This window comes from Rhinolophus sinicus, chromosome 14 (assembly GCF_057876585.1).
Source record: "Rhinolophus sinicus isolate RSI-liver-muscle chromosome 14, RSI-T2T, whole genome shotgun sequence".
Lineage (NCBI taxonomy): Eukaryota > Metazoa > Chordata > Mammalia > Chiroptera > Rhinolophidae > Rhinolophus > Rhinolophus sinicus.
Genome location: NC_142514.1, coordinates 138175906 through 138247994, shown reverse-complemented (window position 1 = coordinate 138247994; position 72089 = coordinate 138175906). Strand labels below are relative to the sequence as shown.

Below are 72089 nucleotides of genomic sequence, written 5' to 3'. Positions count from 1 at the left end.
GCTGTTCCTGTGGCCTGAGCGACTCAGGGAACGGCTCTCAACCCAGCCACATCCGACCAAGAAGGTGCTGCAAGGCTGCTCACCTGTGCACGGGGTTTGCTGAAGCACTGGCCTTGTCCCCAACCCAGGCAGACCCCCTGCGTTTCTCAGACAGGTACAATAGGGAGGGAGCCAGAGAGGCCGCCCTCTGCATCCCTTCCATAGGGGGCCATGTTTAAAGGTGCAGGCTTTAGAGTCAGCCCGGGTTTCATCCTGTTTCTGTCATTAGCCCTGTGACCTTAAGCAAGGCACTTCGACCAGCCAGCTCCCAATGTTCTCATCTCTACAGTGAGAATAATAATAGCAGCTATGTCTACCTCATGTGGTTTTGGTGAGGATCAAACAAGATAAAGGTGCCCAACAGGCGCTATGATTTTTATCCATGCTTTGTCCTCCAGGCAAGATGGCACTGACCACTGAGCCAATGGATGGGCACATCCTGTCACCACCAAAGCCACTTCTCTCTGGGGCTTACCCCAATCCAGCTGACAGCCTTCTTGTTCCAGGATTGCCAAGGATCTTCCAACAGAAACCTCAGCTCCAGTGTCCTCCACCCACACCCAGCACAGCAAGCCCCCTCAAACTGTCTAACCTGATTTTCTTTTTTTACCCCCTTCTTCCGCCTCCCCCCACCCCCTGCATCCTCTATCCCCCCAAGGCTGAGGCAGTTGGTTGGGTCACCAGCGGTGGGTCGGTGGCTCACAGCAGCTCACAGCAGGTCACAGCAGGTCACAGCAGCTCCTGCCAAACTCTAGCTGGTCACAGCAGCCCAGCTCCAGGGAGAGCTGTTGTTCACAATCTTAGCTGTAGAGGGCGCAGCTCACTGGTCCATGTGGGAATCGAACCGGCGACCTCAGCATTAGGAGCGCGGCACTCCAACCACCTGAGCCACCGGGCCGGGCAGCCGGGCCCTAACCTGATTTTCAAGACACCCCTCAACCTGGCCCATGTAGACCTTTCATTCCCCTAGCCCTGAAGGTCCCAATGTGCTGCACTCACTCAGGCAATGCTGCCACTACTACTGCTATTAATCACGATAACTAGCATTTATGGAGCGCTCACTCCCCATATATTACATGTGACATACCACTGAGTTACATACACCAACTCAGTTAATCCTCACAACCACCTTATGTAGTAGGTCCCCAAATTATCCCATGTAGATGAGGATACTGAGGCATGGATAGAAGTGCCTCAAAGGTCACACACCTAAGAGGAAGCAGAACTGGGTTCCCAGCTTATGACATCTGGCTCCAGAGCCACAGGTGACCATTCTTAGCACATGCTATATGTTCGTTTGTAAGAAATGAATGGGGACTGGAGGGCACAGGGAACATGGGGACAAGAGGGGTGTCCTCTGGCCTGGGCTCTCTGGAGCTGCCCCAGTCACCTTGCGATGTTTTTCTCATCACAAAGGCATCGAGGTGGGGGAGGGGGGATCCCAGAATGTGCTCTCTGGACGACCCACCTGACCAGAGCCTCCGAGGGGATTGTGGACATGCAGCGTCCTTGGCACTGTTCCTCATCTCCTGAATCAGAATCTCTGGGAGTTGAGTTTGAAGGCTGAGAAGAAGTACTCAACTAGAAAGTTCTTCCCAGACACGGAATCTATGCAAATCCTGAATCAAGGACCCCTGGGCAAGTCACTGTGTTTCTCTGAACCTCCATTTTCTCATCTGTAATTTGGGAATGATAAAACTGATCACCACAAATGGCTGTGAGATTCAGTGAAACAACGTATGTGTAGAACTGGCCTGTGGAATAGGCTGGATTCTGTGGTGTACAAGTGAAAACATTTTATTTTTTCACCACTGTCTCTCAAACCTGCCCTGTTGACTCTCCCTTTCCAGCTCTGAAAGGGACCTAGGGGGGACCTTAGCCTTCCTGCTCTATATTAGGTAGTAAAACAATCACATTTTCCATGCTGATGGCTGCACCCAGTCTGACCTTAGTAGCTCACTCTCACGCCCAATTCAACGTTCCTCCACCCCCAGCTCAGGCCCCGTTCCAGATTTAGTCGCTGGGAGGGGGAAAGGGGTTAGTGGGTTTCCTCTACTGTGTCGCCCTCACCTTCAGAATCAGGTCTGGAATGGACAGAGAGCAGGAGAGTAGACACAAAATGAGGACAGTAGAGCTTATCTGGGGCTGTCAGAATCTGGCACGGGGACCTCTCAACCATGGCATTGTCCAAAACTCTGCTTCCTTTCTTTGGGTACACTGTGGATTTTTCAGTGAGCGCCCCCGTCCTCCCCCCCATTACTTTCTAAGAAACCGTTTGTTGACATGGGTGATGCCGCCTCTTCCAGCTGATGTCGCCCACTCTCCCTCAACCCCAGGCAGATACTTTTCTGTTGGGGTCACCTGACCTTGGCAGGCAGCAGACCCCTCAGACTGGTCCTTACTAAATGATTTGAGCTCCACTCTATTCCAGAGTGTCCGTTTTGGCCAACAGGAAGCTTACTTCTTTGCCTGCCAAACTTTGGCAAGATAGGGTTGATTCTGCATCCTCTTTCTTCTCCCTCCAGCCTCAAGGTTTCAGACAGTGTTTCAGGGGAGAGTCAGACACACACCCCAACTCCAGGACTTGCCCTGAGTAGGGGACAGTTCTTGCACCCGAAGTCTGTCCTTCTGGTTCCTGCCTCATCTCCTATTTGGTCTGGAGGTGAGTGCCAGTCACAGAACTGGTTTGGGGTCCTCCCTTTTTCCTGTCCTGCACAGATGCCTTCAAATGTGGGGTGCTGGGCATCTGTGATATGCAATTTGGGGCCTAAGCACCTAACTCAAAGAATAGTTAGACTCAGAGTCCATAAAGAATTCCAGATCGTTCTCTTCCCAAAACAAGGGAAGCTGGGGATTCAAGGGAGGAAACTGAAGAGCAGAGAGCAGGGCTACACCAAGAATTAGCAGAGCGGAGCCTCCGCAGACTCCCGGAGATGCACGTAAAACCAGGGATTGGGAGGGATTCGTTTTTAATTAAAAAGCAATCGAGGCCCAGATATAAAGTATCATGACACTAATGGTCCAGGAAATCTGGAACCTTAAATCACAGCAATTTCTCCCCTGAGGGCAGGCCTGGGACCCCAGGATTAGATGGAGGGGGGAGTGCTTGGCGGGTGCCAAAGCAGGAAATGCAGAAGGTAAGCACAGATTCCTCCCTGCTAAAGCATTCAGATAAACAGCGGGTGAGAGCTCAGAGGCCACTAAATCCAGTTTGGTATCTTCATTTCTCAGATGGGGAAACTAAGGCCCCAAGAGGGATAGGTTCTGCGCAGGGTCACACAGAGAACAGGGGCAAGCCTAGAACTGGAACCTGAGCTGGAGACGCTCTCCCTAAGGTAGCCTTGTAATCACACCCAGCATGGATGCCTTCCCACAACCCCTGTCAGGATCCTCCAATGTGGTTTGAGGTCTGGGACTCTGCCAGGGTTGCTGAACCCAGAGATTTTTTGAGATTCTGCAAGGCTCTTGGTTGGTGGCGGTAGATAGGGTTAACCTGGAGACCTTGCAAATAGGGTAGGCAAGTTGGCCCCCAGGATCAGGGGCCACTCACACTTACGTCATCCACTATGGTCCTCACCATGTGCCTGCATGGCCTTCCATCAGGAACTTACTAGGTAACTGTAGGAAACCTTGCCAGCCTCTCTACTCCAGCCTTGATTTCACCATCTATATGATGAGAAGGCTGAACAGGACGTCTGTAGAGGCCCCTCAGTGCTGACAACCTGTGATTCTATGAGTCTATTAGCCTATTGTTCCATCCCCCACAGAGGGGTATTGTGAAGACAGAAAGCATCCAGAAGGGTGGGGTGATGATGAATGGGGAGACAGGGAGTCCCCAAGGAAAAACTGCAACACAGCCCCCAGCTACAAAGATCTCTCTGTATCCCCTAATTCTCCTGATTTCCCTTCTCAGGGTTGACCTGAGCCAAAAGTCAGGCACTTCTTTCATTCATACCATAAGGATTTATCACTTCCCTGGAGTACTCTGTACTACAAATCTTGAAATGTCTGAGAGCATCTAGCCAAAGAGAGTAACTATCCTTGCTGCAGCTGAGTGGAAAGCAGGTTGCCAAACAACCATTAACCTCTTTGGTCACATCAATAGAGATACTGTACCTAAATCCAGGGAGGTGATTTTCTCAACCTACTTCATACTGACTAGATTCCTATAGAGTGGTGACCAATGTGGGAGTAAAACTTTATGACTAGACAAGTAACAACGGAGGTGAGAATTCTGGAACCCAGCACATGTGGAGAATGTTGAGGTTTCTGGGCCAGGTCAGCCTGGAGAAGAACAAACTCAGGGATATGGATGCTAGTTCCAAACCTCTACAAGGATATCTTGGGACAGATGGCCGTATGTGTTGGTGGAATTATAAACCTGAAAGCTAGAAGACCTCAGAGATTTCTGGTTCAAGCTCTCCTCCCATAGCTTCCCTGACTGATAAAGCATAGTCCAGCTTGCATAGCTCCTATGACAGGGAGCTTACTCCTCATCTGGCAGCTGCTTCCAATTGGAACATTTTGTCTAATAGAAAGTTCCGCTTATTTGTGGTATACCCACTGGCTACATCTGTCCTGATCTCTGCCAGACACTGGGCTGGGTGCTTTACCTACCTTCTTTCATTTAATTCCTACAACCCACAAAGGTAAAAATTATATCCCATTTTCTACAAACTCTGAGGCTAGACAAGTCAAACGGCTTCCTCAAAATCCCACAACCAGTAAAAGCAGAGCTCAGCTAGATCTTGTATCTCTCTGGTTCCAAAGCTGCTTACACCACAAGACATTCACCCCTTTCCTGCTTCAGCTGCACACAACTTTGTGTCCTTCTGCAAACCTATGATGCTCTTTCATAAGTCACTGACTTCTCTCAGTGTTCCTTCTGCCAACAATACCCTCCCTCCAGGTCCATTTGAAAACTTCTGTTCTCATTCCTGTTTTACACACACACACACACACACACACACACACACACACACCCCACACCACACCACACTACACTATCTGATAAGTCTTCTGACAAATGGTAGGTACTCCATGTTTGTCTAATCAATACATGAATGCATTAGTAATTCCGGTCCTCAACCCACTTCTCACCCACTGTGGGAAGTCTTCCCTGCCTTGGGGTGAGTGAGCTGGTGAGGCACCACTCCGCTCCCTGCCTCCCACCCTCCCCATCACCACACACACACCTATAGGCCCCTGGCATCTCTCTTGACCCTGGCATTGTCACAGACAAGGGGCTGAGAAAGCGGAACACCGTGGAACATTAGACACCCAATGAAACTTAAAGATGACATTATCTAACCCCTTACTGTTACAGAAGAGGAAACTGAGGTCCAAAGAAGGCAGGCTTGGGAGGATGGGATTCCAGGCTGTAAGCCCCAATCCCATTAGATGTCTTGACCAAAGAAAGATGAAGAGGAGGCAGAGGGCCTGAGCTGGCCCAGGCTCCTGCTTCAAGTCAGCCATTCCTGCAGCTCAGCTAGCAAGGCCTGCCTCTGGGGCCCTGGAGAGGTGAGCTGAGGGTCAGGGGGAGTTACTCAGGATCCCGTCACCCCACCCCCCATGGTGGCCTTTCATTTTCTGGCCAAGGGTCTGTTCCTCCCCGAGGCTGGAGGAAAGGCCCTGGTGGGTGCTGAGTGTGAGGCAGAGGTTCAAAGACTGCCTGCAGCAGAGGCCAGCCCTCAGCTTCCGCAATAAATTTACAACCCCCAAAAGGCCCTGCCTCCTCAGGGACGGGTTGGGTGGAGATGGCAGTTTTTCCAAGGTTGGCCCCACTGCCCTACCCAGTCAGCGACTTGTTGGAAAGACTGAGAAAGACAAAGTGGTTCTTCCATGCTGGGGGAAGAGATGGAAGTGGCCTGGGGGCAGCAGGGCCTGCCCATAGGGACCCCACATGGAGGCATCTCAGGACAGGCTTATCTCCAGCACCCCCATCTGACCAAGCCATTTCCTGCTTTGCACAAACTCCCATATTGGTGAAGTTCAAGCTCCTTGATCTGGATTCAAAAAACAGTGGGTTGGTGCAGGGAGAAGGGAGGTTGACTCCTTACCCCCAGAACCCCTGGGGGACTCTCGGGCTCAGAGCCATGCAGGCCTGGCAGATGCTCCCGATCCTGCAGATGGCAGCCGGGACCCAAAGTGGAGTGTCCCTGGCAGAAACAGAGCACACTGAGTACCCGACAAAAATCTGTGGAATCAGCACTGCCTACCCAGGAGACGCCCAAAAGAGAGGCCCTGCTCCTGGGAAATCCCTCCTGCAGTCTGCAGGCTGGCACTCCGCTCAGAGGGCCCAGCTCTGTCACCTCCCAGCTTCAGGGCCTCAGCACTAACCTCGGCTTGGCGCGGCAAGATTTACAGCAGAAACTGCTGGAATCCTGAGCACCAGATGCAGGACACCAAGTCCCACTTTTTGCAGAATGGGACACTGAAGCGGAGGGAAAGGAAGTCACTCGTCTTGGGTCACCGGCCAAGCCATCAGAAAGGAGGCACCAGGCTCTTCATCCAGTGCAGCCCGTGCAGCTGAGTCATTACCCCAGAACTGGGCTAGAGACCACGACAGAGTCACAGTGTTAGCGCTGCAGGTGACACTCAAGATTAGCTAACCTCCCCTGATGCCACCTCTGTGCCAGGCCCTGTCCTGGCCCTGGGGCCACTGGGCTGATCAGATCGGCCCGTGCCCTCCAAAAGGCTATTTCCTGGCAAGACAGACCCTGAGATAGGGTTAAGTGTGGGGATAGGGAAATGCCAGGTGCTCTCTAGGGAAAATGAGGGGAAGGCACATCCTGGGCAGGGGAACAGAAAGGGCAAAAGCCCAGGAAGGGGGTGTTCGGGGGTGGGGGGAGCAAAGCATGCCATCCAGGGAACTGCAGATGGATTCAGCACATCTGGAATGTAGGGTAGGAGTCAGGCTGGAAGGAAGAGGGCCAGGAGATGAGGCAGGATAGGCAGGCAGGGGCTGGGTCGTGAGGGCCTTCTGAGCCTGTGAAGGAGGTGGGTTTCCTGCTAAGCCCAGAAGGGTTCAAGTACATCCTTCACATAGCCAGTTGCTGGCAGAGCCCAGCCTATAGCTCAGGTGCCCAGCTTCCTCTCACACCCACCCAGAGAGACACATGTCCCCCAGACCTGGACACAGGCTGAGGACCTCCCCAAATGACCTCTTCAAGGTCCTTCCCTAGGACCTTGGGAATCTGCCCTTAGCCAGACCTGCCAAGCCTCACTTTCTCAAACCAGGAATTAGCTGCCTGAAGTCTTTGTTTAATTCGCGTTATTTTCTCTCACCAGCACATCAGACTGAAACCTAAATAAAACAACAATCCTGGCCTCTCCCTCCGCGGCTCCCATCACGGAAGGAGCAGCCCCCACACCCTCTCCCAACTGCCACCCAGAACTCCCGGTGTGGGGTGGGTCTGGGGGCCAAGGTGCAGAGGGTCAGGCCGGCCCCGCCACCAAGGGAGGGGCCCGCAGCACAGAGGCTACATAAATTAATTTAATTGGGCCCTATTATCACTTTGCTCCAAGCCTGCAAGTCTAATCTAGCGTTGAAGTAATTCATTGGGTGTGAATGTCCTGGAGCCAAGACTTCCCTCTGCTCTCGGAACAAAACTCTCCATGCTTGGCCTGGGCCCTGGGCCACTGTAGCCTGGCTCAGCAGAGGGGCTGTGTGCGGAGCAGGGCGGGCAGGGGAGACCTTAAAATAGCTCTTTGCCTTGGCTGCTTCCCCTGACTTTCCCAGAATGAGGCTCTCGTCCACACCCCCAATACACACACACTTAGCCACACAGTAACACATTGGGATGACACTCGGACCCCCACAGACCCAAAAGATGGCTGAAGAATCCCAGGAGACCTGGTGAACCCCAAATTACTCTGAGATGTTGGACAAGTCTTTTACACCTTTCTGTGCCTCAATTTCATTCCTGCAGAGTTTCCTGGCTTCTCACTTTAATAGCTGTGTGACCTTAGGCAAGTTATTAAAACCCTCTGAGTTCACTTTCCTCATCTGTGAAACAGAGAATCCAATAATGATTATCTCACAGTGTTATTGGGAGGATTAAATAAGTTAACATATGTAAAACGATTAGACCTATGCCTGGCATACTGTGAGCACGCCATAAATGTTCGCTCATTATTATTGGGAGACTCAGATGGGATCGGGCAGGGAGCCCTTGGTGCAACTGTAATTGCTGAAGCCAAGGTACACATTGTAGTTATAATTTCAGAAAAGTACGAGGGAGCTGGGTGGTATGGTTCCCACGAAAGCTTTGTCCCAGGACCAGGGCACCTGAGAGCTGAGAGAATGCAAGTTGCCCAGCATGGTGTTGTTATGATTAGATTTACATACTTTATGGTGCAATTATTCATACCCTGATGCCAAGCTCATTGAGTAATCAGGCACCATGAACAGAACCCGCTGGGTTGAGCCCCAATCGGAAGGGGAGACATGGCTTTGGGGGCCCTTGGGGGCCGTGCTCTGAGGGCAGACGCAGCACAGTCATGCATGAATGCCAAGTGCGCACACCGAGCACACACAGCGGGCCCAGGCACTGCCGAGGAACCTGTCAGGAAGAGGCAAGGGGCGCAGGTCCTAAGGCGGTAGGGAGGCTGATGATTTACTGGCCTGCCTGCCCCTTCCCTTACCCACACTGAAACACCAGCCAACCTTTGCAGGGCCCCTCCTGTGTGCCAGGCCCTGGGCCTGTGCTAACCTCTGAGCCACATGGCATCCTGAAAGGCAGTTTATGGATTAACACCACTCCTAGTACTAATACCCATTTAACGGATGGGGAAAGTGAGGGCTGCCAGGCCCAACCAAAATCTCTCTGCAACAAGCATGAAAGCCAAACCAAAGGCTCCTACCCACTGATATTTGCTCCCTACCCCAGGGATTGTAAGAGATGGGTGTTATCTGTGGGGGCAGGAGCTAGGAAAACTCCAGAGAAACCTGGGGTGGGAGTCCCTTCAACTCTCTGGTGCTCAATCTCCCCACCAGAGCACTGGGAGTGATAATCTTTCCCTCACTCGGCCTCTGTGTGGATTACCTGAGACCACCGGTTTATAAGCCCCCACAAAGGGCTGGGCACATACTAGGTACATGCAGGATAAAACAGCATCTGAGCTCAGCTCCCAAGCCACCGAGTGGCTCCTGACCAGTCCCAACCTCTGGTAAAGAGAGGCTTCTTGATAATAAGCCCTTGACCTTGGCCTCTATATCCAGCCCTACAAGGACACTCTCCACATGGGGCAGGTGGCAGGAAATCAGGCCCCAACCTTGTTACCCAAGGTGGAGTTTACCCTGCTCTGTAGTCAGTGGCCACACAGTGGCTGCGGGGCCAGTGGGTCTACTCTCCCTTGTTCTCTTTCCTCAATACCAGGGCACAGAAGAAGCTGGGATGCAAGGGTCACACAAGATCCACTTTGGGCTCTGTAGCTGAGGCAGCTTTAACCTGCCCACCTCTGACATACCTCCAAGTGTGGATTCGAGATGCCCTGGCCGGGCCTGGACTGGGGTGGGGAGGGGACGCTTCTCCACCCCTCCGAGGGCTGCCAGGGCTCTGGAAAAGGGGCTGTGGCTCAAGGGCCGGGCACATACTAGTTCGCACTCCTACCCTCCATTTTGAATTCTCTTCCTGTCTAGGTTTTTACTGTTCACCCTTTATTAGTGGGATACCACTGTGCGAGTCACTGGAGCTCACGAAGCCTCAGTTCCTTCATCTTTAAAATGGGCTAATATATTGCAGCTTCTCCCAAAGTTGTGAGAAATCCCTGCAGGGTACATAGCGCACACAAGTGAAGCACTTGATAAATCTTTCCAGATGGCTGGGGAGTTGGGTGCTTTGTTTTGTTTTGTTGCTTAGCCTATCTAACCCAGGATCCTGGGAATGACAGGGCCCAGCTCTGGCTCACCTGTCTTTCCCCTAAAACATATTACTTACATCACCTGCTGGCTCTCAGCCAGAACCTCGGCTGTGCTTCTAAAGGGGATGGGGGCCAGAGATGCCACCGAGGGGTGAGTAAGGATAGTTCTGAGGCTGTGAAACACCAGTAGGAAGCCCAAGAGTCCCCTCCCTCTGTGTCCCCAAATGCAGCTCCTGCAATGTCCCTCCAAGCACCAGGTGAGGCCACCTGGCAGAGGGACCAACTCCTCAGACTCGCCAGTGCTCAGAGCCTCCATGTTCCTCAAGGGTGAAGCAGGTACCAAGGGCAGACAAAGTTTGAAAGTGGAAAGACAAGCTGAAGCCAAGAAGCCACACAATCACAGGCAGATCTCAACATCTGTAAGCCTCAGTTTCCCCGCATGTCATGTGTGGGTGACGACATGTACCTCACATTTGCTGTGCTGGGCTGGCCAGGTCCCTCTGCAGGAATGAAGTGCTGGGACTGCTGCAGGAAGACAGCCCTTGCTGTCAGCCTGTTGGGGGTCTAGCTCCGCTGAAGGAAACTGCCTCATCCAACATCACAGCCCCTTCCAGGGACAGCCTTCATCCAGGACTGAGAACTAGTGGGGAGGCAAGGCCAGCCACTCACCCCCGATGGCAACAATTCTGGAGCTCATCCCAGTTCCAGAGCTCCCCACGGGCTCAGCTGAGGCTTGCATGAGACTATCACAGCCGCCTTGTCCCTCCGCCTGGTCCCGCTTCCCCCGCCCCTTTTACAGCAGGTGACTCCCAGGGCATTCTGAACACACACGCTGCGTGCGGGTCTCCATGTCAGAGGCCACTTCTCCCGGGAGCCAATGTGACACACGCTACCTGAGAAGTGACAGATGCTTGTCCCAATTTGTAGTTATTTATTGGATGTTTCTTTGTTTAATATAAGGCTTCCTCCTTAGACTGCAAGGCCATGAGGGCAAGTCCCATGTTTATTCTTGGTTCTCACTGTATTTCTACACCTGGTATGTAGTCGGTCCTTAATAAGTACGGGCAGAGAGGAAGATGGTAGAAAACGGAGAGGATGGAATGGTCTTGAGGGAGAGAAGGGGGTGGCCAGCGAGTACACAGGGAACCTAACTAGGTATAAGAGGTCAGCGAAGAAGCTCCAGAAAGCTGTTTACACTGAGCGCGGAGGGAGGGAGGACACTGGCCCGCAGTGGACGCCAGGAGGTAGGGGCAGAAAGAAGTATTCTTCCAAGCAAAGACCATGAGGCAAAGACTCTGAGGCAGGAGTCTGAGAAGCTAAAAGGAGGCTGGGTGTAAAGGGGAGCAGGGCATAGACTGAGGCCAGAAAGGTAGGCATGACCAGACCCTGACCCACAGAATACATCTTTAGTCTATGGGCAACAGAGAGCCTGGAAGAGTTGAAAGCAGAAGGAGCCATGGCCAGGTCTGCTTCGGAAAGACGCCTGCTGCCCTGTGGAGGAGGGTGAGAGGGACCAGTTGGGTACAGTCGCGCTCCAGGTAAACGTGAGTGATGGGCGTTCGATGAGTGTAGTGATGATGGAGACAGAGGAAACGAGGCACAGCAGGAACTTATTTGGAGGGAGAATCCTCAGAGTTTACTGCTTGTGTGTGTGGGTGTCAGAGGTGAGTGAGAGGGAGAGCACAGTCTGGAAAGATGCTGAAATTTGAGGGGTCATTTACTGACCTGGGGAAAATTCGCAGACAAAAAAGTTGGGGGTAGGGGCTAGTGCTCAAGTGTTCCAGTTTGAAGAGCCTGCGAAATACCCAAGTGGAGAAGTTCACGCATCTGTAATATAAGAATATAAGAATCTAGACCTGGGAAGACATGTCTAGGCCAGGGACACAGATGTGGGGGCAGCTTAGAGAACCCCAAGGGGGATCTTGTCTGCAATCCCAGCATAGCTTAGGCCTGGGACAGCGACCCTGCTGGGTAAACATTTGCTGGATGGATGGATGGATGGATGGATGGATGGATGGATGGATGGATAGATGGATACATGTATCTCCCCCTGGAGAACCTCAGGCCCCTGAAGATGGGGACTGGGCCCTCTCTTGCTGCCCACAGCCCAGCCCAGACCTGCAAAGTGGCTGGTACACAGGATGTTACTATAGCTACCACCCTCGCTGTGAGGCTGATGGAGTGAGAGTGAGGGGAAGGGTGAGAAACGGAATAGCCACGGCCCCTCTTTGTACAGACAGGTTGCTGAGGCCCAGAAATGGGCAGAGCCAGCCTGGCTTCTGGTCTGGCCCTTTTCCCACAGTGCCAGGCAGCCCCTCTCTCTCTCTCCAGGCACCGTTGGGAATACTGGGCAACAGTTATCTTCTTGAAACAGATAAAGACACAAGACCCAGAGGAAATCACCCACTTGCCCAGATTCATACTTTCAGGCAGCACTGGATATTAAAATAAACCAGTTTGGAGTTTAAGACTTGATTTCAGATTCCCAGTGGGGCTACTGGTCACTGAGTGCTCAGGAGCAGTCCAGCCCTTCCCTCTGTGTCCCGCTTTCCTGAGTGACCAAATTAAGAGGGAGAGGCCAGCCTTCTGGAGAGTGGGAAGTCAATGGAGAGTGGCACGGGCTTGCTGACCTGCAGAGCACTGCTGGTGTCTGACCCTGGGGGTGGATCGTGGGACCTTCCCCTATCAAGCCTGGCTGATGTCAGTGGGTCTGCTGGCCAAGCAGTCTTGCTCGGGGCAGAGAGATCAGAGCTGAGATGGAACATCTCTGAGATGACGTGATGTGAAGCTACTGGGACTAAAGCAACTTGAAGGTCCTTCCCCCACCCTCCCTCGGTGGGGCTCAGGGCTAAGCAGACAGGGTGGGGGCGCAGCTTTACGCTGAGCATATCCGGCTGTGTACTCAGCCTCGTCCTAACTCCTTCTCTGAGGGGCAGCGAGAGGCTCCCATTACCCCAGTGGACAGATGGCATATTTGAAACCAGAGTGGAACAGGGCTTTGCCCAGTCACCCAGCCAGCTGGTGGCAGAACTGAGACCCAAGGCTTGCCAAATGGGGGTATTTGCACTGTTTCTTTCATTTATTCACTTGCTCATTCATTCATTCACTCATTCAACCACCTTCCTCCCTGACTGTGTCATGGGAGCTGCAGACTCAAAGCGGAATCGGACAAGCCCTGCTCTCAGGGAACTCCTGGTCTGATGGGGAAACAACCACATAACTAGTCAATGACAACATGGAATTTGTGTGACAACAATTCACAAGGGTTGGGGAGCCCAGAGCCAGGCCCAGTCCAGGCTCACATGGCTTGGTGGCTTCCTGGAGCCTGTAGATGAGGTTCCCAGGGGTGTATTCCCAGCAGAGCAGGGAGCAAAGGCTTGAGAGCAACAAGCGAGGGCGAGACCCAGGAGCCCACAGAGGGGACACCCTACTATTAATTCAGCCCCTACCCAAATCCTGGCTGTCTTCCTTGGCCTCAGACTTCCTTGTGTATCTCTCAATGGTGGGGGTCTAAGGAAAGGATATGACACCCCACTTATACTCCTATAAGGGACAAGGGTGCCTCTGCCCTCAGGTCCCCAAGGGGCACCTCCTCTCTGAGCTGGGGCTGAACGCCAATCAGGGCAGGTCTTCTCACCCAGGCCCCAGCCCCTGAGAACCAGTCCGTTTACTCATTCATTCAACATATATTTATTGAGCCCCGACTACATGCTCGCGGAAATATACATACGGTTATTCTCATCAGTTACAACCATTTAAAAACAACAACAATGCGTCTACAAATGGGGAAAGGCTGGGAAAAGGAGTGAATGTGGATTCAGACAGACTTACATTCAAGTCCTGGTTCCCCCACTTAGTGGATTGGCAATGTGGGGTCTCAGCCAGTCAGCGGGGATGGTGACATCCGCACTGCACAGAGTGGCTCTGAGCACTGACGCAGGAGACATTTACACAGAGCACCAGCAGGAACTCAGCAAATGTCTGTCCCCTCTTGTCCTGACCAGCGGGGCACACCCTCCATGAGCCCTTCTTGGGAAGGGTGAGGATGTTTCAGGGGTGAGGCAGGGACTGGGGAGGAGCCAAGGGCCAGGAGCAGAGGCTCAGGGGCGTGTTAAGACTCGCCTGACTTCCCCACTGGGGTGGGATGATGCTTTATCCCTCATGTCCCCCAAGGCGAGCTGGTGGCACGGTCCCAGGGGCTGATCTGACTTTTCCCACCAGGAAACCAGCAGGAACTTTCCCTGCAGCCCGCAGCTAGGGAGCAGTAACCAGAGTTCCTTCCATGCAGAGCTGGGTGGCTGGAGGAGGTCTCCACCCTGAGACCGAGATTGCTGACCCAGGGGAAGACTTGCCTTCCAGAAGTGGCTGGACCGCTTGCTGGGAGAATACCTGACTATGATTCCACGGGAGCCCCTGGGAGCAATCCTCCCAGAGAGAGGATGCCCTCACCAACCGAAGCAATGCTGGGACGGCGGGGCAGGCGTCAGGCTGAGCCAGGCGTGACCACCAGGCAGACCTCCCTCTCCTCACCAGCAACTCCTCACAATGCCCTACCCCAAACACATCCCCAAGCAGGATGGCTGCAGCAGGAGAGAGCGAGGTAGACCCAAGGAAGTTCCCCAGCACTGACTGGACTGGATTGAGGCCAGGAAGGCGTTGTGAACACTCCCTCCTAGGGGGCGAAAATTAAGGTGGGAGTGTCTAGCTACAGGGACTGCATCAAATGACCCCCAAAGAATCTGAGCACAAGTCTTGGAAGAACAGGAGGGAATGTGCTTTGAGACCTCAGCAAATCAGACTGGGCATCAGGAGACCTGGGTTCTGGGCATGGCTTACGGGACTGGGCACGCACAGCTCCTCTCTGGGCCTCAGTTTCTCCTGCAGATAATGTAGTGCTCGGGCTTAGGCACTGAGGGCCCTTCTATTGCAGACTTCTGTGTAGTTTCAAGACTACACAGACACAGAAGTTCCCTGGGGCACCCCAGGCTAGAATTTTCCTTATTGGTGCCTAACCAGGCCAAAGGCACACAGAAAGTGAGGACATTCCTGTCATTGATGCCGTGACCCAGAAGCCCGAGCCACTCTGTGGGCCCCTCCGCTTGCCCATCCCCAGCCCCGGCTTTCTCTGCAACAAATATTTGCAGCTCATTACCACGTCCTGACTGTCTGTTTTATGTGGGCAGTCTTAACCTCTGGCTTCCCAGCATCCAGCCTGCTGACCACAGGGCTCCTTGGAAAGTCTTGGTATTTTGGCAGCAGCCTAATCCCAGACCAGGAGCTGCCCACCTAGCTGGGCCTGGCCTCTCCCTTCATCACCAGGTCAACCTCTTCCCTGGTCTCCAGCCACTGGCCTCTGCCTCAAAGTGCCACATGAACACTCCGGTACTCAGGACCCAGGTCTCTGCCTGGCTCAGAACCACTGAGGGCTCCCCAGGCTTGAAGAAAGGGAGGGGCCTCACTTCTTAAGGGCCCTCTACCCCAGGCACCCCAAGTGGCGTCCTGATACCCCCACACTAGACTTGCTAGACCCTCGGGTACATGTGGCTCCTGCTCCCCTGCAGCCCCTTCAGCCACAGCCTGCTGAGCTAGGTCCCACTCACGCACTCACTGGCCGTGTGACCTTCTTCACTTCTGTCTCCTCTTCTACAAAACGGGATGATAACTGCAGTCTCTGAGCTGTCCAAGTTGTGGTGAGGAACAAGAGGCTATGTGTGTGCAGAAGCATCTAGCTCAATGCCTGGCCACGGCAGTGCGCCCTGATCCAGCGATGCTCCCCTCACAGGGTACCTATGCTTCAGTCACTCACCCACAAAGGCTGTACTGAGCTCCAACTGGGGACCAGGCCCTGTGATAGCATCCCTGCCCAGAGGCTCTCTGGGTCACCCAGCGGAGACAGGGACAGGGATGCCCAGTCACACCATGCAGTCACAGCCATGGGAGCCTAGGAGGGGCACCTGAACCCCACATCTTGGAGGCCCCACCAAGTCGCAGAGGATGAGCAGGAGTTCGGCAGGAGGACAGGAAGGGTGGATCAGCGTGGGCAGAGGTGTGAGGGGCCCAGAGCAGACCTGCATGACGGGGCCTATGAGAAGCAGACAGGCCTCATTCCTAGGGCCTGGATGTCAGGGTAAGGAGCTCCAGGGGGGACGGGCGGGGAAGGGCTTCAGCAGGGGAGCAAGGTGGTTGGGTCTGTGTGTGAGAAAACTCCTTGGGCTGGGTGGGGTGGGGAGAGGCACAGGTCAGCATGGAAAAGAACCAGTGTGAGGACCCGTGAAGAGCCTGGGACAATGGTTCAGGCCAAGCAGATGGTTGAGGACTGAGTGGGGAAGAGGTGGTGGGGACAGATGACAAGGAGGTGACCTGGGGAGCACCTCAGGAGGAGGAAAGAACAGGAGCACCTACATCTGGCACGCGGCAACCACTCTTGAGCACTAACCCACTCGGTGACTCAGGCAAGCCCCTCCTTCTCTGAGTCTTAGTTTCTCCACACATGAAACGGGCAGAAGAGCCCTAGAGGCGTTCACTGCTTACCCATCCTGCAGCTCTGTCAAGCAAAGCAAGTGGCCTTCCTGGCTTCGGGAGGAGAGGGATCAAAGCTCACTCCCGGCCCCACTTTAGCGCCTTTTGGAGCCTTATCAGCAGAGATAGGGCCCAAGCACCAGGGCCAAGCAAGGCAAGGGGTTTTACCCACCTAGGTGAGGTACAGGTAGCCTCGCCCATGAGGCAAGATGCACAGAGCTGCAGCGCCATCTACTGTCCTCTTGGGAGGAGGCCACCCAGGAGACTGGCTCTGATAGAAATACTCCTAAATCCCAGTGGATTGAAGCATAGCAAGGGCTTCCTACTGGGTCGGCTGCCCCAGTTTCCCCCTCCCCTGGCTTCTGCAGGTGGCTTACTGAACACAGAATGCTTCCTTATCTAATGGATTCCGACCACATAATTCTCTTGCTCAGGAACATTTAAAGGATCCCACTGCACTTGGGTTCCATGTACACTCCTTAACCTGGCATCAAGGCCCCGCTATTCCAGCCCCTGCTGATTATTGCAGCCTCATTTCCTATACAACAAAATACTCACCAGCCCCCTAAGCACCCCATATCCTACCGGCCCTCATGGCTTTGTATATGCTCTTGCCTCTGCTTGAAATACCCTTCTCTCTCTCTCTGCCTTCTTGGTTTAAACTCCTGTATAGCCATCAAAGACCAGTGCAAATGTCACCTCCTCTATGAAGCCTTCTATAACACACCTTTCTCTGCAAGTTTACCACCAAGCACCAAGCCTGCCCTGCAACAGGGGTTCAAGTCCAGCTTCTTCTGGGTCCGCAGAGTCCCTGGGCTGCCCTTTATCCCTGCATAAGCCAGGAATGTTTCTGTGTCCATCTCTTGGTCTTCCTAGGCTCTGAGCTCCTTGAGGGAAGAGACTGTGTGTGACCCATTGCTTCCTAGCATAGTGTTTGGTATTAAATTGAGTAGCGTTTATTAAACATCTACTATGTACCACTGGACTAGATGCTTTCCAGTGCCTTACCTCATTACACTGACTCAGTTCACTTGTGATGAACATGGGAGCCTTGACCACTTTGCTCTGGCTCTTTCTATCAGCCAAAATGCTCTGCCAGTTGCCTGTTATATGGGCAAAGGGTGCAATGACACCACTGTTATGGATCCTTCAGCTGGGACCTACCCAAATCCCATGGCTCTGCTCACACATCTTATCCTGCTGTTTCCAAGATGCCTACCCCTCATTTCTTGATATCTGTTGCAGCTGCTCCAAGCCAGGCCCTTGCTAGTCTGTCGTCCTGGATCTGTGGCTCTGGGCTTGTCTTCCAGGTGCCTCTGCCTCCCAAGGAAATCCAGGCCCAATTCCACTGGACTCCAAACCCCACTGGTGGACAAGCCGCAGGTCTGGTCCCTGGGGGTCTGTAGGAGGGCAATACTCTTGCTTCCTCATCAGAGAGGCCCAAAGGGGAAGCCAGATCCACAGGCTGGAGGCAAGAGGTAATGGCTGCCTAGGTATGGGCATTGCTATTTTGGGGGGCAGAGCCAGAAGATCAGTTTCCAGGCTCTCAGCCTCATGTGGAAAGGTGCTGGCTCGGGTAATAGATGGCCATCAGCTGTAACCAGTTAGCCATTAGCCACTAATATAACTGCCGTGGCTACGCTGGGGGGTTGGTTATTGGTTGGCAGAGAAGTGGATGGCGGATTGCGACTATCAAGTGGGGTTAGCAAGCGTGGATGGTGGATTGCAGGTCGTGTAGATCCTACTTCCTGTGTCTCGCCTGGCCGCCAGTGAGACTGGGGTGCAGGAAGACCCTTGTTGGTGTACTGGCAGATGTTTGCTTCCTGTGTCTCCAACTGAGCCACCAGTGAGACTATAGTGGTATGACTCCCCTATCTATGGCTCCATTGGTGTTGCTTTTTGGCCTTACTATATCCTGCGTTTTTGTGCGGGGAGTGGGAGCTGAGATTCTGCATGACACTATTCCACAGTGCTCAGGGCTTTCTGGGAGCTATGGAACTCCACTGGAAACTGGATGACCGAGGTGCAGCAGTGGGGACCTCAGGAGCCATCCTGCCCACTCTCTGTCATCCAAGGTGGAAAAAGGGGCCCTGACTTGCCTGAAGTCACACAGAAAGTCCATAGGAGGCCCACACCTTCCAATCTCTGGCTTTAAAATTTTTGTTATCCCACTTGGTTACTTCTATTCAAAAGATCCAGAGAAGAAATTTCAGGGGACACTCTAGAGCCCCTTGTTTGGTTTCCAGGCAGACCAACTCTAGTGGGGAAAAAATGCTCACTCACTGAATACACACCATATGCCCGGTATATAGAATTCTTCAATGGAGAGATTATTATCCCCATTGTACAGATGAGGAAAGTGAGGCTCAGAGCGATGAATGACTTTCCCAGGTCACAGAGCAAGTTGTGGTAGATCTAGGATTCTAATGTGATCTTAACCACCATGCTGGGCTCCCTAGAAAGCTGATGCACACAAATTAATTCTAGAACAGTACAAGACAGCAAATAACCAAACACAGCTTTGACATTTGAGATCCATAAGGTAGCAGGGAAGGCTTCCTGGAGGTGGTGGGGTGGGGCACTGCGTGAAGCTTGGATTCAAGCTGGACTGATAGGGAAGGAGGAGGATTTTCCAAGTGGGACACATTGTGGGAGGAGGCACCATCCTCCCTGTCGTGCGGGGCGGCCTGTGGGGTCTCAGCTCCCACTCCCCACATAAGAATGCAGGATGTGGCTAGGCCAAAAAGGAACACCCACGGAACCATAGGTAGGGGAGTTGTCATGCGGGGTCTCTGGTCCTGCTCCCCACATAAGAACACAGGACACGGTGAGGCCAAAAAGGAACACCCACGGGGCTATAGGTAGGGGAGTCATACCACTACAGTCTCACTGGAGGCTGGATTCACAGGACGTGCGACCTGCTGTCCGCTTTTCTGCCAGCCGACTGCCAGTCGACCGACTCTCCATTTGCTAGCTGCAACCCGCCTCTCTGCAATCCGCAATCCACACTCCACTGCTTGCTAGCTCAGCCACCATCTTCTTGCTAGCCCCCCTTTTTCTGCTAGCGCAGCCACAGCAGTTATATTAGTGGCCAATGGTCACTGGTTACAGCTGATGGCCCTCCAATCACAGTTGATGGCCATTTACTACCTGAGCCAGCACCTTTCCACAGCAGTTATATTAGTGACCAATGGTCACTGGTTACAGCTGATGGCCCTCCAATCACAGTTGATGGCCATTTACTACCTGAGCCAGCACCTTTCCACAGCAGTTATATTAGTGGCCAATGGTCACTGGTTTCAGCTGATGGCCCTCCAATCACAGTTGATGGCCATTTACTACCTGAGCCAGCACCTTTCCACGTGAGGCCGAGAGCCTGGAAACTGCACTCCTGGCTCTGTCCCCACACTCCCCCCTTGCTTCCTATTTAGGAAAGGCTGGGCCACCCACCCATCATCTGCTTCCTGACCCCCACTCGCAGTCTATCACCGAATTCTACCCATTCCCCTCAGAAAATCTCCTGTCCATCCCCTTTTCTCCATTCCTACTGTGACTACCTTAGCTCAGGCACCTTTACCTCTATGTACAGACTCCTCACCCATGTCTCTGCAGCCCCCCTATCCACCTCCCACACTAAACTAGAGTGATCTTTCTTAAAAGCAAATCATCTAGCCCAGTCTGGCCTTCTGCTTAGAACCTTGCAGTGCCTGCCTCGCATGGTTTACAAGACCTTGCTTGGATTGGCCCTTGCCACTCTCTCCAGCCGGGTCTTGTGACACTTCACCTTGAACTCAATACCTCAGGGACACACAATACTGGCAATTTCCCCAAATGCCACGCTTTTGGCCTTTGCATATTCTGTTTTGTCTGTCTGTGGTGTTTTCATCTTTCAGAGCTTAGCTTAAATATCTCCAGGAAGCCTTCCCTGACCCCTGGATCATGTGGCGACCCCTCCTGCAGAGACCCTCGTGGGTCTGTTTACCTCCGCTGCCTACGCCCCCTGCACCCGGAGCGCCAGGCCCTAGGTCTCCGGCAGCGCATGCGCCCCTCGAGCTGCGCGGGGTGGAGGCGCTGACTCGCTGCCAGACGCCTTTCGCGGTTCCTCGCGGGGGAAGGCTGGCCGGGGCCAGCGGCGCGCTGGAAAGTCCGTTTCCGCCCCCCTACGGGCCCAGGGAATATTTATGGGCTGCCGGAGGGAAGGGAGGGCGGAGGCGGGGGCCCGGCTGCCCGGCGGGCGGGACGCGCCGCCCACTCGGGTTCTCTGCCGTCTCCCGAGGGGGATCGGCGCGTGCGGAAGGCGGCCGGAGCCCCCAACTTCAGGGCCCGTCCACAGCCAATTTGGAGGCGACCGCAGCCTGGAAGGAGAGAGCCGCAAGCGGTTTCCTTCCACTTGGGGCGCAGCGGGTGGAGGCAGGAAGGAGCCTGGGGAGGAGGCAGGTGTAGAGCCCCCGCGGGGCGCCGCCAGACAGCCAGCCGCCCGTACGCCTCTGCCCTCGGAGCCTCGCGAGACTCGGCCCACTTCACGGGCGGAAAACTGAGGTTGGTCCCAAGACAGAGCCAAAAAAGGCGGTGCTGGGGACTCCAGGATCACGGTTCTGCCCACTCCCCTATTTGGCATCACTGTAGGCCGAGGGCAGCTCACTGTTAGATGAACACAAAGCATCACGGAGGCTGTTGTTAAATGTAGATTACAAGGTCTCATTTCCCAGAGATCCGGTAGGTCTATGTTGGGACCCAATAATTGGCTTTTAAAAACAGGCAGGCTGTAAACCACACATTGGAAACATTGGTGAAGAGTTATTTTGGAATAGGAAGACTCCCTTCGACTGATACCCAGGATAAAGCACGTGTGGACGGCGCGGGGGAAGCAGAGAGACCTGGACTTGAAGGGGATGGATTTGAATCCTGAAACCAACATTTCTGCTGGGTAACCAGGAGCTGGTGATTTTCTGGCCTGATTTTCACTTCCCTAAATGAAGATGACGTTCAGCCCACAAGTTCTGTCATATCAAAGAGATCTGTGTAAAAGTCCTTTGCAAACTAAACCGCCACCACCATTAGTCGGTGCCACTGCCAGTCCTCTCGGCAAGGAGGGAAGCCAGCCTGACGTGGTGGTGATGAGCTCAGGTGCCAATGACGTGAAGCCCATCCTGACCAGTCACTTGGGATGAAGCCCTCCTTTGGACAGCACACCACCCAACTTCTTTACCTCTATTTGATGTTCCTTTCCTGTGCCTGGGGCTGGCTTGGCAGTACATGTGCCATTTTCCCCCTTAGACTATGAGCTCCTCATTTGGGGCTGCTCCGAGTTAGCAATAATATCAGAGGGGCTGGGTGGTGGAGACAGACCTGAGTTCAAATCTCAGTCCTGTCAGCCATTAGCTGTGGGATCTTGCTCTGTGGATCCACCTCTCTGAGCCTCTATAGCTGTAAAGTGGAAAGGTTTTAATGGAATAATGTCTGGGAGATTCTGTAAAGTCTCCATAGGCCCAACTCGGGTAAAACAAGATACAAGCTTGGGAGACTGAGTAAAGCACCACAAGGGATGGCTTTTGACCTAGGCTTTTAGAGCCAGGAAAGACTTTAACAGATAAAGAACTGGTGGGGAAGGGCCCTCTAGGCTCTTTTCCATACTCTGGTTATATGCTGTTTACTTCTCTAAATTGGCAGCAGAGAATTCCTGCTCTGAAATGTGTTGTTGCCATTCGTTTAAAAATTGAAATAGGATAAAGATAACAAGTTGAACACACACTGTGGTCTTTCCTGAAACCAACGAAAACAACAGTAAAGGGATTTATCAAAATATTGGAAATTAGACATTGCCAACAAAGAATGGTAACTGACTGAAATATGCAATGAAGAGAGTTGAGGAGCAGCCCAGTTTACACTGTGAAACCCCCAAATGGTTCAGGAATTGGCTGTACCAGGCACTTCTAGAAATTGGGTGGGTAAGGTGGCTTGAAAACAAGGAAGATTGGTTGAAAAACTATTTAAGAAGCAATCACTCCCAGACACCCTACCCACCTAGTAGAATACGAAAGGTCTATTCACAGGAGAGAGTTAGGAGAGGATCGCTATTCTGTGGGTACCTGGACAGGGAGAATCAAGTGAACACCTGTGTACTTAATATTGAGGCCACCAGCCTTTTCTTTCCACTCAGCTTTCCAAACTCTGGCTGCTTCAGGATAGTACCCTCCAGGCAGGAGACTGGAGGGGGTTTTTCTTGACCAGTTCAACAGAAAAGACATGGGGTGACCCAACCAGATCCATCTACTCAGCCCCAATCATGATCGTAAGGGTGTGTGTTAGTTCATTGTTAAATATGAACAGACGGCAAAGGATGAGTAAACATTTGAGAAAAGCTTCTAATAAGAAAGACAGGTTAAAAAAATATCAGGGGAGAAAAGGAACTTATTATAGAAGATAGTGACTATGGAAAAAGCAGAAGACTTTTAAAAGAGAAAGCTGTCATGAATGTCCTCAAAGATAAGGCGTTGCATCCATGAACAAGAAGAACTCTTGGGAATTAAAAATATGATAGCAGACAAGGAAAAATGCAAAAGAATGGTTGGAATATAAATTTGCGAAAACTGAACAAAAAGGCTAAGAGATGGAAAACAGAAAAGACAAGATAATTAGAGGGCTAGTCAAGGGAACTCAAATCTCAATAACAGGAATCCTAAAAAGAGGGATTGGAGGAAATGACCTAGAACTGAACCACTTGAGTTTGAGATCAAAATGACCCATTGAGGACTCAGTACAGTGGATGAAAATAGACTGATACCATGACCTCAACATTGCAGAACGCTGAGAGCAAAGAGATCACAAAAGCTTCCAGTTAGAAGAAAAAAGGAGCAGGCTTCATACAAAGGATTAAGAATCACAATGGTATTGGATTTCTCAATAGCAAGATGGGAATTAGGAGACAATGGCAAAGTGCCTTTGAAATTCTGAGGGGTATTATTTCCATCCCAGAATTCTACACTGAGCCAAATGATTATCAAGGGAGAAGACAGAATAAAACACATTTAGTCATGTAAGGTCTCTTTGCGTGCTTTCTCAGGAAGCTGCTGGTGGAGGTGCTTCAGCAGAAATGAGTGAGTAAACCAAGAAAGAGGACACGGCATCTAAAGAAGAGAAGATGCCGCAAAGGACGGGGCGGAGGAATCCCCAGGCCAGTGGTTGTGCAGTAGAAAGCAACTAATCCTGACTGGAATAGGAGGGGAGATCCTGGGAGAGATTCCTTCAGGAAGACCATCCGACGCATTTAAACATAACTAATTATTACGCAGGAAAGGAAAAGTAATCATAGAATATTACATTGCTCACTTGTGAGCAACATTACATGGCCTAATAATGCAAATAGTAAATACTCTTTGTGATGTAATTACACTAGGAGGATGGTGGGGGACACAAAATGAACATGTGGGGGTGGAAAGAGAGAGAGAGATCTAACACTGAAAAAAAAATCAAGCAAATAATTTAGAGTTGAAAATAGTTGCCTCTGTAGATAATGGTGTGTGTGTGTGTGTGTGTGTGTGTGTTGGGGGGATTCCTGCTTGTATTCTATTACAAACCTTGTAGACTTCCTAAACTATGTGCATATACAACTAGAGGTTTTGTTTTTTAATTTAGTGACAACAAGCCCTGAAACCAAGGCCACTCGGGACAGGAGGGCAGTCATTTTCAGCAGAAGGCTTAGCCTACCACTCGCCAACTCTGAAATGCTAGCAGGAGAGAAACATTCGGGGGACTCTGGGGAGCTCAACTGAGTATCATAGAATACAATTCATCTGTCGAAGGCAAACTCAAATGCCATGCCTTCCAGAAGCCTTCCATGGTCTCTGCAACCCCATGGGATGCTTCCTTCCCCCCACCCCCGCCCCATATCCCACTGTCATTACTGTGATCACTGTCTAGTTTCAGCTGTAGATATCTAACCTCATCTCTCCCACCAGTCTGTGAACTCCCCAAGGACAGTGACTTCAGCCAAGTGGGCCAGAGAAGCTGCTCAATAAATACCTGCTGACTGCATGAATGGTCAGTACCTAGTGAGGGCCGGGCACATACTTACTGAACAGAGTAATACTTGATACTTATTGAAAAGAAAGGACCTTCTTCCTTTGAATCATCCTCACCTATGTTTTTGGTACAAAGCAAGTCCTTGATAAATGTGCATTGACTTGGAGTGCATGTGGCCCTGTGGACTCCCAGCCTGCTGTGTGATTTTGAACAAACTTCTTAAACTTTCAGAAAGGAGCCAAGATTTCCTCATCTATCAATAAAGAGAAGAAAGAGGTGGACAACGATCTCCTGGTTCTGGGAAGCATGCCCTGGAAATGGAGTGAGGGCAGAGGAGATGGCGACGATGGGGCACAAGAGCCCCCAAGGATTTTCAGGTACTTGGGAAGGCGGGTGGGTAGGAGGGAATAGTAATGGCTAATGAAAAGCGGCTGGAGAGAGGCCTGGATGAGAGGAATGATTCATCTCCCAGCATCTCTCGCCCAAAGCCACTCCTCACGGTCCCGTGGCCCTGGCTTCCAGTGGCCAGAGGTGCGGAGCTGAGTCCCACACCCAGAGGGACATTTGGCCAGATTCTCCCTATGCGCTGGATTGGGCCAGGAGAGTGCCAGGCCAGGCCTATTCGGTGGGGTTGGTGCACCACCCGACACCAGTTCCAAGGGCTCTGGCAAAAGTGCAGAGTGCTCCTTAACTTAACACGGGACACTAGGTCAGCCAGCCCAGAAGGTCCCCACACTAGGTTTTACAACAAGTGTATGTTAAATAAAGATGTGGGAAGACCAACATAAAATTGCTGACTTTTTATTTTGCTCAGGAAAGAAGATTGATAAAAGAACTAGTCCCATATTCTGTTTCTTGATCTGAGTGGTGGTTACACAGCGTGGTCAACTAAGTGGAAATACATCAAGCTGGACACTTGTGAGCAAGACTATTCTGTCTCTGTGTTAGATTTTGTAAAAAGTTTACTCAAAAAACTACTGTGTACACCACCATTATCATCTTCGAAGAAGACATTTTGATGCTATAAAATGGGAAAGGCATAATCTCAATAAAGGACAGTCAGTCCTTCTAAAAAAGGACAGTGGTAAATTTACAATTGCATACTGTACATGTATGATAGTAAAAAAAAATTCCAGGGGAAAAAATCAAAGACTTATTTCACAATATTACTCACACATTGGTTTTGTCAATTGAAGGATTCAGACATGGTGTTCTATATCCAGCCTATTCTTAAGCTTTTTCACAGTTGTTGAGGAAAAACCTGTTTCACTGGGTTATCTTGAGGAAAATGAAAGCCACATTCAATGTAGATTCACTGAATGTCCTGAGAGACCTGAGAGGCTGAGGACCAAGATGGCAGCCACCAGCCCCTGCTCCCCCTACTGTGTGAAGGGGCAGGAGGCCAGGTGGTAGGACTCAGAGCCCGTGGGCACTCTGATCACCCAGCACATAGTCAGACATTTACCTGAAAGGGACGCTGCAGACCAAGGAGACCTTTGTCAGAGACCCTCGCCGGTCCGTCCATCTACAAGCTTTTGGGAACCACCCCTATGTCAAACTTCCTTATGTGAAAACAGGCCTAGAGAGGGGAGGTGATTTACCCAAAGTCACACAGCAAGTTAATAAAGAGTTGGGGCTAGAACCCGGGTCTCTGGCCTGTCAGCCCTATTTTCTGGCTCCGGGGCTTCTGCTCACAGGTCCTCCCATGTTGCCGTAAATTCTTCGGGGCTCCAGTTCTGGTAGTCAGAGCTGGGCTGGTGCTGGGCTGCACAGGATCAAGTTCCCTGCCTGGAGAGGGTCCCCCTCAGGAGCCAGCCACTCTCCAGCTTGGCAAGAGGACAACTTGGCAAGGCTGGGCTCATGGAAGATGCCAGAGCTTCTACAATGGAGGGCTTCAGCCACCTAACACCTCCTTCAGGGCTGCTGTCACCAAACCCAGGCTGACACCCTGGCTCTGGGCAGAGGATGGCGGGGGCGGGTAGAGGAGGGGAGGTTGTTCAGAAGGCTCAGCCAGGCAAGAGAGGGAAGGGGAGGGAGCTGGCCTCTGTAAGAGGCTTCTTTCCTGCTTGCAGGGCTGTGCTCAGGCTGCACACCTCCCTGCTTCTCTCATAGACCCGCCCACTCTCCACCCAGTCAACAAAACCTCTTTGATTAATGAGGCCATGAAGAAGCTGCTTCAGGGGACCCATAGCCTGGTCTACTCTTTGGGACTTTGTCACCTAATCTGCGAAATGGCCGGTTGTGAGTATGTAGGTAGCTCAGCGCAAACACTGAGCCTTTCAGGTCAACTCTGTGGTGGGTGGGCTCCAGCTGAGGATGTGGACCCTTGGCAGCCCAGGTGGCCAATTCCTACCCTGTGCAGAGGGACAAGGACCCTTAATTTCTCTACCACATGTCAGAATGGAAGAAAATCCAGTCAACCATATGTTCCGGGCACCTGGAAGGTCTTAATAAATATTTGTGGAATGGATTAAAGACTATTAAGGTTCAGTTTAAGATGATTTTAAAGAAAGGTGCCACTGCATAAAAAAGAAAATCAAAGACGTACTCCAGCTGCCTTCATCTGACAGAAGAGGAAATAGGCCCAACAAAGGCCCTTTCTTGCTGAAGGTCACGCGGGTAGCACACCTGGCCCGGCAGGCCTGAGCCCAGCCTTTGAGAGCTGCTCCTCTGATGGGTGAGAGGCCAGGAAAGGTCAGGGCTGAATACTCGATGAACCAATCCCCAATACTCAGCCCTCAAATCTGTAGCTTCCAGGGACACTCCCAGTCTTCAGATCTACACCTTGGGCTTCTTGAAAATTCCTACCATTCCTTGGGCTAGCTTGCTGAACCCCACCCCCTTCTTTTGAATTTCCCCCAACTACCCTACCCTCTGCTATAAGCTGTGTGATCTCGGACAAGTTGTTTAGCTTCTCTGAGCTTGCATCGTTTAAGTGAGAAGCACATGACTGTCCCTGAAGGGTTGCTGTGAGGGTCACAAGCTCTGGCAGAGAAAGTGCACAATAAAGTCAACATTGACGGGACCCCCCCACTGTGTGCCAGATACGTATGACATAGGATCATTTTCTGTACAAAACAGTGTAGGGGTTAAGCAGAGCTCAGATTCACAGGTAGCGCTGACCTGAGTTCGAATTCTAGCCCTACCACTGACTCACTATGTGACCCTGGGCTAGTCACTGAACCTTTCTGGGACTCTCTTTTCTCATCTGTAAAACAGAGATAATAATACCTACCTTGCTGGATTAAATGTGAGCCCTATAAATGCCCAGTGCTGGGCATATAGTAGGTGCTCAGTGAACAGCAGCCTCCATGCATTTCTCTTCCATGAAGTGCCCACTGGGCCAGTCCTGCAGCTCCCCCCAGTGAGCACTGGGCCCTGGCGTTTAGGAAGTCCTCAGTTCAAGGCTGTGGAATATCACTTGGGTCCAACCTGGAGCACCAAGATAAAGAGGAATGAGGAGGCCCCAGGATGGGGAGCTTGGAGGCAGGGTGCTGGGCTGGGCTGGCAGCCAGTAGGCCTGGACCTGAGCCGCCAGCAGTCACCTTTCTAAATCAGGTCCTTCCCTCCGAGCAAGCAAGCGCGCCCTGGTGAAGGCCTGGCCAAGCACAGCAGACCTTTGTGAGCCCTTGGCTCCCTCCACAGCTCCTCCCTCATCTTGTCATCGCCTGCAAGGAGGCCTGGGGGTGGGGTTCCAGGCATGGGGGGGGCAGGTGTGGGGGGAGCACCGGGAGCAGCTCTCAGCAATCTCTAACCGCCTTAGCCTGGCATTAAGGGCCCTAGGATCTGGTCTCAGCCCCCTCTCCTGTCACAACTTCCTCCAGCTCCGCTTCTGCTCCCAAGCTGCCACCTTGTCTTTACACGTGTTTCTCTCTCCCTTTGATTCTCTGGAGGGGTGTGAACAGGGCCAGGCTATGGAGGGGCAGGGAGAGGCCCTCACTCCAGGAGAGGTCGGTCATGTCTCCCCATCCTCCCCGCTGCTAGATCAACACGTCCCCGCCACCCTGGCCAGTCCTAACTACTCAGACCTCTGTGTACGTCTCCACTGGCTCGTGGGGTGGCTTCAGCCCCAACAGTCACTTTCTTTCTCAGTTCCAAGAGATGAAATTCCTGCCTTGCGCAGGCCCTAGTAGAGCAGCTTCCTGGCCACTCAGGGACTCGAGGAGACTCCCTGGACTTTGTCTTTGTCCCCCCCACATCCAGGACAGCCTGGCTCCAGGAACCTGAACTCTGAAACGCCCATCTCTCTGAGGTCTAGCCTTGTGAGTCACTGCTCAGAACAGCCCCTTCTGTAGCCACGACCCCAGGGTTGTTGTCCCTCCTCATTCCTCAGGCCTGGCTGAGGGGAGTGCCCTTGGGACATTCTCACTGAGCCCTGCCACCAGGGCAGTCTCTGCCTGTCTCATTTGGCACTGGATTCCCAGGGCCTGGTGGGGGCCTGGAACAAGGTAGGGGCTCCAAAAACAAAAACCGGCCCAGGTCTCCCCACCCTCTTTGCTATTGGCACCTGAACCCACCTTCACTTCACTGAGGACGTTTCTGCAGGAAAAAAACCAATATACAGTCAGATGACAAATGGAGGAAACATTTATACATAAGACGGACACATGCTAATTCCCTTAATGTTTTTATAAAACAATAAAAATACCTTTGTTCATATTCTTTATCCAATTGGAAAAAAATACAATTTACAAAAAAGAGAAAAATAAACATTTTTATGCCTGTGATAAGATGGCTAATCTCTAAAACAAAAGAAAACTCAACTAAAATAACAGTGAAATGTACTTTCTGAGCTATGCCCCTCAGATTGGCTTAGAGCAAATAGGATGATATTTATGAGAGATCGACCTGCATGTGTTTGCAGTAATGGGCAAGGCTATTCATTGCACCATTGTTTAGAGCTATAAAGGACCAGATAGTAGCCATTTGAGGCTTGAGGAGCTTATAGGCTCATTGCTATAAAAGCAGGTGGGTAGTGGGCTGGATTTAGCCAGCAGGCCAACCTCTGGTTTAGATGAACAAAAGACAAGAAGTGATCTCAATGCCCATCACTGGAGGAGAAGCTAAACGCACTGGACATGACCCCAGGATGGAATACACCTGCATAAGAGATGTGCTTAGCAGTTGCCTACATCTGCATTTTGAAAGCAAAGCACACACACGCATACTGTGTAGCCTAGAATTCCCAGAGAGGATACACAGGAGAGCTATAAATGACACCCGTGGTAGAAGCAAACTGGGCATCTAATGGAGCTGAGGGAGGGAGGAAAACTTTTCAAAGCATACCCCACTGCTCTGTTTGAAATGTACTCGTATGGTAAGCATATGTTAATTTAAAAAGCAATCCCCTAGTCCCCCAAATAAAGATGTTCCCTGCAACAAAGGGATTTATGGTGAAGTTAGTTTGATCCATGCAGGGTTAAGCAAAGTTAGTGTTTTTGCTGCAGGATTTAGGGCCTTGAATATGCTGCTGTGCCTCATGAATCCTGAGGAAGACACTGTTTGTGGCACTTCCCACGCATATTACGGGACCATGCTCCCACAGAGCATCTCTGGGGGGCTCTTATTCTGTGGAATAGATGCTAGAAATTGCCACCTCCAGGAACAAGTGCAAATGCATGAAACTTGTATACTTGTATTTGGCATAGACTTGGCCACAGCTGCCTTCTCCCATCCAACCCAATTTATCTTTCATTCAGTGTCCTGATACCACACAATGGAAAACTAAGAAACAGTTTCTGTGTACACACACACACACACACACACACACACACACACACACACACACTATACCGCAACATTTCCTGAGGTGCATTCACAGGTCACTGATCTCCTGAGATGCTCCGTGGTCAAATATTCTTGGGGGACACTGCTCTGCCAAATTGGATGACAAATTATTACTCACACTTCTCCCAGATTTTACTGCTTTTCTGCCTTTGCTCACACCATTCCTTCCATCTGGACTGCTCTTTGTTTTAACCCATTTCTGCCTGCCCAAGTCCTAGCTCATCTGTCAAAGCCTGGGTCTCCTGCTTTCTGCAACATGAGGAAGGCTTCTTAGATCCTGGCAAGATTCTAGAGATGCCTGACAAGTGTCCCCAGACACTTGGTGAAAGAAAGAAATTCTGAGTGCAAAGAATGGCTGAGGGAGGGAAGAGGAAAGGATGGAGGGAGGATAGGTGGAAGGAGGATCAATGGGGATGGTGTGATTGGATTGGTGAGGGGGTGATGCAGTAGCTTGCTTGCCTGTGCCCAGGGTTCTAGTTATCACGGGTGGTGCAGGCAGAACTTCAGCTCTGTAGGTCTGAGGGTACCAAAGCAGCTTGCTGACCCCCTCTTGGGCAGTCCCAGGGACAGCGGAGAGGTCCCGCTCTCCTAAGCCTCTCCCGTAGGCTCATCCCTGTCCAAAGCCCCATTAACAAAATGCCCACTTCTGAATGTGGATCTGAGGGTGTCTTGCCACATTACGCAGACTTGCCCTTTTAACTGCCCCATGGGCATTTCCGGGGAGGTGACTGCCCCAATTGTTTTAACCAAAAACCTGTGGGGGTCTGTAGAAACTGAGCGGTCCTCGTTCCTCACCCGGACTCTGCAGCAAACTGGATACCCCAGTGCTGGCCCTCTTAGGGGCTGCATGAGGGTAGGCCTGCACGGGGATCCAAAATGACAAGTGGCCAATTAAACTGTTTACCCTTAATAGGCAATTTCCTCTGGAACCTTCTGCCAATTGCCTAACCTCTTTGAACATTATTTTCCCTAACTTTACAATGAGTATCTCTCTCTCATCAGCTACTTAAGAATATTATGTAGATGAAACTACACAGTAGGAACTTACCCCGTTTCCCCGAAAATAAGACCTAGCCAGACCATCAGCTCTAAGGCGTCTTTCGGAGCAAAAATTAATAGAAGACCCGGTCTTATTTTACTAGAAGACCGGGTCTTATATAAGACCGGCCCTTCTATTAATTTTTGCTCCAAAACACGCATTAGAGCTAATGGTCCAGCTAGGTCTTATTTTCGGAGAAACAGTGTAGCAGCAATTTCTTTCTCCCTTTACCCTCAATGCTGATTCTGAGCTGCTAGAGAGAGAGTTTCTTAGTTTTCCATTGTGTGGTATCAGGACATTGAATGAAGGATAAATTGGGATGAATGGGAGAAGGCAGCTGTGGCCCAGTCTGTGCCAAACAGGTATGCAAGTTTCAGAAGCAGCCTCACCCCCAGGTAAGGCTTCCCCCAGTCTTTCTCCTTCAAGGGTTGCTTTTATTGTTCTGTTTGTAACTAGCTGGTTTTCTTGTCAGTTTTCCCCTCTCACCCCCACTTGCCTCCCACAGATGTGGACCTACCTCAGATCAGCCTCAGATTAACTGCTAGGGATGACCCAGCTGTGTCCCCAAGCCCCAGGGCATGGCACAGAGTAGGCTCACCAGATGGAATGGTGGGAAAGGCTGGTCTCTGCAGCTGTCACTGAAGGTCCCTTAAAGAACAGTTTTACTTGCTGCCGAGAGGGTGCTGAGCCCTTGGCAAGAGTGAGCAGGCACTGGGAGTCCAGGCAAGGAGAGGGGATGAGGTGGTGAGAGGCAGGGATGGACAGAGCTGGAGGAGGGACAGGCTACTTTGTGATTTGCCCTTGGGCACTCATTAAACCCAGTGAACAAATATTAAGTGCTTAGTGCTTGCCAGACTCTGTGCATTCTGGCTTGGGGTACTGAGGTGTGTTGGTAAAGAGTGAGGAGGGTCTGGCTCTGTGCATTCTTGGGCGAGTTACTTAATGTCCCTGAGCCTCAGTGATATCAGCAATACGGACACAAGACTCAATGTTTCACAAGGTTGTTCTGAGAATTACATGAACTTATTTATGTAAATCGCTTGACAAAATCCTGCTAGATAGATAACTGTTCCCTAATATAATTGTTAAAGGTAATAACAGAGCAGGGCACTCTCTTTCCATCAAAGCCATTGTTTTTCCCGGAGTTTAGAGCCTGCAGAGCAGGCGTGGACGCTGATTGGCTGAGCGCTCCTCTGGGGGAAGTGGTATGTGAAGCTAGGGCGCAGTGTGCACATAACAGTGCCTTAAAGGTGATTTCTGGGACTCACAGCTGAGGATGTATTACACATAAACACAAGCCACTGCTGGGCCTGTGACTGCTGCTCTGAGCATCACCTCTCTCTCTCGCTGTCCCTTCAGCTCAGGGATAGCCTGGCCCAGGAGACGTTACTGCTTCACTCCAGAACCTTGCCTTACTAGAGTTTGAGGCGATAACAAGTGTGTCTGTAAGATTTTTCCACTCTTTCCCTCGTGCTATCATATCCTTGATTTCATTTGATCTCCATAGGAATTGTTTTTAACAGATGGAGAAACTGAGGCGCGAGGAGTTAATTTATCTGAGTTCCTACTGTTTCCCTGAAAATAAGATCTAGCCGGACAATCAGCTCTAATGTGTCTTCTGGAGCAAAACTTATTATAAGACCCAGTCTTATATTATAGTAAAATGAGACCCTGTATTGTATTATATTATATTTTATAAGACCCGGTCTTATATTATAGTAAAATAAGACCAGGTCTTATATTAATTTTTGCTCCAAAAGACACATTAGCGCTGATGGTCCAGCTAGATCTTGTTTTCGGGGAAATACGGTAGGTAGTACCAGTCACCAGGTATTTTCACAAAGTCTAGTGCTTATTTAATTACTCAAAACCTGACACTTACTGGGTGCCTCCTGGAAGCCAGACTCCATTCGAAATGCTCTACCTACATTGAGTTCTAATAACTTTCACATCTGTCCTATGTGGCACAAGTTATTATTTTTCTCCCAGATGACAGAGGTCAACTAGGGTTCAAATCCAGATAGTTGGGCTCTATAATCAACATTCTTAATCTTGATCAAGGTTTCCTAACCTCGAGCTACGGACATTTGAGCCAGAAAATCCTTTGGTCTGGGGGGACAGTCCCATGCGCTGCAGGTTTAGCAGCGTCTCTACCTTCTGTACACTGGATGCCAGTAGCTTCCCCCAAAGAGCTGTGACAACCCAAAATACTTCCAAATACTGCCAATGTCACTTGGGGGTCAAAGTCGCCCCTGGTTGAGAATCACTGCTCTGTTATACTATCCTAAAATGACAATACATAGGTTTGTTTTTTAAACTATGGAAACCCCTAATTTTAGACAAAATATGTTCTGTAGACCTCTTTCCAAAATGAATGAACATGCAGATTCAAGCCACCTCAACTGCTCACCTCCTATGCCCAGGCAATTTATAGACCATTTAAAAAAACGAATTGATGGTTAGGGAAATCCAATGACTTGCCCAGAATAACAAAGCCAGTGTGTGGCAGAGCGCGAACACCGGTCTCAAGGTCCACATGACGAACTTTTTCTGGTAGTATTCATTCTGAAGTGACGTAGTCTGTATTTTCTCAATTCTAAGATACACTTTCTCCCCAATTTAATGGTTTTGAAATGGAGATGCAATTTAAAACCAATGTATGCTTATAGTAGAAATATTTTTTATTCCCCTAAAAGCTACTTAATTAAAAGTGTGTCTTGTAACAGCCTCTTAGAATTGGGAGCCGAGGGCTGGAGCAGTGAATGTGGGATATGATGGAGCAGGATGGGAAGAGAGCAGTAGCCCTTCTGTGCTGGGGGGATGCCTGGTCCTCGGCCCCGGCAGTCCACCCAAACTTTGCACCCTTCCCTGCTGAGCCCCAGCCAGCCTTCACCACTCAGCTCCTACCAACACTCCTCCAAGACATCTTTCCAGGCCCTTTGGCGTGAAACTCATCCTTTTCTAATTTCATCTAGGTTTTTTCTATCAGAGCATTTCAGTGACATGATGGAGGATAGAAGCGGACTAAACACTTTCACCCTAATCATGGGAGATATTAGCATCCTTGCTTTACAGATGAGAAGCCTGAGGCCCAGAGACGGGCAGCAACTTGCCTAGCCTCTTTCTCAAGGACAGGGAAGAGAAGTCTCTCTAGGTTCTCCACCTCAGTACTCTATACTTGTTTGGGGATAGTTACCTATAACCATGACATTGGAGACCGTGGCATTCCAAGATGTGGTGAGGTTCGCTCATGGTGTCACAATGAGCACGGTGACAGCTGAGCTCAGAGAGGTGAGGTGGTTCACCCAAGGCCCCACAACTCTCAAGTGGCAGCGCTCGGACGGGGTCTCCTCACACTGAACCTCAGCTCTTTGCCTGCTCCTGCCTGCTGCTCTGTCCCACCCTGGCGCCTTCTCTCCGATGCTTCCGCTCTCACCAGGAAAAGGGAGAGCAGCCTCTTCCAGGCCTCCCCGAGAGAATGAGCACCCATGTACCTACTCTCTTTGATGTCGCAGGGATTGTGGTCTGGCCCTCCCAGCACAACCTGTCAGTGCTCTAATTGTTGCAGAGCTGGACTCAAATCCCGTCTGTAGCACACGATGGGCACAGGACCCTGCCCCAAGCACCAGACTCTGAATCAGCGCCGCCGCGCTGGAGGAAAGGAGGCATGAAGTTGAGTCCTCGTGGTGCTGTATTTTGGCAAGTCAGTTAGGGACGACACCACCCATCTCACGGGCTGTAATGAAGACTGAAATGAGGTAATGTCTGTGAAGACCCTTGGTGCACTTTCAAGTGCTGTGGCGGGGTTGAAGCTAGCTGTGCGTAAGTGCAAAAACATGGGACTGTGTGACCGAGGGAAATAATTTCTCTGAAACTCAGTTCTCTCATGGAACATATCAACCTCGACAAAATGTGAGTCTTAACTGAGATTATACACAGAAAGCATCTTACACAGTGCCTGGCATACAGGAGGCACGCAATAAAAATATTAAATCCCTTCCCAAGTATAAGGTCATTGTAGGAAACAGAGCAGAAATCAGTATCTTAATTCTATTATTTAAGCACGCTGATAAATCTCACGCTACGGGTGGGGACTTGAACCTCAAATGGGCACTGAGATCGCGAATGATTTTACACCAGCAGTCACCTTTGTGTTCAGTCATCTATCTTCCAGGGAGACTGAAAGCTGGAAAAGGAATGGCAGTCCAGAGGAAAATGCCACGAGGTAATGGAGGTAATTTAAAAGTGCACATCCCTCTCTCCACGCTGTTTCAGGTCTGCTCCCCTTCTCTATAAAAAGCTGAAGCTGAGACACTAACAGGTTCTAAAGAGGCCAATGAAAATTATATGGGTTGTGGTTTGAGAAGGGAAGGAAGAAAAGGAAAAAAAAAGCCAAGGCAGAAATGACTTGACTTGGAAAAGAAGAGGTAAGACGGGTGATAAAAAAGAGGGTATTATACGGCATGGGAAGGTGATGAGTCACATGTCACGGTCGTCACTGTGGCAGGACCTGGGCATACCAAAGGGATCCTGTCTCAAGACTTGGAACACTTTGGAAGAAAGACTATACAAATCACAGATGTTAATTACGATTAAGTGACCAATGTGGGGTTTGCTTTTCAGTTCAACCATGCTGTTTCTAAACATGCCCAGGAACTTCAGCTGGACTTGGCCATACACATCTCACGTACAAATGGTGAGGCCAGTTCACAAAGACAAGAGGTGTAGGCTTAGCACCTCTTGGAGCATCCACCTGACCAGAGGGTGATGGCCAACTCCTGAGCAGGAATTTCAAGGGTTTTCATGACTTGGCCCCTAAGTGCCTTTCCAGCCTCATCTCCAGTTGCTTTCCCCTCCCCTTAATCCTCTAGTCACTCTGAATTTCCCCTAACCCTAGAAGACATCATTTGTCCCTTCATTCAACAGATATGGAGCCCTATTACATTCCAGGTGCTGTTAAAGGCAGTGGGTACAAGCACAGGGAACACGATGAGGTCCCAGGCCTTGTACAACTTATATACTAGTGTGGGCAGATGCCATTTCTAGTGAAGGTAGTAAAAGGCTAGTTTTGAAAGGGTGGTCAGAGAAGCTTCTCTGTGGACCTAATAATTATGCAAAGATCTGAATGACACAAAAAGTGAGCTGGGGGTTACCTGGATTAACAGCTTCAAGACCCAGCAAGTATAAAGGTCTTAAACAACTTTCTCTGAGTGAGCTTGGTGAGTGGGAGAAACTAAAAGACCATAATAGCTGGGCAGTGAACAAGAATCTGACTAGGAGATGAGGCTGGAGGTTGGCACGGGCCAGATGGCATAGGGCCTGTCAGTCATGGGCAGAGCTTGACTTGTGGTCTAAGACCCCTGGTGGGGTCTGAGAAGAGGTCTGTGATCACTCTGCCTGTTAGGTGGAAAATAAAGTAGGAGAGGAATATAAAGTGAGCGATGACAGAGGTTTGAACTAGGGTAGTAATAGCAGAGGTGGAAAGAAGTAACAGCGGGCAAGAGATGGGGGCACACTGATGATGGTCACTTGAGCTGGGCCTTGAAGAATTAGCAGCCTAACAACTTGCCACCTGGGTCTGTGGTTTATCTTTGTAGACAAAACACCTGGCATAATGCCTGGCATGGAACTGGGAAAGTAACAAATATTGCAGAAGGAAAATGTTTTTGTATAACTAATCTTGATTTTTTCCCTCTCAGAATGCTAGTTAATACTTTCCAAGATGTGAAAATATACATTATAGGAAACTTGGAAAACAGGAATGTCAAAGAAGCAAAATTTGTAACTCCTCATATTCCCACTGCCTAGAGACAAACATTAGTATTTTGGTGTACTTCCTCCCCAGTCTTTTCGTACATATTGTTAAAATGGTGGGTATTCCCACTTTGAGGAGCAGCCTGGTCTCCCGGAATCAGTTGATTAGGGTTTGAATCTCACGCCACCGCTGAATGGCCTTGGACAAGTCACCTTCGGATCCACAAAATGAGGAACAGCAGCACCTACTGCATCATATTACTGAGCCTAAATGAAACGGTTCATACCACGTCCTACTGTGAAGCTCAGTACATAGTAAGTGCTCAATACATAGTAGCTGCTGTTAATGAAAGGAAGTCCAAATCCCACGAGACACAATCATAAAGAAAGCTTTCAACATCTCATTTTTTAGGAAAAAGGTTTTGCAAATCCACAATCTAACCACATGTACGCTTCCAAAGAAAAATAATCATACCAAGACTAGGAATTTGCCAAATAAGATGTAAGCAATACCAAATATTTTTAAAACCAAAATGTTACGGTAACTCAAAACAGAAATGTGCCAAGAACCAACCCCAGACCCTGGCCTGTTTCATAAATCTCTCTCGTATAAAGCTGACATACTTATGGGATTACCGTTTACATTAATAACAGTTTTAAGGGTGAACACTGCTCACTTGCCAAGAAATGGTTCTTTCAGGCTTTCCATCCTCAGTTACGTATGTAGGGTGTGACAGAGCACGGCACTGTCGGGACACTTCTGTTCATCCTGGCCTCTGCTGAGTGGCGTGATCATGAACAAGCTGTCCTGTTTAGAAATGACGGTTCTCTCTCTAACTTTACTGCTCTAAAACTCTACCACCAGGATTTTACGGTTTATTATGTGTAATACTGCTTTGAGAAAGTATTACATCTTAAGCAGGGATCTTGAAAACCTCAAATAGTGAGTATCATAATCATTTTTTGGAGGGGAATTGATTCACATTATAGGGCTATATTTCTAATACTACGATAACTCACATTTTAATTGAGAAGTGAGAGACTAACTTTAGAACATTTAGGGTTACGAAATGCCACAGTACATAGCATTTTCAAAGGTGGATCTACTCTTAGCAAGTGTTAATTCCTTAGTGGCTTCAAAACTATCCCACTGGATCTCTTATGGGAATTGTTGGTGGTGAATTTGGTAATTTTATATACCATTATCATTCATTAGTTAAATGAGTTAATATACGTGAATAAAAATATTGCTGGTTTACAGGTTTCTGCAAACGCTGTTGTCTACCCTTTGACTTCCTATATTCAACACTGTCTTAGCTAAAAACAGGGACACATGTCAGAACCACACAGGTTCTCACAGGGCTTCCATCTAGTGAAGAGCCAGGCAAACCTGGGAGCACATGTAAGAGCCACTTGACTCAGATATCAGGGATAGGGAAGCCCTTGGAGAAAGTGACATCTAAGCTGAGGTCTGAAGGGTGAACAGAAAAGGTGTCAGGGTGACGACTGGAGATGAGAACATGTCTCCCACTTTGGAACCCTAGGTTTAGCTAGGGTATCAGCGCCTCTGGTCAGTTACAGCCTTCTCCTCCGTGCTTCCTTCACGGTGGGTTTCCTCCAGCTTGGGTGACCATTGGTCCTGGTTTATCTGTTGTCCCAGCGTAACTATTCCTAGTGCCCCCTTACACTCGTGCAAGTGCTCTGGCTGGGAAGATCAGTTACATGGTTACCCTATCTTCAGCCGGCTCCTGGCAGATCCCACTTGCGTGTCTGGCTCCCCCATGCGACTCAGTTAGTTCACTGAGGGGCTGGGCTCAGTCTTACTTACCTTTGTATCCATGGCACAGGCTTCATCTCATTCACCTTTGCACCTGACACCCAGCTTCGTGCCTGAGGCTAAATTTTGATTGAGTACCAGAGGTGCTCAATACATTTGAAATTAGAATGAAAAGCAAATATGAGACACATTACACTTGCAAATCTTCACATCATGTTAGATTCATGGTTCTACCTTTCACTAGGTGTGCGACCTTCTCTTAGTTTTTTCCTGAAAAAATGGGGATAACAGTACTTTTCTTAGGATGAAATTTAAATGAGACAATCCAGATAAACTGCTCTGGGATAGCACCTGGCATGTACTGAGCACTCTGTGAGCAGCAGCTGCTCCGTGGTGAGGACCACTCCTGCTGCTGCAACCCTGCTTCGCTGTAAGAAAATTAAACACCTAACAAGTATCCAGTAGGGACTCAATAAGTGTGCACTAAATGAATGCTTGGTCTCATGCCAGACGCTGGCTGCAGACCAGATTCTTGGATTACAAAATGCATTAATCAGAATTACAATTTAGAAGTCAAAAGGTTTGACTCCTCTAAGTCCAGTTTTAATAATAACAATTTTTTAAAAACTTACCTTACATCCTTAAGTAGAAAAGCACAGAACAAACACAAGAGCACCATCTGGTAGCATCTTAGATGTGTCAGTTAACAGCATTTAAACTACATCCTTCTTACAATCATGCCCTTTTAAAAGTTACTATTCCATAAGCATGGCAACTTGGGTATTTGGGGTCCATCTCTTCTCTTTTTGAACTGTCATCCTTTGTAGTTTTATGTGATTAATGTATATAGAGAAAATTAGAAAGGCTTCAGATCGAGTCAACAGTAGTTTTCTTAATCCCCCAATTACAATATCCTCTTTGCAGTATATCCTTGTTGAACATTTGGAATGAATCAAGACTTTAAACTTCCAGATGTTTAAACTACTACTGTAAATTCAAACTCATTAAAAAGAGCAGATTTACTACCTCTACTTCGTTTTGAAGTCTGTTGTTCACCCTGTCCAAATAATTTATGAAACCAAATACAGTGGCAGGTAGTGTATTCTATTTACATAGCATTCATGGTGAGAAATAAGGGGCACTTAAAAAGGTCTAGAAATTAACTGCCATTTTAGCCAACCTGTAGATCACACTTATTGTTGTTTCTAAGCTAGTAATTGTTTCCTGAAACCGATCTAGTAGAGATTTTTATGCTAATCTGTACTAAAAATTACTTTGCTTTTTCTGGCCACAAAAAGCTGGCTACAGAAGAGCATTTGATTACAGCAAGAAGACAGCTGCACCCACGTTCAAGAAATAAATGGGCCTGGATGTGCAGTCCTCTGTGGGGTGAGCTGGCAGCCACACAAAGGTGGCAGCATTTCTACACCCCATTTGTAAAGTCTCAGAAGTTTCAGGCTTCGATTTTATTTTTTTGCAAGGAACCCACGTGGACTATAATGAGTGCATTTTAGAGATGCTGTGCTGAAAAAGAACGAACATAAAAGGAGCCTATTCGTAAAGCAAATATTTTGATAAACCTTAAGAATGAAGTGGCTTTCACAATCAATTTTATGACTGAAGGATTGAAGTACCTGGCTCTGGCACTTATTAGCTATATAATTTGGGGCAATTCATTTACCTCTGTAAGCTTGATTTCTCAATCAAAAATTGGGAATAATACTTGCCTGAGTTTCTCTGAGAACTTGAATGATAAATTCAAAGTGCTCTGTAAGCTCTGAAGTGTAACTATTAATAAACACCACAGACAATTTTCCTGTTTTATGAGTTTCTCACTTTAAAAAGTGGCTGTCCTTAATATGAAACAAAAATCAGATTTAACTTACTGCTGAGAAACTGGCCTCAAGAGGAGGGGGTATCTTTCAGCTGAATCCACTATTATTTACCTTACAGGATTATTGTTAAAAATTAAATAAAATTACATAAAACTATTAATGACGCATTTGTTCTCATGTATTTTACAAGTAACAAATCCTACGTTAGGCATCAACTGTGTAACCCCCTCCACCCTAAATCAAAGTGAGTATGTCAAAAGCAAAAATTCCTCCAATTAGATATGCTAAATCTTGAATGTATTTCCTAGTACATTTTGCAAACTGTTTAGATGATACAGAATTTTTAAAACTGTACAAGGCTTTTATGGTACCTATATGCTATTTTCTTTTCCTTTAATTTCAATAATCTAGTTCACTTAACTCTATAAAGCGTGTATGTGTGCAGCTATAAATAACTATAATTGTAGTCCTGTGGGCCAAGTCTAGGCTGTAAGCTCTGTAAGAAAGTGCATCTGTTACTGCTAGCACTTAACCAAGAAGTATGGCACACAGTAAACATTCAACTAATATTTGTGGAACAAATAAATCACTACACCTGCCACGGTCTAACTATCTAATTTTGACAATCTCCGTTTTATCTTTGGGGAAACTACCATTGATTCAATCTACCTTCAAAGATCAGAGTTTGTGAAAATGCCTCTTAACAAATTAGGGTTTTTAAGCTTTCAATAACACTCCCAAATTAATTTAGAGAACATACTTGGATTATAAAAACAAAGGATGGGTACCTTAAAAGGTTAGTCAATGCTTCTTGCATGAATTTTTTGGATACATTATTTGGTAAACTGAAAATGGGGCCATATTTTGCAGCTTCTTCCATCAATATGAGAAGTGTTTCCTCATGCCTTGAATCCGGGCCAGCCTCATGACTTGCTTTGACCAAAAGAATGTGGTGAAAGTGATGTTCTGTCAGTTCTTGAGCCCAGGCTTTGACACTAGTGGCTTTGCCTTCTCGGTACTCCGAGACCACCATGCCATAAGCTCACGATAAAAGACCACATGGAAAAGCCCAGCTGTTCCACCCAATCCCCAGTCAATCTGCCAGCTGAATACAGAGAATCAAGACTTAACAAAAGAATCACTCAACCAAGCTACAAAACTGAGAAACGATAAACTGATTTTCTAATCCCACTAAGTTTTGAGATGTTGTTAAGCAGTAAAGGGTAACTGATGGTAAACTAACCCTCATAGCACAACCATGATGTGTGGTTTTATAGTTTAGGAAACACTGTCAGGTGAAATAATCTGCCAAGTGTCCTAAGAACTGGATGCAGGTATTCAAAGGCCAGCTGTGAGTCTCCTTCATTGTCATCCTGCCGTCATGAAGCTGATCCGCTCCTGCCATGGACAGACACACCTTTTAGAGATGTGGCTGTAAGATAAACTCTGATATCTTTTTTATAACCTGCGTGGGTAATGTGTCCTGATTTGACATATCTGCCGGGCTTGTCTACGACAGGGAAACGCACTGCCAGCTATCATTAAGACCCAGCACTCCACAAATATGCCCCATTCTGTTTGCTGAAACTCAAATAACACTAACTTATCCCAATAAAATAATTCAGTGACATCTCAGCAATTATATTCATTCATTTACATTTTAGCCAGCAACAATTACACAAATCTTGACATTTTATATCATGGGCCATACAGTATATAATATAAAAAAATAAGTTGGATAAAGTTTACATTTAATAATTTCTTAATTAAAATGTTTTTTTATATATCCCACGTAGTGAACCACATACCAAAAATTATATAAATAAATAAATAAGAACTTACCTTCAGTTATGAAGGTGATATTTTTGAAGAGGTTTTACCACAAGAATCTGTTTTGTCCCCACCAAAAATAATGTACCTGAACTTTAAACAAAATTCACATTTTATTTAGGTTGAAATAAACTATACAAAATTGATTTTCTTCACCAAAAATAACAGCAATATTTTTCTGTGTTATTCCTAGATAAACCACAAAACACAGTTTTGTAGGTTTTCCAGGTTTTTCTTATAAATCAAGACGAGGCAGTTGTTATAGTCATGGAAACAGACAGACTAAAACAGACAAGTCAGTTGTCAGCATCCATGGCCTCTGATCCCGTCTTGACCATGAAAACAGAAGTGTTCAACATATACCAGCTAAAAAGCTTATGAAGATAAAGGCTCAACGAAGGAATGTAAACAGTAACAACCATATGTGGAACAACAATGGCAGGCTCTTCCATAAACCAAAACCCTGTTTGGCAAGTTCACGTTTCACTGGTAATTCACTTAACTGTCCATTACAGAGTTTTAACTGCATATTAAAAACTGCTATTCAAAGGTTAGTTGTGAGCTTCATTGTGACATTTTATAAAATGCATTCCTTCCTCCCACACCTCCTCAAAATTTACTTCTTCAAAGAACTGATAATTTAATACCCGACAACTGGATCCACAGTGATAATAAATGTTATGTCTAAACTGACTTAACAACAACAATTCCAAAGTGCCATCAGCAGAGATCACGCAGAAGTGTAACATGGCACTTTCAGTGCTATCTTCTGGAAGAACAGTAGTTCTCCAAAGCAAGAGATTTCAAACAGGGGCCATTTAAACAGGCAAATGATCAATGGCTAATGTACTCAATGGGAGGCCTATAGGTCAAGATATTCAGTGGTTAAGTGACCTACGCACACCTTACAGCTTCTCTATAAGATATTTTCAAATTTCTTAGATATTTTTAAATATCAGAAATAACAAAAAGCATATTTTTAAAGTCTCTCAGGTATTCTGGATGGTTTCTGAATTATCAGTAGGAAGCTGTGACTTAGTTGTATAGAGTTTGATATATGTATCCACCATTAAATCTAGATCATGTTTTATATCGAAATTTATGTGAAGCAAGGCTAAGTTACTCGACCTCTGGCCTGTCAAAGTGTTCCTCAGGTATGCTTTGAGACGCTTCCGCCCATTTTCATAGCGTTCGTTCTCTACCTTCATCACAGGAAGAATACATAGGACCTTCAGCAATGCATAAACATTAGGAAAAAACTTGATGTCTGGCAGGTGGAGGGCTTCATAAATGGTGGATGGAAGCTCTATATCTTTGCCTCTGTGTTTCCACTTGATTCTCCAACAATGCAGCTCAGCCGAGAGCGTGTCCGGATTGGGTAAGTCACTTCTGTACATGTCAGCATGGTGCTCCTCCGATGTATTGAATTTGAGCTGCCCCATGACAGACGGTACCAGAGATAAGCATTTAAGAGCTTTGAGGTGCTGTTCTGAGAATATATCTTTCAGTTCCTGAATGATGTGTTCCACTGTTGGAACACTTAGAGCTTCTTTATAGTAACTCTCAGAGGTCAGCTGAGATTCCAGGTTACCTTGCTGAGCTCTGCGGAATTTCCCAGGGAGCTTCATCTGAATATCAAGTTTGGTTGCTAAATTGGTGGCTTCCTCAAACCAAAACTCGTGATAAACTTCAATATTTTCCATCACTTCATTTAGTGAATGCAGCACTGCCGTCAAGCTACTGGCTGCAAAGAAGACATCAGACGTTTGCCCCTGGAGATTTTTCCCAAAAGCTCTTGTAAAAGATAGAACATTTTTAAGAACAACAATGGTAACGATGAAATCAAAATCTGTTACTGCACTACAGAGTACAAATGCTCGGCCAGCTATACAGTTATTCCATCTAATATTTGTGTCACTATTTATACCATCTAAACATAAAACAAGTGCTTGTAGGAGGTCCACTAAAATTTCAAAAGCATCATGCCTGCCTGTCCACTGAGAACGGCAAATTTCCTTTAGTTCTTTACCCCTTTCTTCATTGTTCTGAAAGAGGACAGAAATTACACTGTCAAGCTCTAAAAGCAGTTGTGGTGATCGATGGAAAAAAGAACAAACTTCCTCAATTGTTCCTAATGCAACAGACACTCCCATAACAGGCACGGATTTTGCCAACCACATATTTAAGGCACAGGAAGAGCAGAGCGTGTAGATAGCTTGGGGATATTTCTCTAAAAGTCTAGAAGCAACAACTTTCATTTTGGAAGAAAATCCACTGGACACAATGTAAGCCTGGCCGCGACAATACTCCATGTTTAAGCCCCACTTCTCAGTTATCATAGTATGAAATTTCATAGCCAAAATTTCGGCATCACCTTCGTAAGGCAAGAAGCCCACAAATTCCTCTCTCAGGTTATGAGATTCATCAACAAACCTCACCAACACGGGCAGGTGCTCTTCCCCTGCTATATCCACTACATCGTCAGTGATAATGGAGAAGAAATGAGAGTCTCTTACTTCCCGGAGGGTTTCTTCCCGAATGCAGCTCTCACAGATCTCCAGCATCTGTTTCTGCTGCGTTTTTGAACAGAACAGTGTGTTGACTGCTGTTGTCTCAAAGCGCTTTCGCAGAACCTCTTCACCAGAATTTATCCGGCACTCCAGTAGTGCTTGAAAGTTATCAGGAGTAAAGAGACCTTCTGGGATTTCATCAGCTTCATGTCCATCCAGAGGTATGTTTTGTTTTCCCATAAGAATCAAAATTTCAAATAAAGATTTTAAGTATTCTTTGTTTTCCTTCTCTTCAAGGGTTAAAGGTAAAATGTCTTCGTCCTGGTCTTCACCCCCTTCTTCTGCACTGGGGTTCTGAGCATTGCTGTTATTTATTTCTTTATGTTTTTGTTCCTGTTCAGAAGTTTCGTCAACTGGAAAATAAAGAATTAATTTTATAAAACAAGCTCATGAGGAACCATACAAACAAAAAATTTTATATTCTTGATTAGTTAAATATTTAAAATTCACTAACTCATCCATTCAGCATTCATAGGGCACCTCCTGGACAACAGACTACAACAGAGATTAAAATAAGACACACTCTAGTGGGGGAAACACACACTGTGAACAGATAGGTTTTAATCCTACATGTAAATGCTGTTATAGCAGCGAAACAACTTCTTATAAACTAAACAAGGCACATCACGAATACAGAGTAATAAGAGAGAGTCCATGCCCTTCAGAGAAAGGAAGAGGAAGAGAATTACTGTTTATGAGGCACTGCGTTGACATTCTATATGTACCACTCTACAGGCAGGTGTTATCAACCCCATTTGACAACTGACTGCCCAGGGTCGCAGATGCAGTTAGAAAGATGGAGGTGAAATTCAAACCCAATCTTGTCTGGATGCAAGGTCCATGCTGATGCTGTTTCTATCAAACTATTAATCTATAGTTTTATATAGGAGATGAGACAGTTATACAAACCAATATAATATAAAGCATATTCATGCAAGTTTTAAGGCTAACAGTAGAATATTAGAAATCTCAGCCTAATCTCTTCACATTTGGGTGGGAAAACTAAGGCCCCGACCACCGCCATACACACAACCTTGTAAGTCCTGGCCCCTGTGGTCCCCTCTGGGTTCATTTTCTAACCATTATGGATTATTAGAAGCTCCAACAACAAAGTAAGTGCAGTTCCCTAAATTTGGCACCCTGTATCAAGCCACTCTACATCAGCAGATACCCTTCCCTCCTTTCTTAGCCTGAGTCCACGTCTCCTCATCTACAAAAGGTGGAAAATAATAGTACTTACTTCAGGGCTAGTGTGAGATTTAAACGAACTAATATAAGTAAGGTACTTAGAATCATGTCTTGGCACACGATAAAAAGTCACGTTAATAATAACAGTAGCAGGAGGAGACGGAGGAGGAGGAATAGTCGTAACTGATACGAACACAAATAACTTCTAGTCCTTACCCTATGGTGACACAGCTCGGGCATCAGAACCTGCACAAAGGCTATTGTGACTCCTACCCCCTACAAGGCTAAGTGTCCCCACAGCATTTGTTCCTTAAATATTTACCAAGAAATGATTACACACCACATACTGGGAGGACAGAGATTCTGCTTCTGCCCTTTTTGGTGCCTTTCCTTCCCTAAACTGGGACACTGTGTGTCTGCCACCCCTGCCACACTGAGAGCACCCAGTGGAGAGAGAGTAAAGCATATGGCACAGTGGCACTCAACAAAGACAAACTGAATTTTAGTCTCACAGACAATTCGAGACCACACGACAATGACCACCACTTCCTTACATCATTCTCACAGTAGATTTCGGACAGAGAACATATTTATTTGTCCTTACCAGGTCAAGGCCTTTTTAAAAGGCATTCAGAAGTTGAGTCATAACACTATCACTTACTTTTTTTCTGTTTCAGAGTCCTGATTTCATCTTCACTCTAATGACAAGGAAAAAAGATCTTTAGAACACTGAGTTCTAGTGTGTTATGTAGCTTCACAAGTAAACAACATATTTGGAGTCCAATATAATTCTCTCAGGAGCATACATTCTTTATGAGGAATATAGATGACAGGAAAACCAGAAAAATAATTTGCTGACTCCAAGTTTATAATAAAATATTAGAGGGGAAAGACTATATCATTTAAGTTAGTTTATACCTAGATCATCATAACTTTGTGTTGGGTTTACTAGTAGTAAAAGGCATGAATATACCATGGCACTTGGGATCAAATCCAAGGGGACACAAATCATACCTCCCACCCCAATCTAACCCAGGGGGATGCCACGTAAGAGGGAGTTGCTGGATTCCAGAATCTAACGCAAAGGTTCTGAGAAATCCCTGGGAAGCAGAAAGTGACACAATGCCAGTAGGAAGAGAAATGAATGCATACAGCATAGAGGGCCAAGCGGCACACACAGGGTTAGAGAGAGAATTTTCCAGTTGTGTCCTCTTCTCTCCCTCTAACCCACTACAATGCTTAGATCACAGCCTGCCCCATTAGTATTCTGGGGCAGGGAAGCAGCAGTACCAGTGATAGCTGGAGACAGCAAGGTACCTGCTAGACAGTGTGGGACATGACACTGGTAACAAGGATCTGTCAGCAGGCCAGCCAATCCGAAGCACCCCCTCCTTAGCCCAGGGGCTGAGAGTTACACAGACAGCAGATCTGGAAGCGTGCCTGCTATTGGTATTGAGGTTCCCTGGCGGGGGGCAGAGTACAGGAAAATGACAGCCCCAGAATGGGTGGGAAATGGCTGACCCACCCTGGTACACATTACTGAGAAGAAAGCTGCTGCAGAGAACTGTTGTCTAGTGTCAGCATTCATCTATGAGAAGTCCCAGGAAAGCAAACACATAAATAGAGGAGAGAAAATGCATGAAGAAATAAATAAGAACTGAGGATTCCTTGGAACTTAAAAATGTTAAGTCTGGATAAGAATAAAACTTCACATGTAGACACAGTTTAGCCAAATTGGAAATGTCAAATATAAAAAAAAAATACTAAAGGTTTTGAGGGAGGAAAAAACAGGTCACCTAAAAATGAACAACAATCAGGTTGGCATCAGATTTCAATAGCAATAATGGATGCAAAACAACTGGAAAGAATCAACATCACATAGACTATATGTATTCTCTATGTATTACTTAATAACATTTGAAATAAAAAATACAAAATGGTTTTAAAAAATAAACCCATGTCTGGAAACTAAAAACAAAAATAATCCTGTGTTAAACAAACGGGAAATTACAAAACACTAATAGCTGAATAATGAAAGCACTACACATCTAAAATTGTGATATAGCTAAAACATACTTAAGAGAGACATGTACAGCTTTGCCTACACATAAATATACGCTAAACATTCAAGAAGCTAGAAAAAGGGTCAAAAGGTAAATCCTTCAACTCAAGAAGAAACCAAAAAAATATCTCACAAGTACAGCAATCATTGATAAAACTAACCATTATTTCTTTGAAAAGATTATTAAATAATTTTAAAAATTAGATGTTATCTTAAAAAAACCACATAGTAGGTAGATTGAAATGACATGCATTAAGTACACCACCACAGATACCAACAGGTAGGGGAGGAATGGGAATGGTAATAGTGGAAGAAGGAAAAATAATAAACAAAATAAGGGCCTTGCTGGAGGCAAAGACACTAAAAAGCCATGGACTGAGGAGTCTGAGTAATTTAATTTTGTTCACCCAAGCTCAACAAAAAGCGAGTAGGTTTCAATCATAACTAAAGGGTATCAAAGGAATATAAAAACATGCATAAATGATGCCATATATGGAGATTTACAAGCTTTTTCTAAAGCCTGTCAGTACTTAATAGTGATAGTCCTTATCTGTAAGTAAAACTATTCATGTCTTAACTTTTATACTTTCCCTTTCTGTATCCATTTGTGCTGAGTTCCGGAAATATACCTTAGGTCCACTTTCCTTACTACAAAAGAAAAGGTAGTTTTTCGGTTTGTTTTTTTTATTCTTCCCAGGAAGGGAATGAACTAGTGGCCTGTAATTAACAGCACACTTTGGCCCAAGTCAACGAGCACCAACTAGCTAAATTTGAAGATTTTTCCAATTTAAATACTAAAACAAACTAATCATCTTACATCTCGGCTACTTCAATAATAATCATAGTATTCATTTCCCATACTGCTATCTTTGTAATAGAGAGTAACCTGGTTCAATTTTAACATGGATGCATCTATACTTGATTTCATAGTATTATGGGGGGAGGGAAAGATGAAAGCACATTACATACCAATTCTTTTATTCGTTTTCTGTGTCTACTATGTGGATTGTTCAAATGACTGGTAAGATCAAATATTGTTGGTATTGCATTATCTCGAAGAACTGTCCTATAAGGACTCTGAAAAAGAAAAGTGTGTTAATTCAGAGACAGTCCTTAAAAATGTATCACACATAAATAAAATTCTATGTTAATGATTTCCCCAGTACTCCTTTAACTCCAGCTCTACAATGTAAAGAGAGACGTGAAGAATTGATATCAGTCTAGATCAGCTTCTTATTTCTAACTCTTTTTGCATTTGCCCTTTTCGCAATCTTACTATTATAAATTGAGGAAATGAATTGATGAGAGGCATAAGAAATAAAGTATTGTGCGTATTATTTCTAATTCACCCTTCCAGCTACTTTATTCTGCCCTTCCATTAGCTCACCAAATCTACAACAAGCACAAACGTTTCTCAAATAATCTATCCTCTGGTATGTTCTATAATAATTCTTTCCTCCTTCATCTGCTGTGCACTCCACTTCTACTGCTGTTACTGAGAAACATCAAGGCACAGTAATAATACTGGATTAGGTCCCAGAGACCTAGAAACAAGTCCAAACTCTACCAGTGACTCATTACAAGACCCTGGCCAAATACTTTCCCTTTTTGGACCTCAGTTTCCTCTTCTGAATAAAATTCAGGTATTGAACTAGATCTACATTTCCCCAAAATGAAATTGTCCACATACTAATGATCATAATAATGCTTGCCATTTCAGTTATACCGTCTGTAGTTTTATACAACCCACTTGGTTTTTAAATTGACATTGTCTTAAGCAATAAAAGCTATACAATAATGGTTTGAAGGGCTAGTTATATTTTTAAGACATATTACAAAAACTCTACAATAAAAATTGATGCATGTGCCACCTGAAATCACTCATACCATAAGTGATAAATATAATCACACTTTTGCAAACATTGAACTGGGTATTTCTAAAGCCCCTTCTAATTCTAATGTCCTTATCATTGAAGGATGATGATCACGCTTTATCCTAATTCCTGTGAACCCATACAACCTGGCTAAGCGCTGACGACAGGCTTCCACAGCCAGCCCAAAAGGAGGTCAGATAGAGACAAGAAGTTTATTAGGAGGTAGGGTAACAGATGAATAACTGCTGCTACTACATTCCCCCCAGCTCATTCAAAGAAACAGTGCCTTCAATTTCTTCCCGAATTTGCACTGATAAAGACAAAACACACTTCATTTTAAAAAGTTTTCTCGGGAGCAGTGATTATTTCAAAGTTGACTATTAAAGCATGTTCAAATTATATGCCAGACAAAAACAACAATTTCTATATTTTTTCAGGAAAGTTAGGAAGATGTGAAGGAATACAGTTGACCCTTGAACAACACAAGACTGAACTGCACCGATACACTTATATGAATTTTTTCAATAAATACTATAAATGTATATCCTCTTCCTTATGATTTTCTTAATATTTTCTTTTCTGTAGCTTACTTTATTGCAAGAACACAGTAGATAATACACATCATATACAAAATATGTGTCAATCAATTATTTATGTTATTGATAAGGATTCCAGTCAACAATAGGCTATTAGTAGTCAAGTTTTTGGGGAGTCAAAGTTATACATAGATTTTTCAACTGCGGGGACTGTCAGTACCCCTAACCTCCGTGTTGTTCAAGGGTCAACTCTATATAACTAAAGGACACACACTATCCTAGGTTTTAGCCAAAGAGTTGTTAAACACATTTGGGAAGAATTTCTATTAAGATGCACTATTTTCTAGTTCAATCCCATGCCTCACAGAAAACACAAAGAAGTAAATCTACCTTAATGACACACCCAGCTTCTAACGCTGGGCCAATTATCCTGAGTCTACCTCGGAGTTTGAATCAGGGATTGATTAGGGACACAACCATTGAAGGGAGCAAAACCTACAGAATACCCAAAGTGTCTCATCTTTCCCACTTAACAAAAACCTCAGAAGCAAACATACACACATATACAGTCAACTCTCGATATCCTACCAATTATTAAATAAGAAGATGAGGGGTAAAACATTCTAATTAATTTTAAAATTCAAATCAAATTAATTTGCTATAAAGCAAAAACATTACAGACCAAACAACAGAATACATGAATGACAAACATGCAACTTTTTATAAGTACACATGCCAAAACGAGCTATATTCAATTCATGTGCATGATAATTTAAACTCAGTACCAGATTTAAATTTTAACTGCTCGATTAAGTTTTGAGCATAAAGCAATGATCTTCCTTTAGCATTAAAGATAGTATTTGGCTTTAGGACTAGCCACAAATGTTTACTGAAGAGATCTTAAATGCCAGACTAATGAAATAAAAATTCTTAAACATTTGTATATAGATATCGGGTAATCCAGCTTTTATTTATTTATTTATTTTATTTATTTACTTAATTTTATTTTTAAGGGGGGCACAGCTCACAGTGGCCCACACAGGGAATGAACCGGCAACCTCGGTGTTATCAGCACAATGCTCTAACCAACAGAGCTAACCGGCCACCCCTAATCCAGCTTTTAATAGCAATTATCTTCTATATGTATAGAAAAACATCTTCTCACATTTGCATTAATTTATTCAAGACTGAAAAATCATGTGGAAATTTAAAAAGTGAAAATAGCTCATCTTTCTGTTCTATGCTCTGACTAAACAAAAATATGAAAATGAACTATATTTTAAATTTCTTACATTATTAATCTTGTTGGAATTATCTAATTGAGACTATATTTATCACTAAAATAAAAATGTAAAATGTATATGGCTTGTGTATTTAAAATAATAATTTGGGATATTTTTCCTTAATGTCAAAAACATAAAAGTAGTTTGCCTTTTAACATATGAAATCTCTTATTTTGGTTGGTCATTATTACCCTCTTAACAAAAGCAAGGCAAAATTATCCCTCAAATATTCGTGATTAAACTGTTGAACCGGAATTGGCTCACCTCCCAATGACTTCACAAGTATCTGCTTCAATAAATTTTGAGAAATAAAATAACCCAATCATTCTTTAGTTTTCTGATGCCTCTGCAAAATGTATCTGAAAAAAATATCAAAATAAATTGCTGCATAACAATATATAGTGTACCTTCAAATCAAGTTTATGTCTATCCCAATATCTGGGATGATATATCAGTTATACCTAAACACGAATATATTATTTGTTTAACAAAACTGTCCTCCTATAGTTTTTAGTGTTTTAAGTCTGCTCCATTTCAATCAAATCTGCCCTATTTGTACCTTTTATGAATCACAGTAATAACAGAATCACAGAGGGTTAAAAATCTTAGACGTCAGGAATTATCTTGTCTAATCTCATTAGAAATTGGGTCTAAAGAGGGGAATTTGACGTGGCCAAATTCACACAGTTAACAGTATTAAATTAAGACTGTTAGTAAGAGAGATTCAGGTCTTGATATGAAATTGCAAATTATTGACGGAAATGTTTTGTTTTTTTTTTACATTAATTGTATGATTTGCTTCCTGTTATATTTAGCACATAAAAATTAAGGATTGGGTCTTACATACAAAAACAAAAACATGAAGACAAAGAGCTCCATTCCTTGATGAAGATTTCACTCATAAAAAAGCTCTAGAGAATCTGCTCCAAATAAAAATGCCAACTTTACCTTAAATATACACTTTTATAACAATCTAAAATTTTCTAAAGGCTACACAAGAAGTTTAAAAGTGGCTACTTCTGGTGAGTAGGAATGGGGCATCAGAAGCGGGGGAGGGGGTAAAAAAAACCAACAGGTTTCTAAGAACAAAATAGATACGATTCAGCTCCAAATTAAATTTGTCTTCGTCTTAAAAAAAAAAAAAGTGGAATGTAAGGATACCCTCTAACAATAGATTTACATTTCCAACCAGTTACTGAGAGAGAGAGAGAAAGAGAGAGAGAGAGAGAGAGAAAGAGAAAGAGGGAAACCAAACCCTCCTATTACTTACAGTTCTACAGATCATAGATGTCTCAAAGTGTTTGGCACATAATCGATAATGTTTATTTAGTTGATCAGGTGTTTTATCTTCTAAGTCCGCTCTCCTACAATTTTCCACCCACTTCTGGCATCTATAAAACAAATCAAAATACAATTTTGGAACATGAGCTCAACATTTAAATTTCAGCAGTTTTAAGGCAAATACATATTATGGACCACTATCCCCTCTCTCCTCTACCCACAGAATGTAACATAATTTAGTGAAATTGATTAATAACAAAGTGAGAGCTGGAAGAAACCTTAGATATCATTTAGTACATTCAATTACAGACAAGATTAAGAAGTAACTTGCTCAGAGTCATGTACAAAATCAGCAACGAAACTAGAACTTAAACCTGAGTCTTTCAACAACCAGGACTCCTAGTATCAGAAAGGACTCAATCATCAGCAGTATAAATAAAAAGCTGCACAACTACCGTGTCTCCCTGAAAATAAGACCTAGTCGGGCTATCAGCTCTAATGCGTCTTTTGGAGCAAAAATTAATACAAGACCCGGTCTTATGTTACTGTAACACTGGGTCAATATAATATGAAATACCAGATATAATATAATATAATATAATATAATACTGGGTATTATTTTAGACCGGGTATAATATAATATAATGTAATATAATACCAGGTCTTATATTACTTTTTGCTCCAAAAGATGTTTTAGAGCTGACTGTCTGGGTAGGTCTTATTTTCGGGGAAACACAGTACGAATATGATTTATTATTTACAATGATATGTACAAACTAGATTGCAAGCTCCACGAATGCAGGGATTGTGTCCACACAATCTAGTATACAGAAGGTATTGAAGATAGTGAACAAGGCAAGGTCCATACTCTCTTGGTGCTTATACATCTGCAGAAAAACAAATAATAACAATAATAATAATAATAATGATAATAATTATTATTAACACTACTCTAAGTCCTTTCCAAAGGGGGTATGATTATTATCCCCTTTGCGCAGATGAAGAAATGAAGGCACAAAAATGTTAATTTGCTAAAGGTTGCAACTAGATCTTTCTTTCATTCCTCAAGTTCCTAAGAATAAAGGTTCTGCGGTGAATAAACTGTGTCACAAATGTGAAAACCTTCATTTTATAATCATATCATAGTATATTTTCCTGTCTTAACATTATACTTCACCCCTCCCCCACACACACCCCAACACTTAATTCCCTCCATTCTCAGTATGTGAAAGAAACCATAGTGAAATGTTGGACTATCGAACCTAAACTAAAACCATACCGAAGGTGTACAGCATTTTATTCAGCCAAAAAGTATTACTACACATAGTAATAATGCCTAAGGTGTCTGGATTTTAATCATATATTTACATAGTTGTGCAATATGATTATAAGCATTTCATGTTTCAATATCCAAATATTTAGTATAAAAACTGTCGCACTATAAAATAACTTGCCATACTGTTAGAGGTAAGTTTGTTTTTTAATTCTCAGATCTCTGGAGACCTTCCACATAGATACTACTGCATGTATTGTCTCTGAACTAAGTTGAAACAGCTTTCTAATACTAAGAGCTAAATTAATTACACTTTCGAGTATGTTCATTTTGTAAAATTTCATCAAGCTCTAAAGTACCATTTTTGTACTTTTCTCTATGTATGTCATTATCGAAAAAACAGCTTCCCCATCACTCTTCTCATTCTCAATAACCAACTATCTGTTGAAGTCAGACAGTGGCTACCACTGGGAAGAGGGAGTTTGGGATATTAGTAATATTCTCTCTTTTTTAAAATTTTTTTTTAACTTTTTATTTATTTTAAGTGTGTTTTTCTAGGACCCAACAGCTCTAAGTCAAGCAGTTATTTCAATCTAATTGTGGAGGGCGCAGCCCACAGTGGCCCATGCAGGGATCAAACCGGCAACCCTGGTGTTATGAGTATCGTGCTCTAACCAACTGAGCTACCAGCCGCCCGTCTCTCTTTTTTTTTACCTGGGAAAAATTCTCATGGACATGTCACTCTGAAAATCCAACAAGCCATACACTTATAATTTAATCTTCTGTATATATACTGGTGGTGCCAAAAAAAATGTGCACACATTACTGTATTCATCTTTCGTTATTGGTATATACTGAGTATTACAACTTTAACACAGTTTTTTCCTTTCTTAAAATGTGTATACATTTTTTGGCACCCTCTGTGTGTGTGTGTGTGTGTGTGTGTGTGTGTGTATGTGTGTATATGTGTATATATATATACACACATATATATGTGTATGTTTTATAATAAAGTTATGAAAATTATGTATGACCATAATAAGTCTTTTTTACATACATACATATACTTATGAGCATGTATATGAGGTCAGACAATTAAGTTCGTGAACTCATCCTAGAACAAGTGCTACACACCTCATTGCTGAATATCACTACGGTCACCTAGAAGTACTCCCTTTGGGAAGCTATGCATCGATGCCAGCGCCTAATCCACCCTTCAAAGCAATTTTGGAACTCTTTTTCTGGAATGGCCATCAGAGCTGTCGTCGTATTACCCTTGATGTCCTGAATGTCATCAAAATGTCTTCCTTTCAATATTTCCTTTATCTTCACGTACAGAAAGAAGTCATTGGGGGCCAGATCAGGTAAGTAGGGAGGGTGTTCCAATACCATTATTTGTTTACTGGCTAAAAACTCCCTCACAGGCAGTGCTGTGTGAGCTGGTGCATTGTCCTGATGCAAGAGCCAGGAATTGTTGGTGAAAAGTTCAGGTCGTTTTTGGCTAACTTTTTCACGCAGCCTTTTCAGCACTTCCAAATAGTAAACTTGGTTAAGTGTTTGTCCAATTGGTACAAATTCATAATGAATAATCCCTCTGATATTAAAAAAAAGTTAGCAATATCATTACAACAAATTCGCAAACTGAATTGTCAGACTTCATGTACAGAGGGTACCAAAAAATGTATACAAATTTTAAGAAAGGAAAAAAAACTGTTTTAAAATTGTAATAATATATACCAATAGCAAAAGATGACTACAAGTCATATGTATACATTTTTTGGCACCCCCATATATGTTCATAAATATATGTATGTAAAATATATGTACACATATGAACAAGCATATATATGCTTTTATGCTCATAGATAAATATATATACATTTATATACTTATATGTAGATACACACTAACATGCTTATATAAGTACACACACACACAATTATCTCTCAATTTTTTCTTAACCAACGTTCCCCCTTTCCTAGCTCTCCTTGTCACTGTTCTGTGCCCTGTACTCTATACTCTGCAGCCTTTTCTCTTAGCAGAGTAGAATGATTCCCCAAATCCATCTACTTCCAAAGTGGTCTTTTGTCTTTCTCTAACCCCTTCTCGTTGCTGCACAATAAATGTTTTAAAAAGCCAATGTCAGAATGTCTTTCCCTGCTTATGATCCTTTGTGGCTTCTCATTACTCTTAGGATAAAGACCCAATTCCTCAGGGTTTAGAAGACCCTGCACAATCTGGACCTTGTCTGTCTTTCCACTATGTCGCACCGCCCTTCCATTCTCTGTCCCCTCGCGTGCCTTACTTCAGTTTCAGGAATGCACTGTGCTCCTTTCTATCCTAGGGCTGTTCCCCATGCTTTATTCATCTTAGTTCCCTCTTCTTGTTGCTTTTTTCCCCACTTCTTTTGCACAGGAAAGCCTATGCAAAGATCAGCCATCAGATCATAGCCTAAATGTCATTTCTTGAGGAAAACCTTTCCTGATTCAGATGTGTGTGTGTGTGTGCATGTATACACACACCCAGGTAAGTAAGACTCTCCTCTACCTCTCCATAGGTAAGACTCTCCTCTACCTCTGTATGTAGATGGTCTCTCAACATCCTGTATTTATCCTACCATATTATGACGATCAGTATAAACAGGGTCTAGTATCTCCCATCTTAAACACTTCCTTAACCCTGATCCTCTACGTAGTAAAACTAGCTAGAGTCCATTTTCACTGTATCCACTTTCTTATCTCTCATCAATCAATTCCAAAGAGGCTACTGCTTTATCCCTTTTCCCCTGAAACTGCTTAAGATTACTCATGACTTCCATCCTGCCAAATCCAATGGTCACTTTCTATCCTCATCTTAATCACCCTTTCAACAAATACTATTCAACCGTCATCGACCACTCCTTTTTAAGTTTTGTTTTCAACTTTTTCCTTCAATGGTCTCCTAATAATATGCAGCATTTCCAAAAACATATTCTAAGGAACATTAGTCAAAAAAGTGTTCCATTAAAAAAAAGGGGGGTTTAATGGTCAAATAAGTTCAGATAATATTACCCATTTAATCCTACTCTTGGGGTTTTAGATATTCCTGTGAGACCTTGAACAAATAGCTAACCTTTCTATGCCTGCTTTGGTCATCTGAGAGAATGAGCATGAAAAAGGCAAATAATGCCAGTGTTATTATAAAAATACTTTTTACCTTGTGGATTCCTTGAAAGGGTTTTGGGGACCCTCATAAATGCCCAGAAAACCAATGTTTTACATTTTACAGGGGAGAGTACATCGACTTCCAATTACCTTTGATTAAATTACTAAAAGAATCTTGAAAGACCTCACCACTTCAGGGGTGAGTTAGTTCTAACTGCCTGAGGAGGAAGAAGAGGGCTTCAATTGCCCAACTCTCTTTAACAGGAGCAATTCATTAGGTCCACTTGTAAGTTCTCACCAGGTCTGGGGATGAGCCACTGAACTGCCCCCAGATTCCAGCCAAGCCTTGGCATTCCTCAAGCCATTCTGGAGCAATCGAAGTTTAGGCAGGTTTATTTTTTTTCTTTTTACTTAAATTTTAGGTAATCTAAGACCTCCCTGTCACTTCCCTAAGGGGAGTTGATTCTATTATTTTATAATGAAAGGAAAAAAAAAAAAAAAAGAAAAGGAAAGAAAAGAGGGAGAGAAAGTGGGGAAGGGAGGGAAGGAAGAAAGGACATATTAATGCCACTTTTTCTAAACCAATAAGAGCTATTATGGTCTGAAATTCCACGTTGTGCCCTTTATTAATTACATTCTTGAATTTTAAATTACTTCTAAATAGCTGTTTCTAAAAGTGTGCATGGAATTTATAAATATGATGAATGGGAAATATACTATTTAATAGCATTAAATATATTTATCTTTATTGTTAGTAAAAAAATGTTAAGTTTTGAAGGATAAACAGGTTAGCAATCTCACCCTTTACCAACCTTCCCTACAACCCATTTACAGAAAAAAACTGGTTATAACTAATAACCCTAAAAATACTGTTATTAACTCAATAAACACCTCTGCAAACTACTTCTTTATTATAATTAACTCTGGGCATGGTGGAAAAAACTGTCCAATACAGTAGAATTTGAAATCCTAGAGTATGAGGAGATTTGGTTTGGATAAAAAGTTAAGATTTTGAAGATACTACGTTAAGTAAAATAAGCCAGACATAAAAGGACAATTATTGTATCATTCTACTTATATGAAATACTCAGAACAAATTTATGAAGACTGAAAGTTGATTAGAAGGGGTGGGGGCAAGTTATTGCTTAATGGTTACAGGGTTTTTGCTTGGGGTAATGAAAAAGCTTTGGAAATATATAATGGTCATGGTTGCACAACATTGTGAATCTAATTAATGCCACTGATTCATACACTTAAAAATGGTTAAAATGGCAAATTTTATGTCATATATATTTTACCAAAATTGTAAAAAATAATGTAATACACCAAAAACTATTGTACACTTTAAATGGGTGAACAGTATGATATGTGAATTATATCTCAATGAAAATGTTTTAAAAAGTTGAGACAAGTTCATAATTTGTCTTGAAATACTCAAAGAGCTTGCATAGAAAAGGGCACAGATTTGCTCAGGGTGACACTGGGGACAAAACTAGGACTTCCAAAGCATAAATTATAGGAAGGCATATTTCCACTCAAAACAAGGAAGAAACAATAGCCAAAGCTATCCAGAATCCTCATGTGTCCTCTCACAGAGCAAAGAACCATCACTGGAGATTTTTATCAAAAACCCACCTGTCAGGAATGCACAGGGCCCATAAAGGGTTCATAAATACCTTGACAGCGGAATGCAAAAGTGTGTCTCTATGTTTATTCTCAAGTGAGAGTCCTTATATTAGATTCTCAAAGAGAACAACGACCCAGAAAAAGGTTAAAAAGCCGCTACTATTGAGGGAATTCCATTTCAAGGGATATTGTACTAGATCTAAAAACTTCCCAATCCAAGACTGTAAGCCCCTATAGGCCGTACTTCCCGTTAAGGAGTATATATGGACACAAATGACCTGTGGTCCAGAACTGACTAGTGGTGCCCTCATTATGCAAGGAAATACACTCCCAAGAATGCCCTTGGGCTAAACTTTGAGTAAGATGAAGATAATGTGTACTGGGCTAGCCCAATCAGACGAAGATGCTCCTCTTCTCTGCTCCCACAGAACCCAAAAGCCATTCCTCGCTCTCCAGAGCTAGTGCCTAGCTTTTCTCCCTAGGAACTCCCTAGGGCTTAATCCTCAGATTTACTCTGCATTATGTACCTGGGACCACGGCTTTAAATACCCTCTATAAACTGAGAAGACTGGTATTTACAACCTTCAGTTTGGAAGTCTCTAAATCCCAGACTTGTGTCTCTTTTTATGGTTTTACCTCTTAAATATTTAGGCCATTGCTCTAAATATGGGTCATTTTGAGTTCACTTCTGGACACGGTATGAAGGCATCTATTCTTGAACGTCCAGCAGGCCTCTCAAACTTCACGACCCGAACCAAATTCTTAGCAGTTCTCCACCAAACCTGGGCCTCCCAGTCTTCCTAAAGCTCTGTAAGCTAAGATTCAAAACCTTAGTCATTCTTGATTTCTCTTTTTCTCTTACAACCTTCACCTAAACCATTCAAAAGTCCTGTTGGCTTCACCTTCATAACACATCTCAAATGCAACTTACCACCTCCTCTTTTGTTTACCTGAATTACTGCAGATGCCTTTAACCAGTTTTCCTGATCTCACCTTTGCTTCCCTACAATCTATTAAACCAGCAGTCGGTGGTTCTGTTTAAAGTGTGTCTCCCTACTTTATACCCGATGACTTCCTATCTCACTCAGAATAAATGACCAAAGTTTTCTCCATGACCTACAATGCCCTACACAATTTGCCCCTAACACACACACACACAGACACACACACACACACACACACACACACACACACACACACACTTTCTCTCTCTCTCTCCTTCCCTCCCTCCCTCCCTCCCTCCCTCCCCATCTCTTCCCTCTCCCTCCTTCCTTAAAGCAGCAGTCCATGCACTTCAGGTTGTACCCCTAACAAGCATGCGGTCTTTATATTTACTGTTTCCACAGACTGGAATGCTCTTCCCCTAGCTATCTCCATGGCTGGCCCCCTCACCTACCACTGGTCTTTGCTCAAATTCACCTTAGTGAGGCCCTTTCTGATCACCCTGTTTAAAATAACAATTGTGCCTCCCCTGCTGTTCTCTACTCCCCTACCCACACAACATGTGCTTTTTCCCCATAATATTTACCACTACCTGACACACTGTGTATTTACTTGTCTATTTCCCTCCCAGTGGAATGTAAACTCCATGAGAGCAGGGACTTTGAACTGTTCATCTGTACACTCCCAGTGCTCAAAACAATGCCTGGCCAGCACATAGTAGGCCTTCAGTAAACACCTGTGGAAGTAATAAACACCATGTTTTATTATAACCACCTGCTCGTATCTGTCTCTTTAATGGACTGTGAGCTTTCTGCCGGCAGCAACACTGCTTGGTTCACCTCTGGGTTTGCAGCACCTAACACATACAGGGGATGTTGATTTGAAATGAATGAAATCAACGAGAGACCAAGGAACAATCCTCAGCCTTTCAAACACAGTCCCTACGCTTTCACTCTAAATATTAGTCAGAGAATGTAAGTTACATCAAGGAAGAGGTTTCAATACCAATTCCCGTGCCTTCACACGTACCCCACTCCCCGTTATCCCCACAATAACCAAGTGAAATAATGAGTAACGGTCACAGCCAGAATTTGATCCATGAACAAGTCCGAAGGAGGGAGTAACTGTGACTTAACTTGCGATCAAAGAAGGTGGCCGGACTCTAAAAAGAAAATGTCTCGGGGGGGTGGGGGAGGGAGAAGGGGGTAGAAGAGGGAAGGGCCCCGGTGACCATAACCATAAACTCCAGGTCCCTCTTTTGACAGCTCAGGAAACTAAACCCCAGAGAAGAAAGCGACTTGCCCGAAGTCACACAGCAAGCTAACCAGGGCGAGAACCCACCTTATCCTGCCTGCCCGCCGCCCCAATTGCCTCTTATTTCGGGTGGTGTCCTAGGCGCCGCACCCTCATCGGCGCACGTGCTCCGAAGTCCCCGGGTGCCCGCCCGCCCAGTGCTCGCGGCCCGTTCTCCACCCCAGTCTGAGGCTGGGGTCCACGAGTGTGCCCCCCACACCCCATCCGCCAACACACACCCTTCTTAGCCCGGAGCCTGCCCGGGGAGGGCGGCTGGCAGCGCGCACCGCGGAGGTGGGCCGGGACTGCCAGCTCCGCGCCGGCACCTTACCTGGCCGGGTCCCGCGGGAACCTGAAGAAGGCCAGGTCCGACTGCGTGCTCTTCCGCGTGCAGTTGGGGGCAGCGCAGAAGTTCGGCATTGTAGCCCGCCCGCGGGCCGGCCCAGCGCTCCCCTCCCCGCCTCCTCAGGGCAACCCGCCCGCCCGTCGGGGCTGGGGAGGGGAGCCAGGCCGGCCTGCCGGCTCGGCAGGGCCGGCGCGCCGGGGGGAGGGGCGGGCGGGCGAGAAGCCGCGAGGGGCAGGAGGGGCGCCGCGGTCCGAGGCCGAGCTGGGGACTCGGCTCCACAGTGCTGTGAGTGGCCGGGAGGATTTACCGCCGCCGCCGCCGCTGGTGCACCTCCCGCCCGCCCGGGACGCTGCCGCCTCCTTCCCACAATGCACCCTGGCGCCCGGGGGTGCCCTCTCTTCCCTCAGCCTTCCTCCCCCGCCCCTTCATTTCCGCTGACTTCTCCGCAGGCGGGCACACGCACGGAAGCGCGCCTGCCCGGGTGTGGTGAGGTGGAGGCGGGGCCTGGCGCGGGCTGCCACAGTGCGCCTGCGCAGGCCTTGTCCGCGAGGGGAGGAAATTGCGCATGCGGGCGTGTCTCCTGGGACTCTAAAGCAGGCGAGTACTGGCCGCTCCGGTAGGTTTGGCATGCGAGGGTTTCTGCAGGTCTGTGGCAAGCCTGCAGGTTACATCACTGGTGCATCGCTCTTTGCTTGCTTAAGATGCCACCACTTAAGCCTCTGTTGGAGAAATCGCCGTAGACTTTTTAAGGGCCGCAGAATCGAGACGACCTTGGTAACTGATTTGTGCACTCCCGGCAGATCTGCGTGCACGAGTTGGACGGAGACGTGGGTTATAGGAGATTGCGTTTTCCTAGCTTTACAGCTACTCTTTTGCCCCATTAGCTTCTCAGAACGGGCCTCCCCAGGCTCAACTGAAAGCTGAGAGGCGAAAACTCAGAAAAGCAGTTACACTTTTCTGGTGAGGTTTCCAGAAGAGCAAGAATAGTGACGTGGTTCTACCTGCAGCACTATAGCGATTGGTCCCTCTGTCTTTCCCCCCACAATCGTGGCCTGTTAACGTTCCTGTGTTAAGTGCCAGAATGAGTGACCGCTATTTAGAACAAAGGATTAGTATCAAATTTTGTGTGAAATTGAACAAGTCTGCAAGTGAGACCCACCATCTTTTAAAAGAAGCTTATGGAGATGAAGTCATGTCGAGGGCCAGAGTTTTTGACTGGCACAAAAGGTTTAAAGAAGGGCGGGAGGATGTTCGAGATGATGCCCGAAGTGGCCGGCCAGTTACCCACCGTACAGATGAAAATATCCAGAAGGTCAAGGACTTAGTTTGTTCAAACAGGCAGTTAACAGTGAGGATGATGGCTGAAGAGTTAAAGTTAGATAAAGAAACTGTTAGACTCATTCTGAAAGAAAACTTGAACATGAGGAAAATTTCTGCCAAAGTTACATCAGGTATTTTGAAGGATGACCCTAAACCTCAAAAACTTGACTTTCCTTCTGATCTTTCAAAAGAAACTAGGAAACGTAGCTTGTGTGTGAAGAAAAAGGTAACAAGTTCGGAAACGTGGCGTCATCTCCAGTGTGAAGCTGGTGGGGAAATGCCTCTGCCTGTGCCCCATCCCAGAATCCACTATCCTACCAGCCAGCTTCTGCAGCCATCACCTTCTACAAGCCTTCCCACCAGGGCAGCTCAGGACTGGTTCCCACCCTGGTGAAAGGACTGGGAGGCAGCTGAACCTGAGCTCCAACGCTGCCTCACTGTAAGGCACCTTCATTTGCTGCACATTTTCAGTCTTCTCTACACCTCTCCCTACATGTCATGGCTCTTCTAGTTACTCTTTACTGGACTGTGGGGTCATCTCCCTGGTTGTTCTCCACAACTTTGAAGAACTTTTGGCTGTTGACTTCTGGTTCTTGCTTGTTCTTGATTTCTTTGGCTTAACAAATTTGGATCTCTTCACTACCCAGATCTTATTGTGTTGTGGCTGTCCTGTTCCTTTGTTCTCAACATTCTGCCTCAGGGGACCATACCAGTGAGAGGTGGGAGCAAGATCTCCTGGAGTCTATAGCTCTGTGCCCACGGAGGCATACTCTTCTGGGAGGACCCCAAGAGGGCCTCCAGTTCCGGCCCACTTCACAGTCACGGTCTGAGGTGGTCTGAGGTACGGTACAGAAGGCAGTGGCACGCTGACAGTGAGCGATGCCAAGGGCCAATCCAGTACACATGATTCAGTGGGAGCCCCTCAGAATTTGGATGGGCCACTCACACTGAGCTCACAGACCTATCCCTCACAAAAGACCTAGATTTATTTCATTCTAGGCCTGTGCTTTGGACCTCCCACTCATTTGGGTATCCCCTCTTCTGGAAGAGGAGGATCTGGTCCTAGAAAATATAACCAGGGACTCAGGCCCAGAATGTGATATGTGGGTAGGAAGACCAGGTGATACTCTAGACCTTACATTAAGGGAGTCTGCTGCCTAAGGGCTGATTCTCACACAGCAGCCTGTTTTTAATAACTAAGGCCAACATTTTCAAGTGCTTTCGGGGCACCTGCAGTTTTTAGAACACTGATGAGAATTGACAGTGAGAAGTTATGAAACAAGATCACCATGGGCTGGGTGGACTTCATGGATGAGGTGGCTCTTGAACTGGATCTGTAAGGAAAGATGGGACAAGGAGCTAGGAAATGAGGGAAAGCTTCCCAGTCGGGTGGAACAGCATGAGGCTTCAAACCTGAATTAGTAGGGAAGTGATGGCACTTTTGGCTGAAATAACAATGTATAAAGATGAAGAGAATGATGTTGCAGAAAATAACAATTGGGGATAATTTGCTTCCTTTCTTCTGCCTCCAACTCTATGCCAGTTTATAAATTGCTTTCCCCTGAGTCTGTGGACAAGTTACAATAACCCACTTATTTGCAAAATTTCTCATCAACACCCCTCTCCAAATCAATCTCTATGAGTTCAAACTCCTTTATCTCTTCCTGCCTCTCTGCCAGGATTTATGGAATGAAACTTTTCCCAAGTGAGTTCCAAATACTGCCACATAGACGGGGAACATCTCAGAATGCCTGGTGGAGGTGCAGGGAGGGGAATGGTTAGTAATAGCATTTCATGGGATTCGCCAATGTCTGAGATTCACCCAAGGATTTTCACACTTAACATCTATTATTTAATAAGTTGATAAACAATATTGGTTGATGGTAGAGGCCCAACACTTAATTATTCAACAGTTATTTTTAGTTCTCTTCTTTCGCTGTATCCCCTTCAAAAAATTATAATTTCCCCACTAATATCTGTCAGTTTTGAGGCACCCCAAAACCTAGACCTTATCCCACAAATAAAAGATAATTGTGCAAGAAAACTCAAACCAAGCAACAGCTTGCAGGCGTCTATCAACTTAGCCATTTCTAGACACTCCATTTAGGGACCATTACATCTTCCTACATCAGATGATGCTCTGGGTTCCCCAGAAGCACTTCCCACTGCACCCTGGAACAAAGTCCCCATGGTTAGCTATTGCAGCTTTTGTAGCTGAACCTCATATTACTCTTTGCTCAAGCCCAGTGGTGATTGTTGCAGAGTTGTGTGTTCCTGGGCCAGGGCCAGGAACCCACAACAGTACCTACAGGCATTATCTCCAATCTATTATAATGCAGAGATCCCGAGAAAACTTGTTTCTGGACTTATTCCTGTCCTGTGCACAGAGCTAGAGTGACCCTTCCAAAGGTACTGGCCGAAGACCATGCTGGAGTGTGGGGTACCAGGAGCAGTGCTGGCCCAGACAAAGTTTAGACACAGCATCCAGAAGCAGGTCATCAGGAGTCTGAGTTCAAATTGTTCAAATAGCTATAATGAAAAGGACTTAAGTTATTACCTTAGATTATTTGCTGAGTAAAAGTCACATCAAACCCATTGCTCATTTGCAAGGTTTCTCAGAAAATATTCAATGAGACGATAACTACATGCCTCAGCTTTGGGGGAAGTAGAATTACTGCTATAACTCTCACCCAGAGCAAACCATTCACACGTGGCCACTCAGAATCACTAAACCCCAGGCTAGAGCATCATCGAGGAGTACCCCCAGATGGGAGAGTTCTCGTAGAACAGTATCCCTTATGTGCCCACCCACCAACTCTGTTTCGTTGCTGACATGAATTTTACCTTGGCCGGCAACTTGCTGCCCAGGGCCCTTGAGCTGATCCTATGTTCTCACGGATCCTCCATCCTCTTGCCTCAGCCTCTTGTCCTTGGCTCTTCTCACACACCTCTCACTTTATTCTTCACCAGTTTGCTCTTGTTCCTCTGTTTCCCTGGTGCTTTGTTTTCTGGTTCTGGACCCCATCTCCCTCCAGTAGCTGCTTTCGGTCTCTTTCATGTCCTGATCTTGAATTGCCCTTTTGCTCATGGTTTTTCACTCAACTTGCAACTCCACTCTGCTCTGAATTTTGGGTCCCTCCTCTAGCTCCTACTTCAGCCCTATAGTCTTGAGGAAGGAAATTGTTCTAGCCCTGGCCCTAGGTGGCCTTCCTATTCTCAGGCAGTGAAGTGAGCAACATGGGGGAGTGTGTTCTTGTTTTTGATAAGAGGCATACAGAGAAGGAAATAAACGCTCTCTCTCCCCACCCTTAGCCACCAGCGGTTCCACTCCCCAGCAGCAACCAGTGGTCACCATTTTCTTAAGGAGGCAATATGGTTACCTCTCTGGTACTCAGGAGTCATGAAAGTTTTTCAGAGATGTAACATCCAATCCCATTCTCCCAGCAACTGTATTTTCCCTAAGAGAAGCTCCACCTAATCATAGGAGATGAAGCCTGGCTCTCCGTAAGATGTCAGGAGGAGAACTGGCTATCTGCAAACCTTGACTATAATTCTTGAGCTCAAAACAATCAGTCACTGAATCTCTTTGGCTTTCAGGCTGATCTCCCTGCCCCTCTCCATTCTGGTTCAAAATCCACGTGGAGTGTCGCATGCCCAGTGGAAAGCCCAGAGGAATAGACTCCTTCCAAGCAGATCATCCCATCACTGATATTATCTAATTTTTTCCTCCACCCATTACCCTACCCTATTTTATTCCACCTGTCCCACTGGTAACGATCAAACACAGAATGAATAAAATGTTCACCGATCTTTGATTTTGAAACACCTGTAGATAGTTCAGCAGTCTTCTGAGTGCTGCCCCCAGCTCTGAATCCTTACTGAGAGGTTATTATTTGGGAAGAATGTGTACCTGGGGCCTGCTTTCCAGAGCCTTCCTTTCAGATCCATTTCTTAGTTAGAATTCATACTTGCCATTACAGATGCACAGATACATCTGGATGCTAAGTGATGTGAGGATATCTAGTAAAGAAGTAGAGTAGGATAGTATTAGGGAACCGTCACTGTATCAGTGACACTGTTCAACCAGCCTGCTCTCTGCAGACATCATTGGCAACAAGTCTCACTAGGCTCCTTGGGATTGCATCTCACCAGGGTCTCATGTGGCTCAATTAGTAAGAGCTTCCTTTGTTGCTGCAATGGTATATGTAAACCCTGTGTTTTATTGCGTAGTTGGATCAGACCGCTCTCAGATTTTACCGGGCTTTTACCTCCTATCCAGGGCACCCCTCATGTATTTATCTTCTGTAATCTCTGCCTTATTAGATCCTTGCAAACACTGTCCCAGCTGCATCACCCTTCTCCCAGTATTGATATTCAGAAACAAAAAAAAATCTGTAATTGGAAACTTCAATACTTCCAAGGACCCACTTGGGTCCAGTGAAGGGGTCAGAAAGGAAATGTCTTAGAATTTGTGGGCCATACAGTCTCTGTTATAACTACTCAACATTTTATTGCAAAAGCAGGCATAGCCAATACAGAAACAGATGAGCATGGCTATGTCCTAAAAAAAAACTTTATTGATGGATACTGGAATTTGAATTTCATGTAATTTTCACAGGTTAAAATATTATTGTAAAAAAAAAAAAAAAAATATATATATATATATATATATATATATATATATATATATATATATTATTGTGATTTTTTTCAACCATTTAAAAATGTGAAAGCTATTCTTACCCCTCTTAGCATGTACATTGTAGAAAAACAGATTTGGGCCCCACACCATAGTTTGTCAAGCCCTGGCCTAGTGTATATCACGTGTGTGTATAAAATGACACAGTTGATCGTTTTCCATCAATAACACTGTTAATGCCAAATTGACCAGGCAGCGCCTGACAATTTACTCTATAGAAATTGTGGAATATTGAAGGGAATATTTATGGTACCAGGAGAGTGAACTAGAGCTGAATGATTGACTATTTTACCTTGACCCTATTCCAGTTCACAAAATGAGTTTTGTGTCGGTTTTGACTAAGAATGATATTATACAAACTACTACCTGTATATGTCCTTGTAATATCTCAAAAACAATTTTGGCAGTATTACAAATGATACGAAGTTGCAACCAGCGATAACAGAATGAACTGAAATTAGTTCCAAAATAGTCTTGATCATGGGCAGCATTTGAGTAAGTTTATTACCTACAAAAGTGACTACTATCAAGGTGACAAAACTCACTGAATTATATTTTTTGCATATATATTTACATACGCAAAAAAGATAATTCAGTGAGTATATACATATACATACATATGTATATATGTATGTATATGTATATATGTGTGTGTGTATATATATATTTTTTGTTTGTTTGTTTGTTTGTTTTTTTGCTGAGGTATGTCTTTTTAGGTGTGTTTACTTGTTTTTCCCCTAAAGAGAGTCGTATTGTATCACCTTCATTTAAACCGATTTTCCAAAGTTGAAATAGAATCCCAGCATTGGACAGACCTTTATAAGGGTGTTTAATCCACCCAGTCATGTTTCCCTTGAATCCAGGAGTGACTAAATCCTACAACTGCTGAAAAACTGCATCTGAAAGAAGATTCTGTGTTAATTCAACACATTTTTATTGAGTGGCTATACGTGCCAGGCTCTGCCCTGTGTGCTGGGGTACAACCATGTACAAACCAGACACAGGCTTAGATGGGACGGTCCGAAATCTAGTTACATTACTCCACTTTTGCAAAACTTCTGTTCCATGTGCTCACACTAATTCATTGTTAATTGCATACCTGGAAATAGGTATGACCTTTGCCACAGGCCTCTGAATGTTCCACTTAAATTTTATTATCCTTTAGACAGATCTGTGTCGGTAGAAAAACACGCTGGCAATGTTGGAAGTGTAAATTGGCAACAGCTTTCTGAAAAGCAATTTGGCAGTATCTATCAGGAGCTTTAAAAATGTTTATATCTTCTGATCCTCTAATTCCACTTCTGGGAATCTGTCCTAAAGAAATAGTCTAAAATGCGGGTGGAATTTGTGCTTAATAATCCAGAAGTCCAACAGTAGAAAATTGGTTAAATAAATTACAGAGTGACTATACAATAGACTATTATGCAGTCATTATAATGAATGTTTATGAAGAGTTAACACAGCATAAAAATATGTTTATAATCTTATGTGAAAAGAATAATATACAAAATTGTATATGTAAATCCAAAAATGATTTCTAAATGACTAGAAAGGATATGCTATGGGTGGTTGGAGTATGAGTATTTTTTAAGATTTTTCCTTTTTCTTCTAAAAAATATTTCCAAAATAACATGACATTTATTATCAGAAGAAAATAATAGCGCCACAAATTGGCAATGAATCGAATGAGGCCAAATCTCTAGTTTGGGCCATGAAAAATTAACCGGCTCTGTGGATAGGCAGATTGTATGACATTGTGTTGTTTGCAGGGCCAGAAGGGAAAAGGGCCTGCCCCAGAAAAGGGGGTGTGACCGGAATCTCTCCAGAAAACCCAAGTGGTATGAGACGACACCACAAGTGGCACGCTTCTGTTAGGCAGTGCAGGTAAAGGAGCACGTAGGGATCAAGTGTATTCTGACAAGTGGAGAAGGCTATGAAATACTCACCTGGGTAAAATTAACCTCGTTTGGATTTCGTTCTTACATTCTCTCATACAAAGTGAGTATCCCCACGATGGATTTTGTTACAGCTGACTCACTGAAGAATCCTTGAGTCTTCCATATAATTTCTTTAGGATAGGGACGGCTTTCAATGTGCCGAGGCTACCTCCTCCCATAGTAGGATATTCAGACAACACGATGTACACAGTATTCCCCGCTGAGAATACCACACGCATATTATTAGTCATCTTAATGTTGGAACTTACAAAACTCTAAGGTTTGCAAATGTTATTTCGTGGGTGTCCAGAGTTACTGTGTTTTTTATTTTTATGTCTGAAGAGTCATCATGTTAGGGGATCTTACAATGAGAAATGATGTAGATAATGCCTATCGATACGGTAGATGAAATTGTTGTGATGCTGGGAAAATGTGTCCTTGATTGTTGCTTTAGCAAAATGTTTGTCATTAAAAGGCCAAATGTATCTCCTCAGTGAAATCTGAAACTTTCAAATGAGTACACAAGGTAAATACAGGTTTTATAGGCACATGGACTACAGATTTGTCAAGCTGAAAGAGTTCTTCACGATTTAAGTCTATGTCTGTTGGTCATAGAAAGAACAAAAGAGTATGACTTGGGTTTTAGTTCTTCTCCTTAGCAAGCCACGCGGTTGGCAGTTCGTTCGCACTCTTGGAGCCCTAGTTTACTCATCTGTAAAAGGAGAATAGTAACACTTACCTTGTGGAGTTTATTTTGTTCATTCCACAAATATTTGTTGAGTGCTTATATGTATCTGACACTTATGGACAGTCAGGATGTAACAATAAACAAGACAAAAAATATTCCTCCGCATGAGCACACATTTAAGTGGGGGAAAGAGATAAGAAACAAGATAAATGAGGAAAAACACAGCATGGTAGATAATGATATCAGATGTGAGGCTTACAGTAAATAATACATATGAGGTGCCCAGCACAAGACCTGCTGTGTAGTACTCAGTAGTGATTTCCTTCGCTGCTTTGGCCCTCCTAACAGCTCCTGAATTACTCTACAAGATGGTAGTAATCGGCAAAAAGCCTGACCCACGTTGCCTTCTATCTCTTGCCAGTTAATAAAGCCTAAACCTGTTTTTGCTTAAGAAGGCAAAAGAATTCTTACGGTTGTGTTTTGTACTTCCTGTATGGCAGATTAATCTACGTGGCGCCTAAACACTTGGTAAATGGCCTTTTCTGAAGCCATTTGGCAGGCGTCCTTGCCTGGGGCTAGATGGCAGGTGTTAGGTCCACAGAGACAAATGCATCGTGTCATTGCTGTTTAAGGAAAACAAACTGGAAGACTAACTGCTGTTTCTCTTAAAGAAGAGATGTGTGCCCTATGTCTGGTTCCAAACATTGGAGAACTGGGCAAAGTTTATGTGAGACAAGGGCATTGACAAAAAGCCAGGAAAAGGAGAGTTTAATGCTTGTGGTATGTTTGTATTGCTGCCCATTGTAGAAAATTTGGAAAGTTCAGAAATGTTTGAAGAAGCAGCTAAAAGTCCACCCCTAGGGTTCAGATATTTCACCAGACCTATCTATCTCTTTGCCTCAGCTTCCTCCTTCAGAAACATCCAATGAACAGTCCATTTACTGAATTCCTTTTTTGGGCCTGGGGCTGTACTAGGCACAGAGGGTTCAACCCCTATCCTTAGGCAGTGCCCAGCCTTGTGGGATAGGGACAGGGCCAGAGGTAGCAAGACCCCCAAGAATGTCCTCCTACCTTAGCCTGTCCATCGTTCCCAGAGGATAACTCAAAAGAACAAGCTTTTATAAAGAATTTGGAACAATAAATTGGAATGATCACACTTAGGGTGATTGTGGGAATGAGAAAGTGGGTAATGAAGATGTAAAACACAGAGCAATGGAAACTGGCCTGCTGGCTGTACCAACCCAAGCTCCTCTAATGTAAAAGGACCCTGAGCTCCATCCACAAGCATTTGGTGTGCAGTTTTACCTCCCAGAAGGAACTGGACATTAGGCTGTGGGCCAGTCAGTACCCCTGTACGTTGCTTTAAGAAACTAAGTGAAAATTCAGAATTACAACCCAGAGTAGAGGAGGAAATTGGCCCAGGGAGGTTGAGTGACTTGTCTTGAATCACACATCTAGTTGGTGGTAGAGCCAGGATAATAATGAAGGACCTTGAATTTCACTCAGTCCAGTGAGTTTGTTCCATTACTCCATTGGTCATAATTTCCTCTACTAAAGTGTAC

The 72089-nt window shown here is 45.5% G+C and overlaps 2 protein-coding genes and 1 long non-coding RNA gene across 3 annotated transcripts; 2 read left to right on the top strand and 1 right to left on the bottom strand.

Annotated features, from left to right (window-relative positions):
* The first annotated feature begins 20397 nt into the window (after window positions 1-20397).
* On the top strand, window positions 20398-25372 carry LOC109444816 (uncharacterized). Its single transcript, XR_002136941.3, has 3 exons — window positions 20398-20961; window positions 24676-24821; window positions 25259-25372. It is a non-coding gene; the product is annotated as an uncharacterized LOC109444816 (long non-coding RNA).
* Window positions 25373-42560: 17188 nt separating this feature from the next.
* On the bottom strand, window positions 42561-62094 carry THAP12 (THAP domain containing 12). Its single transcript, XM_019726439.3, has 5 exons — window positions 61869-62094; window positions 53250-53370; window positions 49256-49363; window positions 46886-46922; window positions 42561-45389 (listed from the first exon to the last, which is right to left on the bottom strand). The coding sequence occupies exons 1-5, from the start codon at window positions 61955-61957 to the stop codon at window positions 43456-43458; spliced, it is 2289 nt and encodes a 762-aa protein (XP_019581998.2). The 5' UTR covers window positions 61958-62094; the 3' UTR covers window positions 42561-43455.
* Window positions 62095-62817: 723 nt separating this feature from the next.
* Window positions 62818-63849, top strand: GVQW3 (GVQW motif containing 3). The gene has a single exon (XM_074335750.2). The coding sequence runs from the start codon at window positions 62965-62967 to the stop codon at window positions 63595-63597; it is 633 nt and encodes a 210-aa protein (XP_074191851.2). The 5' UTR covers window positions 62818-62964; the 3' UTR covers window positions 63598-63849.
* Window positions 63850-72089: the final 8240 nt, after the last annotated feature.

Excerpts from the sequence above, each read along its gene's own strand:
- THAP12 (XM_019726439.3), bottom strand. The coding sequence starts at position 61,957 with ATGCCGAACTTCTGCGCTGCCCCCAACTGCACGCGGAAGAGCACGCAG. Across the intron at positions 46,923-49,255 it reads GAAAACGAATAAAAGAATTG|AGTGAAGATGAAATCAGGAC; the intron begins GTATGTAATGTG and ends CCTTGTCATTAG. Across the intron at positions 45,390-46,885 it reads GACTCTGAAACAGAAAAAAA|TTGACGAAACTTCTGAACAG; the intron begins GTAAGTGATAGT and ends TTTATTTTCCAG.
- GVQW3 (XM_074335750.2), top strand. The coding sequence starts at position 62,965 with ATGAGTGACCGCTATTTAGAACAAAGGATTAGTATCAAATTTTGTGTG.